Source organism: Nuphar pumila, chromosome 11 (assembly GCF_984573655.1).
Source record: "Nuphar pumila chromosome 11, dmNupPumi1.hap1.1, whole genome shotgun sequence".
Classification (NCBI taxonomy): Eukaryota; Viridiplantae; Streptophyta; class Magnoliopsida; order Nymphaeales; family Nymphaeaceae; genus Nuphar; species Nuphar pumila.
In genome coordinates, this window is record NC_143259.1 from 27,379,978 (window position 1) to 27,452,066 (window position 72,089).

Sequence of the window (72,089 nt, forward strand, 5' to 3'; positions counted from 1 at the left end):
AGAAGCCTCATTTCCACTTACCCATCAAAATCATTCATAGAGCTTATTGAACGAGTTGAGTGGCTCGAGATGGGGATGGATAACGGGAATTATGAAGGCATCACTCTCGTCAAAAGCTGTCAAGACCTCAAAAAGAAGGTGAATTATACATTCTCAGCTAACTCTGGGGGCAGTAGCAGCAAGGATAGCACGAACAAGCAGATGGGGCAGCGAGAGGAACCCTTCAAGAAGAATGACAAGTCAGTTCTAGCCAAGCAGAAGGAGAAGATAAAACGTGAAGGCTGGGGTTATGACCGCCAATTCACTGCTCTGGAACAGTCCCGCGAGCAAGTTTTGGAGTATATGTTGAGCAAAGATATGATTAAACTTTCGAGAGTTGCTGATCCCTCGGTTTCCTTGGAAAAATGGAAGGACAAGTTCTGCAAGTTTCACCGAGCAGTGGGTCACGATACTGAGCACTGCTTCATCCTAAAGAACATCATCCAGGATTGCATTGATAAAAACCTTCTGATAGAGGACGAAGATGAAGAGCAGCCCGCCGTCCTGACCAAGCCTTTCCCAGATCATTCAAAAAACTGACAATGATAGAGTCTTTTTCTGCTTTCCTCCATTGTCTTTACCAACCATCTTGTAAGGGCAAGTCAGCCCGAGTCTTTTTGTGATCTTTTGGTAAAAAATGCTTGTAAATATTTCAGTCTTTGTTGTCAGTTTTTGCTTATAAATGAGAATGTCGATTTCCTTCATATCTTTGTGTTCAATTCTCATTTCTTTTGCCATATTGGGGCATCTTTCGTTAAAAATAACATTTTACACTTCAAAAATATTCTTTTCCCATCAGATTCCTATTCTTTTCGGGATGAGGGCAAATCCCAACATCATCCATGAGAGAAATGATATTGCCTATGAGGGGTTTTCAAAATCCTAAAAATCTGAAAAAAAAATTGCAAAAGTTTCATCATAATCATCGAAAATTCAAAATTTGACCCAATCTTTTTCCAAATCAACTAATGTGTTGATCTTCTGGTTTTAAAACCATCATCTTCCAAAAATCAACCCTTGTGCTAATATCCTTTTCTAAAAATGGTTTTGAACTACCATCTTAAATCAACCCATGTTGATCTTTTCCTTTCAAAATTGGTTTTAAACCATCATCTTCCAAAAATCAACCCTTGTGTTGATATCCTTTTCTAAAAATGGTTTTGAACCACCATCTTAAATCAACCCTGGTGTTGATCTTTTCTTTTCAAAAATTAGTTTTGAACCGTCATCTTCAAAAATCAACCCTTGTGATAATCTTCTCGTGCCAAAATCAGTTTCGAACCATTGCCTTCGAAAATCAACCCTTGTATTGATATCCTTTTCAAAATCAGTTTTAAAACTATTGTTATCAAAGAATCGACCCTCATGATGATCTCTCTTCAAAATCAACCCTCGTGTTGATTTTTCTCCAAAAAGATTAGCTCTCGTATTTATTATTCTTCAAAATCAACCTCATGGTTGATCCACTTTCCAAAAATGATTCTCTCATAAACATTCCCGTCTCATTTTAAAGATCCCACATGCAGGCAGGATCAAACAAGTTCTTTTTCTCAATCAACTCTTTTCATTTGTCGATTTTTATTAGTCTTATCAATTTTTGTTCATCTTTATCGATTTTGTCAATTTTATCGATTCTTCATTAATTTTATTAATTTTTCTTGTCAATTTTATTCTTTTGCCCTTTCAAGTTAAGGGATAAACCTAATGCCTCTTTCCCATGAGGTATTCCTTTTTTCTTCTGAATTTCCCACTCAGGTTAAGGGACAAACCTGAATTTCCCTTTCAGGTTAAGGGATAAACCTGAATCATATTCCCTAATTTCTTTAATTTTCATCAATTTTTTAATTTTCTTTTTATCTTTTCCTTTTAAGATTCGGGTTCCGACTTGGCTCTTCCTTTTATCTTCTCTTTTTGAAGTTTCATGTTCTGACTCGGGCTTCCTTTTGGTTCTAATTGGACCAATTGTTTTCTTTTATCTTTTATCTTTTCCTTTTAAGATTCGGGTTCCGACTCGGGTCTTCCTTTTTATCTTTTCTTTTGAAGTTTCGAGTTCTGACTCGAGCTTCCCTTTGGTTCTAATGCTCGCATTGGACCAATCGTTTTCTTTTATCTTTTTCTTTAAAGATTCAGGTTCTGACTCGGGTCTTCCTTTTTATCTTTTTTTTTGAAGTTTCGAGTTCCGACTCGAGCTTTCTATTGGTTCTAATGCTTGCATTGGACCAATCGTTTTCTTTTATCTTTTATCTTTTCCTTTAAAGATTCGGGTTCTGACTCGGGTCTTTTTTTTTATCTTTTCTTTTGAAGTTTTGAGTTCCGACTCGAGCTTCCCTTTGGTGCTAATGCTCGTATTGGACCAATCGCTTTCTTTTATCTTTTATCTTTTAAGATTCGGGTTCCGACTCGGGTCTACCTTTTATCTTTTCTTTTGAAGTTTCGAGTTTCGACTCGGGCTTCCCTTTGGTTCTAATTGGACCAATAGTTTTCTTTTGTCTTTTTCTTTTAAAGATTCGGGTTCTGACTCGGGTCTTCCTTTTATCTTTTCTTTTGAAGTTCTGGGTTCCGACACGGACTTCCTTTTGGATCCAATGCTCGTGTTGGAACCAATCGTTGTGTCGAAAATTCGAGTTTTTCAAACTCAATTTTCTCTTTTAGCTTTTATCTTGAAGATCCGGGTTCCGACTCGGGTTTTCCTCTTTATACGTTCCATCTTCTTGAATATTTGAATTCAGGTTTATTCTCTTTAAAATTCCTTCATTCCCCTTCAAGTTAAGGGATAAAGCTGAGTTTCCCATTCAGGATAAGGGATAATCCTGAAACCATTCATAGAGGCAACACAGTCTTCTATAATGGTCCTTTCAAATCCAGTCTAACACTGGTCCTTCATCAAATCCAATTCTCACATTGGTCCTTCCAAATCCAGTCTAACACTGGTTCTTCATCAAATCCAATTCTCACATTGGTCCTTCCAAATCCAGTCTAACACTGGTCCTCCATCAAAATCCTTCCAAATTCTAATTTTCACAAATTGGTCCTTCAAAATTCTAGTTTTACACTGGTTCTTCAAAATTCCAATGTTTACATTGGTCCTTCAAAATTCCAATTTTCACAAATTGGTCCTTCCAAATTCCAGTTTTACACTGGTCCTTCAAAATTCCAATGTTTACATTGGTCCTTCCAAATTCCAATTTCATAAATTGGTCCTTCAAAATTCCAGTTTACACTGGTCCTTCAAAATTCCAGTTTACACTGGTCCTTCAAAATTCCAATGTTTACATTGATCCTTCCAAAATTCCAATTTCTCAAATTGGTCCTTCAAAATCCCATTTCTACACTAGTCCTTCAAAATTCCAATGTTTATGTTTGTGCTTCCAAAATCCAATTTCTCAAATTTGTCCTTCAAAATTCCAGTTTTACACTGGTCCTTCAAAAATCTCAAGTGGTCCTTCAAAATTCCAATTTTACACTGGTTCTTCAAGATTCCAATGTTTATATTGGTCCTTCCAAATTTCAATTTTTCAAATTGGTCCTTCAAAATTCCAGTTTTACACTGGTCCTTCAAAATTCCAATGTTTACATTAGTCCTTTCAAATTCCAATTTTCATGAATTGGTCCTTCAAATTCTAGTTTTACACCAGATCCTTCAAATTTCCATTTTTTCTCAAATTCATCCTCCAGTTTAACCAAAATCCTTTACCAAAATCTTTTTTACCAAAAATTCCTTTACCAAGATCCTTCTCAAATTCAAGTTTAACATTTGGTCCTTTCGCAAATCCTTTTACCAAATTCTTTTACCTAGGACCTTCACCCAAATTTTTTACTTAACCTCATTTTTTTTAAATTGGTCTTGTAAAATCCAGTTTTACTGACCAAAATTGCCAAAAAAATTAAAAATTTCAGCCCTAGGTCTTATCAAAATCCATATTGAGTGTTTATTTCACCAAGGATTCTCGAAAATCTTGCCAATCTGCTAAAATATGTGTTGATTCCACTATTTTATTTGCACAAAAGAATTACCTTAGATTATCTCTAGTATTCTTTTCGACAGGGGGAAGCTTTTTGCGAAAAAGAGTAAAATTCAAATCTTTTCTCTGTTGATCAATCGAAAGGATGTAAGAAGTATCCTTGGTATGATTAGCGAAAGAAATATTCAATGATGTTGAAAAGCCGAAAGCAAACCGATATTGATCATAGCTATGGCGCATGCTTTAAGTTGATTTTCTGGCAATCAGGCAGTGAAAATATCCTGAGCGATAAATAAAATCCACTCAATCCATATCTCCTCGTTCATTCATTTAAGCTTCAATCAAATATCCGCAAAGGGGATCTCTCAATTGTCGTCAAGATGAAGACGAATATGCGAGTTCGACCCCCGGGGCTAAAGAAGATTTGGATCATCTCCGAGATGAAGAAGTTTGTGACGAATCCTTCCAGGGAACGTTCAGATCATCGTCAAGATGAAGGCGACTGCGTTGAACCTCCCGACAAACCCTAAAAGATATTTGATTGCCGCTATCATCTAGAGATTTTTACCAATGAGTCAATATCACCACTATAATTCCTGAGAAAAAAAAGGATCAGAGCATCTCCAAGATGAAGGAGTTTGTGACGTACCCTTCCCCGAAGAAAAAAAGAAAAGCCAGGACATCTTCAAAATGAAGGATGATGTAATGAACTTCCCCTGAAAACTCAAGAAAGCTTAATGACTCAAAAAGAGTGCCAAAAAGATCATTATGGAAAAAGCTCCAGGATATCAAACTGCTGAGATTGCCAGGAATCATCTTTTCTCATGCAAAATCCTTTCATCAATATCTTTTCGCTGCTTACTTTTATGAAATTAAGAGTATCTCTTCTCTATTCATATCAAGCAAATGGATAGCTTCATTGAAGAAACTCAACAGCTTTAAAATTTGAATCTGACGCTGAAATCCATGGAGTTAAACTCATGTTAGAGGAAATAATCTAGGTAAAAAGAGGGAATATCTTTCACACATACATGCACGCTTTCAAGCATTTGAATCAATTGCAGTTTCATCTCATTGGCAAAATTTTCTAAAAATCAAATAAAATGCTCAATATCTATTTTGTTGCAAGCTAGCATTGTTTGTAGTTTTAAAAAAGAGTTGCCTCGGTGAGGTATTTCTCCCAGTCCCATCATGGTTCTTCCCATCGAGGAATCCATGCCTTGTATATCCATTCGAATAAAAGAATTATACCTATACCTCATCTCACGAGGTATTTTTTTCAAAAATGTCCCATCCAGGTTAAGGGCTAAGCCTGTGTCTTTTCAAAAATTCTCATTTTTGTCTCGACCATGAAACTTCTTCAAAATCTCTCCTTTTTTCATTTCAAGATAGTCATCTCAAAATCTCACCACAATTTCCTCATTTTTTCTGTCCAAATTACTTTCTTCTCGAGGAATTCATTTTTCTTCCCAAAACTTTTCAGGGTAAGGTATAAAACCTGAAAAATAAAGCTTTTCAAAACCAATTCTTCCACACCCAGTTCATACATTATGACTGGGGCATTTTTTTAAAAGAAAATTTGGCGTGTTTTCTTTGCCGTTAAGCTCGGCTTACAACCGGCTTAGCAACAAAGAGGGGCATCTGTGAACACCCCAAATTTTCCAAAAAAAATCTAAAAATTCCTTCTTTGCCCTTGGGTTCATCTTTTGAGTAATTAGGTCAATTTTTGATAAAATTTCCATTCATTTCTCGGTTTTGTTGGAAACCAGACCCAATTTTCATTTCTAACCCATTTTCTAAAGGATTTTCCAAAGAACAACGTTAAAACTCTCGAAAAACCCTTCCTCTGTAATTATTTTCAAATTTTACAAAATATTTAAAAAAAAATCCTTTTATTTTCTCGTAAGTTTCAGAGTTTTATCTTAAAAACACCAAAAAAATGTGGAAAATGTCGAAAGAAAATAACAAAATCCAAAAAATCAGAAAAATTTCGTTTAAACCCCTTTTTGAAACTTGTTTTGCTAAAAAACCTCACTTGAAAAACCATTTTATGAAAAATCCCTTTTGAGGGAGCCCCTTTTTGGAAATTTGGAAAATTTGCAACGACCTCCTCTCGTTCACAAACTCCATCTCTCTCCCGCCATCGCACCCTCTTCCTCCAGCCGCTCATCTCCAACAACCCTCATCCTCGCGAACCTTCCTCTCCCTCCTTAAAAGGAGACACGCAGGGCTCCTGATCTTCATCCGTTATCACCCCTCCATTCTTCTCCTTCACGATCACCCTTTCCCCTGAAACTTCTTCTCTAATCGATCGAGTCTTTAGTCCCAGCAACAAAGGCAGTTACAGAGGAGCTTGGTTCGTCTGAAGATCCGTCTTCACCCTTCCATGTGCTCTCCTCCTTTCCTTGGTCTCCTTCCCCACCAACTGAAGGAAATCCAATTGCAGGTAAGTAAATCATCGTCCTCTTTTGCCCTTTTATTTCTTGTAAACATTTGTTTTTCCCTTATTTACAACACTCCTCTGTTACGATTGCATTCTCCCTTATTTCTTTTATTTTCATTATAAGGCATAAAGAGTGGAATCGACCTGCATATAGCAGTGTCGATCCATCTACTGCCACAACGAAGGGAATATCCAATTCCAACAATAGTTTACTAAGAAAAATTTTTGATAGCCTTAGAACACCTATATGTATGATTGAATCACTATAGAATTTTTTTGACAACGTTAGAACACATATATGCATGATTGAGTCACGATGAAATTTTTTTGACAGCATTTGAACACATATATGCATGATTGAGTCCCTATGAATTTTTTTTGTCAGCCTTAGAAAACACATATGCATGACTGAATCACTAAGAAAATTCTTTGACAGCTTTAGAACACATATATGCATGATAGGATCACTATGATTTTTTTTGACAGCCTTAAAAAACATATATGCAAGATTGAATCACTATGAATTTTTTTTGACAGCACATATATGCATGATTGAATCACTACAAAAAAATTTTGACAGCATTAAAACACATATATGCAAGATTGAATCACTATAAAAAAAAATTTACACCCTTAAAACACATATATGCATGATTGAATCACTATGAATTATTTTTGGCAGCCTTAGAACACATATATGCAAGATTGAATCACTATGAAATTTTTTTGACAGCCTTAGAACACATATATGTATGATTGAATCAGTATGAAGTTTTTTTCGCAGCCTTAGAACACATATATGCATGATTGAATCACTATAAATTTTTTTTAGCCTTAGAACACATATATACATGATTGAATCACTATAAATTTTTTTAGACAGCCTTAGAATAGATATATGCAAGATTGAATCACTATGAAATTTTTTTGACAGACTTAGAACACCTATATGCATGACTGAATCACTATGGAATTTTTTTGGCAACGTTAGAACACATATATGCATGATTGAGTCACAATGAAATTTTTTTGACAGCATTAGAACACATGTATGCATGATTGAGTCCCAATGAAACATTTTTGACAGCCTTAGAACACATATATGCATGACTGAATCACTATGTTTTTTTTTGACAACTGTAGAACACATATGGATACATGGCTTGGTAATATAAGTATTTGTGGTTTGCAGAGGATTTGATCTGGAGTTGCAAAGAGAAGTTTCATATCTCACTAATGCAGAAGTACAAAAAGAATGTGAAACTAAGTTTGTGGAGTGGTTGAAACAGTTGGTAAAGAAGCTAACACAAATTTTGTACTTATAAACAACACTAAGTTACTTAATTGATCGTGATCACAATCATTGTTTATGTCTGTGCGTAGGTCCACCATGGTGATGTTAAAGATCAAGGAATATGTGATTTAGAAAATGGTCCGACCAAAGTTGTGCAATGCTACAACGGGTACATCGTAAATGGTTATCGATTCCATACAAAAGATTACGGTATAAACAAATCTACGATGAATAGTGGCATGTGTGTCAAGGGTAGTAGCTACGGTGAAAATGAACATGATTACTATGGTGTTATAGAGAAAATAATGGAGTTGACTTACTTAGGCATAAATAATAGGGTAACTTTATTCAAGTGTCATTTGTTTGATCCAACTGCAGCAAGACTCAACAATGCCTCAAGCATTATGGAGGTGAATCATAAATCCAGGTTTGGAACATATGAACCATTCATATTAGCCTCGCAAGCTCAACAAGTTTATTATATTTCATATCCGAGTATAAAAAAGTCAGATAGAAATGAATGGTGGGCAGTTTGCAAAGTGAAGTCCAAACTATACCCTGAGTATGATCAGTTACAGGAAGATGAGTTAGCTGAAGACAGAGATTACTATCAATCAGATGATATCTATGACTTCGCTTATGGTCACGATGTTGCGCATGATATGCATATCATATCTCCATTGGCCGATGAAACATTCATAGAAGAATGTGATCCAAATGATGTACCAAGTGGATGGGTAAACAATGAAGAAGAAGAAGAAGAAGAAGAAGAAAGTCAAACAAGTGACGAGAAAGAATTCTCAAGCTAGTGAGCAAAATCTTGTAATACAAACCTCTATTTAAATGCATTGCAATACTTACTGTGAATGATTTGAATGATTTGAATTATTTGAATGTATTATAATACTTGATGTGAATGAATGAGTTGTATTGCAATACTTGATGTGAATGATTAAAAAATTTATTTGAATGTATTGTAATACTTGATACGAATTATTCGAATGCATTGTAATACTTGATGTGAATGATTTGAATTATTTGAATGTATTGTAATACTTGATGTGAATGAATGAGTTGTATTGCAATACTTGATGTAAATAATTAAAAATTTTATTTGAATGTATTGTAATACTTGATACGAATTATTCGAATGCATTGCAATACTTGATGTGAATGATTTGAATTATTTAAATGTATTGCAATACTTGATGCGAATGAATGAGTTATATTGCAATACTTGATGTGAATGATTAAAAATTTTATTTGAATGTATTGTAATACTTGATACGAATTATTTGAATGCATTGTAATACTTGATGTGAATGATTTGAATTATTTGAATGTATTGTAATACTTGATACGAATGATTTGAATGCATTGCAATACTTGATGTGAATGATTTGAATTATTTGAATGTATTGTAATTTATGCAACTAATGATTTGAATTATTGCAATACTTGATGTGAATGATTTGAATTATTTAAATGCATTGTAATACTTGATGCGAATGATTTGAATTATTTGAATTATTTGAATTATTTGAATGCATTGCAATACTTGATATGAATGATTTGAATTATTTGAATATATTGTAATTTATGCAACGAATGATTTGAATTATTACAATACTTGATGTGAATGATTTGAATTATTTGAATGCATTGTAATACTTGATGCGAATGATTTGAATGCATTGCAATGCTTGATGTGAATGACTTGAATGCATTGCAGTACCTGATATGAATGATTTGAATATATTGTAATACTTGTTGCGAATCATTTGAATGTATTGCAATACTTGATGCGAATGATTTGAATTATTGTAATACTTGATGCGAATGACTTGAATGTATTGTAATACTTGATGTGAATTATTCGAATGTATTGTATGACATATGTTATTTGTTAGAATATGGTTCGTGGAGGTTACAGTGGTCGCTCATCCAGTAGTAGTCAGGCCCAACCTTCATCTTTACAGGCTCCTGTGATAGGTATATCATTTAACTAATTGGATGCTTGATTAGTTCAAATACGCATTCTGAGATTTTCTAACATATTTTTTTACAGATGATGTTTCGCTTGTACACGACCCACCTACACCAGTTGATCACACAAGTCATGAGCTAACACAGGAAGCAGGGTCTTCTCAGTCTGGCACAAGAAGACTCATTCGAATAGTGTATATCGATAATCGACCGTAAGTATTTCGTTTTCAATTATTGCATATCTTATAAATATTTTATATTGATATTTACTGTGTACCAATTCATGTGCAACACGAGGTTTGAGCTACAATAAGTAGTACGAGAGATTAGGAATTTACTTCTTCAACATCTACTAGGATGGGTTGCTCAATAGAAAGAGTACCCAAAGAAGGTGTTAGATAGATTGTGGTCCTCATTCACGGTATACAATTGTTCCTCATAGTTAATGTGTTTCATATTTAATTTTTTTAAGTAATGTCTACTAACTTTCTGAAAATATTTGTAGGCCGTAACTACGGTGGAAGAAAATGATGCAAGGAAGGTGTGGCAGAAGGTGGCTGCCGATCGATTTGCAGACATGCTACACAATATGAAGAATGCAGCAAAAAAAACATTTGGCGTAATAGATGATCCACTACAGTGGAAGGGCCATGACCCTATTATTATCATGAGAGATTATTGGAATAAAATGTGCGATAAGTGGGCGGGAGATGCATTTCAAAATCGCTCTGCGAAGGCTGCACAAAATCGAGCGAAAATGCCCGAAGCCCATCTACACACAGATGGATCTAAGACATTTGGGAGCCACCTGAAGAAAATGGTAACTTGTCAATATATAATATTAATTTTATAAGTATTGTTGCAAACTTGTGAACTAAATCTTTTGTCCTTTAACTTCGTAGGAAGCAGAAAAAGGAGGCATTGTACCATATAAGGATGTGTTTGTTGAAACACATAAACGGAAGACCACGGGAATCTTTGTATCAGAGAAGGCGAGAACGACTACGGTATGTATTTATTCTATTAATAATCATTCAATATGCAAGTTATCATAATGTTATCATTAATTATTAATGCATACTTTAAACATTATTTTATAGGAGGCATATGAGCAACAAATGGTAGACAGATATGGCGATGACGCTACTCAGCATCCATCATTTAATCCTGCAGCATGGGTGACTGCAGCAGGTGAACTCAAAAAAGGTCGCGTATTCGGGTTTGGGAGTAATATGAACACTTCACCAGTTATTGCTTCTTCCAGTTACGACTCACAGACTTCTTCCGCCGACATAAGCTCCAAGCAACAGCCTATTCTTTCCGGTGATGATGTACGCCAGATCATTAAGGACACACTGAATGACTACTTCTATAACACCGTCGCCCCCTTTCTTCGAGATGAGATCAATAATCTTATGCTGAACAGGGGATCTTCAATTGCAGGTCCCTCTCAGGTATAATCACATATTCCATTTTTTGTATGCCTTAGAACACATATGAGCATAATTGAATCACATATATAATTTTTTGCCTGCCTTAGAGCACATATGAGCATGATAGAATCACATATAGAGTTTTTTGCCTGCCTTAGAGCACATATGAGCATGCTATAATCACATATAAAGTTTTTTGTCTGCCTTAAAGCACATATGAGCATGATAGAATCACATATAAAGTTTTTTTGACTGCCTTAGAACACATATGAGCATGCTATAATCACATATTCAGTTTTTTGACTGCCTGAGAACACATATGAGCATGTTATAATCACATATTCAGTTTTTTGACTACCTTAAACACATATGAGCATGCCAAAATCACATATAGAGTTTTTTTACTGCCTTAGAACATATATCATTCATGATAGAATCACATATAAAGTTTTTTTCTTTGCCTGCCTTAGAGCACATATGAGCATGCTATAATCACATATTCAATTTTTTGACTGCCTTAGCACACATATGAGCATGATCGAATCACATATATAGCTTTTTGCCTACCTTAAAGCACATATGAGCATGGTAGAATCACATATAGAGTTTTTCTAGCTGCCTTAGAACTCATCTGAGCATGATATAATCGCATATATAAAAAATTTTAATGTCTTAAAACACATATAATTCATGATAGAATCACATATAGAGTTTTTTGCCTACCTTAGAGCACATATGAGCATGATAGAATCACATATAAAGTTTTTTTATTGCCTTAGAACACATTTGAGCACATGATAGAATCACATATAGTGTGTAATTTATTTCATTATATTTTGTTTATCAATACTAACTGTTCTTTTCTTATGTAGGCTGCTAGCGATAATCAGCGTAGCGGAGCTGAAGGGACATATAAAGGCAATGAACAAGAAGACGCACAAAATCTTGACGATGATTAGAGAACTGTGTTGAAGAAGTTCTATTTTTTTTTTTGTTTCCTAATTGTAATTGTTGAATTGTAAATAATTAAACTTGTTACTTTTAAGGTGGAACGATTAATTGTTGTAGGTTCCTTTTATATGGAATTTTTTGTGTAGTTTGTTTTTTATTTATAGGAAATATAAATTATACAGGAAATATAAATTGTACCGTTCTCGGTATTTAATTTTTAAATAAGTTTTTTTATTTTTTTTTCGTGTTTGCGACGAAAACATCCGTCGCTATGCATATAAATCTAGCGACGGCTTAGCGACGGACGTAAATCCGTCGCCAAGCCGAGGTCGCCATTTAGTACCGACGGATTGGCGATGAAATACATCGCTCGTTAGTCCGTCACAATTAGGGACGGACCTAGCGACGAATTTATTCCGTCGTCAGTTAGCGTCAAAAAACTTGTGACGTAAGCATACCGTCACCTCGTCGTCGCTAAGCTAGTTAGCGACGGAATGTGGTCGTCGCTAATCCACTGCTTTGTTGTGGTGAAAATATTTTGGTAAAAACTTTGGGTTTAGGGTTTAAATAAAATCAAATAACAACCAAATCGACCATGAAGTGTCCTAACATGATTCTAAACATGAACAAACCATAAAAACATGAAATTATACGCAAAAATTCAAAAATATCATGAAAATCATGATTTTGGCAGTGTTTCGGGATCCTACGGGCACCCTGTTTTGCAATTTAATCCATTCAAGCATCAAATGAGATTCAAAATTGATAGAAATCGACATGTGAACTTTTTATAATCCTAAAAATAATCTAGAAATAGAAAGATTCAATTTTGATAATATTTCAATCTGAAATTTACATAAAACCCTAAAATAGGCTATTTTTATCTGCAGACATGTACCTGTTTTGGTGTCAGACCCAAATTAGGGGCCAAGCGACCATGAAAATTCCTAAAATTTTATAGAACACTAGTAGACAAAAAACAAAGAATCCCCTATTTATATATCGGAAAAATCATCTTCGCTTAGGGAGATATCAGTCTGACAATATTCGATCAATTATAACAAGTATAAAAAACATTAAAACAGATGCTTCTGATTGAAAATATAAAAATAAATAACAGAACACATCAAGAAATTCTAAGATTTTACCAGTAAATATAAGACATGCAGATAAAGAACTTCTTTTTTCACATATCATTAATTGGATCTACGGTCAGGGATCTATGATCAACACAAGTTAAATTAAGGTTTTAACAAATCATAACGAGTTTTAAAACAATGATCTGACTCTCTGACAGAGGAAAAGCATCAAACAGTGACAAAAAGTTATGAAAATTTTAAAGTAAATAGCCGACATTAACATAAAGACACTGAAATTTATGTATCTTGAATCGGATATCAGATGAAAGAAATATCACATTTACAAGTTATACTTGAATTTGAATAACGATTTTAATCAACAAAAATCTCGATTCGACTTTCTACTTTTCTAACAGGATTCCCGAATCCCAAAACCTCTGGTTTTTTTATAGGACTTCACTGACACATCCATGAACTGCATATAAAAAAATCAGAAATTTCTAACAAATATTTAAATACAAAATAGCATGATTTCAATAGATCTAAAATCAAAACACACGAAAATTTAAGAAAACTCTAAAAAAACATGATTTAACTATGAAAAACAATAAAAAATACCTAAACAGCAAAACAAAATTTATTTTAATGTTGAAATATATGTAATAAACATTAATATGCTAAAAAATAAAAAGAAAATAGGGAATCCATGGCTGAAATTAATTTTACCTTTAAAATCATGGATTTAACCTATTTAACGGGTAAATCTCATGTTTCGTCGGTTAAGAACATGAAAAACAGAAAGGTAAACAATTCTAATAGTTTAGAATCTAGAAAAACAGTACCAAATAAGAATAGATCATATTTTTGGGTCAACCTTGGGGTTCTTGGATGAGAATCCATGGTTAAAACCATGAAAGAGGGGGCGTCAATGATGAAATCCATCGAAAAACACCAAAAAAGTAAAAAAACTATCAAAAATCATTAAGTAATTTTACCTTGGATGTTGCAGCAATGGAGGAAGCAGCTGGGAGGAGAGAGAGGGTCCAAGAAACTGCTGAGAAAGCCTTAGGGGTCGACCTACCCTCTAGCCTCTTTAAATAGGCAAAAAAATAGGTTTAATTAAGATTTTCATTAATTCCAAATTTGCCCTTTCCAAAATCTATCTAAAATCATGAGTGGGGGATGATTTTTCTAAAGGGATTTAACCTAATTACTAACCTATCTAAGCCCTAATCAAAGCCCTAAAATACTCCTAATGTGGTGCCACCTAGTGTGGGCCTCATTTGGGTTTTTTTTAAAACCCTAATTTTTAAAGCTTTAAAATCAAAGTTAAAAATAAGGAGTAAAAATGGATATTTTAAAAACAACTTTTGACTCACCTAGACCTCTAATCTAAGTAGAGCATTAACTAACCCTAAACTCTCCCAAATAGGGTGCCAACTAGAGTGGGTCCACATTGGATTTTAAAATCCTGATTTTAAAACTTTGAAAATCACTAGTTAAAACCTAAAATAAAAATGGAGTTTTTTTAAATCACTTTGGACTCTTCTAAACCTGTAACCTAACTAGGACACTGATAAACCCTAGTCTAACCCTAACTTTAATGTGGCACCACCTCGAGTGGGCCCCACTTGAACTTTCAAAATTGATTTTAAAACTTGAAAATGAGAGATTTTTTAAAAGATATTCAAAAGTGGACTTTGAGATTGAAAGTTTTGAAATGGTACAGAGTTCTGACTGGGTCAGAACTCCTCTAGATATGGTGCCAACTGAGTAGGCCCCACATCAAGGTTTTGAAAATTTTAAAATAAAAACTAAAAAGGGGTTAAAATCAACGAATAAAATACAAAAGTTTTGGAAATAAAGTCCTAAGCGAACTGGAACTCTGGGCTAGAGTCCTGAAACTTTAAAACTCTGAGATTTTGGGATTTTAAAAGCCAAATGAAGAAATTTTTTGAAAGATTTCATCGAAGCTAGTAAAATAAGTCAAAAAATGCAGTCAGGGTTAGAGTCCTAACTCAACCGAAACTCCGGAATAGAGTCCTGAATTAACTGGATTGTGCGAAATGACCTAACTTTTGAAAAATAAATGAAAAGGAATGAAAACGGAAGTAAAAACAAATTTCAGAACAGACTCCTAACTAGATTAGGACTCTGGGACAGAGTCCTGATCAGACTAAAACTCTAATTTTTTTTTTTGGTATTTGCTGAAAAACCGATGAAAGAACTTGTGAAAATAATGACAAGTATTGAAATCAAACAGACTTCTGATCCAACTGGGACTCTGGGGACAAAGTCCTAATTAGACTAGGATTCTCAAAATTTTGGATTTTTTGAGAAAACAAATTAAAGGATTTTGAAAAACATGTGAAAATAAGATAAAATTAAAGTCTGGTTCAGAGTCTTGATATGACTAGGACTCTAAAGAAGAGTCCTAATTCGACTAGAACTCTGAGAATTTTTGGTTTTCTAAGAAGTAAATGGTGAGATTTAAACAAAGCTTTTGAAGACCAGTGAAAATGAAGTGAGAAAATGAACTTTGGATAGAGTCCTGATTCGATTAGGACTCTGGGTTAGAGTCCTGATTCGATCAGAACTCTGGGATAAAATCCCAGAATTTTGAAATTCCATGATAAAGGTATAACAATTTTGATAGATAGAAAGATTTTTGAAAGATTCTCTCAAAATTGAAATCAGGGTCAGAGTTCTGATCCAACTAGGACTCTTTGAATAGAGTCCTGGTTCAACTAAAACTTTGAGTTTTTGACTTATTTTGAAAGATTTTTAAAATAAATTTGATTAAAAATAGGCAAAATGCCAATAAAAGATAGAGTCCTTATTCGATTAGGACTTCAAGAAAGAGTCCTAATCCGGTTAGAACTCTAGAATTTTGGCTAAAATGGAAGATTTTGAAAGTCAGATAAGAAGGTTTTGAAAACAATTGAAGAACAGGAGTAACAGACGAAATGAGGATAGAGTCCTAATTCAATTGGGACTCTGAGAAAGAGTCCTAATTCGACTGAGACTCTAGAATTTTGGTCAAAAACAAAGGATTTTGATAGGTTTTCTCAAAAACAGGTGAAAAGTGTAGTAAAAAGTAGAGTTCTGATCCGACTAGAACTCTGGAAAAAGAGTCTTGATCCAACTAGAATTCTGGAAAAAGAGTCCTGATTGGACTAGAATTCTAAAATTTTGGCCAAAAATGACGAGAATAGGCAAGGGATATGACTACATCTGGTTTAAAATTAGAATGGAGTTTTCAAAAGATTCAAAAAGATAAAAATACAGAGTCCTGATCCAACTAGGACTCTAAAATTTTTGAGATTTTTGATAAATAAAGGAATCCAGAAGCGACACCACCTAACTGGGTCTTATTTGATAATTGAAATCAATTAAAATTGAGTTTCAAATGAATCCAGATCGTTTTATGAGGAAACATTTCGAAACATAAGATTCTGGGGGTTGACAAATGGTAGAATGTCGATTCAAAACCCAAGTTTTGAAAGTGACTTTGAAAGAAAAGTTTTAAAAGCTCGAATCCAGATTCAATATTTTGAAAACAGAAGTTCTGGATCTTGATAATGAGATGAAATGACATGCAATGCTATGCAATGCAATGAAATGATATATTAAATGCATGCAATGATATGCAATGTCATATGAAGTATATAAACACTGGATGAAGGTAAAAATTTGGGGTGTTTACAAATGCCCCTCTTTGCTACTAAGCCGGTTGGAAGCCGAGCTTAGTGGCAAACAAAAACACACCAAATTTGGACTATAAAAATGCCCCAGTTAGAAGAATCTGAATGGGTATGAAAGAATTAGCTCTGATGAAAAACGATAGATATGAAATGGAGAATGAAGAAGAGAAATTTCTTTCATAGAAGTGAGGCTCAGGCTTAGCCCTTAACTTGGATGGAATGAGAAATACCTCATATAGAAACGAGGCTCAGGTTTATCATTAACCTGAAAGGGACGATACCTCATGAAAAAACAAGATTCAAGCCTAACCCTTAACCTAAAAGGGGATGATACCTCATGGAAAAATAAGGTTCAGGCTTAACCCTTAACCTGAAAGAGGACAATACCTCGTGGAAAAACGAGATTCAGGCTTAACCCTTAACCTGAAAGAGGACAATACCTCGTGGAAAAACGAGATTCAGGCTTAACCCTTAACTTGAAAGGGATGATACCTCATGAAAAAATGAGGTTCAGGCTTAAGCCTTAACCTGAAAGGGAACGATACCTCGTAGAAAAATGAGGTTTAGGCTTAACCCTTAACCTAAAAGGGACGAAAGATACCGCATGGAAGAACGAGATTTAGGCTTAACCCTTAACCTGAAAGGGATGATACCTCATGAAAAATGAGGTTCATGTTTGACCCTTAACCGGAAAGGGGACAACAAAATCCTCGAAAGAAGAAACCATGATGGGACCTTTGAATTTTGCACAATAAATCCGAGAGGGGTTTGCAAAAGGAAGGAAGGGGTTCTCTAAAGCTTGAAAAAGGAATTGATCTTGGGTGTCTCATCGCTAAGACTAGATGGCCTTTTGTAGAAACAATTCAGGTTTAACCCTTAACCTGAACAGGGACTGTCTATGGTGGGACAGTGGGGAGCACGGGGAAGTGTGCGAATCTAAGAGCCCAGGCACTCAGATCAAAACAAGAAGTAAAGGATCTTGGACAACTCCCATCATCGGATCCTAAACTAGATAAAAACAATGTCTGGATACATCAAAATAGATATCAAGCTCTCACTTCCTATCAAAATAACAAGAAAAGATTGTCAATAAGATAAAAATTGTAGTTAATTCAAGAATGATTGAAAATAAGCACATATATATATGAAAAATATTCCCTATTTCTGCCTAGAGTATTACCTCCAATCGGGTTTAACTCCATAAAATCGAGATTCAAATTCAAACTACTTGCAATTGGCTTTCTTTCAAGGAAGCTATCAATTTGCTTGATATGAACAGAAAAGAAAGAATTCTCATTGTGAAAGCAATTGGTGAAAGGATATTGATAAAAGAATTTCATAAAATTAAAGAAGATTCTTGACAAATTCGACAATTTGATATCCTGAGATTCTTTTCTCAGGATGGTCTTTCTGTACTCTTTTTTTTTTCGACAGAATTGGAGCTCTCTTGGGTTCCTAGGGAGTTTTTTTACATCATCCTTCATTTTGGAGATGTCCTAGCTTTTCTCTTTTGGAGAAGGGTACATCACAAACTCCTTCATCTTGGAGATGTTTCAATTCTTCTTTGCCTCAGAGATTATATTGATGATATTGGCTCATTGGCTGGTGGTTTCTTGGTGATAGCTGAAATTAAATATCTTTTAGGGTTTGTCGGGAGGTTCATTGCATTCGCCTTCAACTTGGCGATGATTTAAACTTTCTCTGGAAGGGTCCATCACAAACTCCTTCATTTTGGAGATGATCCAAATCTTCTTTGGCCCCGGGGGTCTAACTCGCATATTCGTCTTCATCTTGATGACAATTGAGAGATCCCTTTTGCAAATATTTAATTGCAGTTTCGGATATTCAAATGATCGGGGATACATGAGAATTGAGTGAATTCTTTTTATCGCTCAGTATATTTTCACTGCCTCATTTTTACAAGAATGGTCTTTAAAGATGTGTCATAGTTGCAATCAATATCAATCACTTACGGCTTTGCGACAACATTGAATGTTCTTTGCTAGCCATATCGAGGATTTATTCTTCGTTTTTTTGGTTGATCAATAGAAAGAATTTGGATTTTGAATCCTTCTTCGCAAAAGCTTCGCTCTTTTGGAAGTAATACTGAAGGTAACTTGAGGTATTTCTTTTGTGTAATAAAAGATTTTTGAATCAACAACTATTTTTTATGACAATTGGCAAAATATTCTTGGAATCCTTGGTGAAAGAAATCGCTTGAGGTCTAAACGACACATCCGTGGCTAGATTGTCCTCTCCTTTCCCCAAAGGCGAGACTCAGGCTTGACCCTTACCTGAACGGGTAACAAAAGATACTCCTTTCTTCCCTAAAGAGAATGTGTTTGCAAAATGAACTTTTGAAGAGAAATAAAGTTTTCGTCAAAACTCTCTATTTCTAGACTTCTCTTTTGGAAAGGGGTCCGCTAACAAAGGTTAAAAAGGATATCATAGAGGAGCGAGTCCATCACACTCTCCCTGGAAAAAGGGTTCTCGATGACAGGGTGGCCTAACAAAAGACATTTAGGGTTACAAGGAGAAGGAGCTTCCGTCGAAACTCTCCCTGGAAAAGGGTTTCTTGTGTGACAATAAAAATTATTTTGCAAACTGTTCGTGAAGCACGAGTCCCTTCAAACTCTCCCTAGAAAAAGAGGTTCATCAAACAAACAATAAAGACATGTGAGAAGAACGAGCTCCCTCGAACTCTCCCTGAAAAAGGGTCTCTCTCAAGAGAAATGATTGATAATTGATTTTAAGCTAATTGGCAGACGGATTCAACATACAAACCGAAATTTGGGAAAAGAAATTGGTTCCAAAGGGATTCATCCTAAGAAACTTAGATCAGAAAAAAATTCAACCTACAGATCATAATTCTGAAAAACATCAATCCAAAAGGGGTTCAACCTAAGAACTGGGGGTCAGTAGGAATTCAACCCATATATCACATTTTTGAAAATAAAATTGGTTCAAAATGAGTTCAAACTAAGAACCGGGGATTGGTAGGAATTCAACCTACAAATCGAATTTCTTAAAAATAATTGGTTTGAAAGGGGTTCAACCTAAGAACCATGAATCAGTAGGAGTTCAACCTACAGGTTATGTTTTTTAAAATAAAATTGGTTCAAAAGGAATCCTACCTAAGAACCAGGGATCGGTAGGAATTCAACCTAAAGATTGAATTTTTTGAAGATTATTGCTCCAAAAGGGGTTCAACCTAAGAATCACAATGGTTCTGCAGGGATTCGACCTACAAACTATCGATTCCATAAGGGTTCAACCTAAGGATCTCCTCGGTTCTGCAGGGATTTGACCTATGAACTATCAATTCCATAGGGGTTCAACCTAAGGATCATATTGGCTTCGCAGGGATTCGACCTACGAACTATCAATTCCATAGGGATTCAACCTAAGGATCACAATGGTTCCACAGGGATTCGACCTATGAACTATCGATTCCATAGGGGGTTAAACCTAAGGATCACATCGGTTCCACAGCGATTTGACCTATGAACTATCAATTCCATAGGGGTTCAACCTAAGGATCACAATGGTTCCGCAGGGGTTTGACCTACGAACTATCGATTCTATAGGGGTTTAACCTAAGGATCATAATTTAAGGAGATTGGTTTAACTTGTGGATTGAATTTGGAAAAATGGAGACTCTAGACCATCATAGTTAGCTATATATGGCCTGCTTTCAGGATTAACCTCTTATCCTAAGCAGAGAAGGAATGAATTTGATGCAAATGAATGCAGATGAATGCAATTGAATGTCAATGTATGCAAATAAATGCAATTAAATGCCAATGTATGCAAATGAATGCAACATGATGTAAATTGTTGCACATGCGTGCAAAATGAGAGATTTGTTTGATCCTACCTGCATACAGGACATTTTGAGGTAAAAACAATTTTTTAAGAAAAATGCCTCAGTGTGACTGAGGAGTAAGATGAAAGGATAAGTAATTGATATTTGGTGAAAGCTCTATGAAGGTAACAGGGTGAAAACTGACAATTAATTCGGGAGGTATTCTGAAAGAGGTTACCCCTTGTAAGAAGACATTTGATATTTCGCAATGGAGGAATATGAAAGATGGCATCAAGCCATGAAGAAAAATGATAATTTTATTAATGCATTGAAGAAGAAAATAACAGATTGTTAAAATAACTGGGACTGCATTGTCCCTTTAAAATGATAAAATGATGAAAGTGACATAGTCTTGATATTGTCAATTTCTTAGAAAACTTGCTCAGGATGGTCGACTAGTGTCTTCCTCATCTTCAATAAGGATATTCTTATCGATGCAATCTTGGATGATATTCTTCAGGATGAATCAATTCTTAGTGTCATGCCCTAGTGCCCTATGAAATTTGCAAAACTGCTCTTTGAATTTGCCCATGATTGCTAGAGGATCAACTGCTTTCGGCAAATGGATCATATCTCTTGCGAGCATGTATTCCAGAACACTCTCGAGTGTCTGGTCCAGAAGGGTGAACTCTCGATCCGTACTCCAATTCTTGCACTTTGGTTTTTCTTGATCTTTCTCTTTATGCTGAGGACTTGATTGAATATGCTTATCATTGTTGGAGAACTTTCCTTTTTAGCCCTTGGATCCCTCTGAATTGTTATTATGATTTTTCTTGTTGCCTTTGCTATCATTGGCAGAAAGAGTGAAGTGGGCTTTATTCTTCTGCTCATTCTGGTTGTTGTTCTTGGTAAAGATGAAACCCTCATAGAATCCATTTTTCATGCTCAATTCGAGTCATTCGGCTCTCTATGTCAATTCAATAAATGTTCTGGATGGTGCAGTAGAAATGAGGCCTCTCAAAGGCTGTGAAAAATTACTCAGAATTAGAGACAGTGCATGCCTTTCCGATATAGGATCCCTCATCTTATTACAGACCGACCTCCAGCGGTGAATAAAATCTCTTGCCTTCTCATTCTCTTTCTGCTTGAGGCTGCAGAGGTGACTGAGGGTGGGAAGTGCCTCAACATTAAAGAGGAATCGCTCGATGAATATATTCACCACTTTGTCAAAATCTTTTAACTCAATTGGGTTTACATGCTCCGAGTACCATTTTGTTGTTGTACCCTCCAGACTGCGAGGGAAACAAAGAAAGAATGCCCGATTATCTCGCCTGAACTTTGCGCATTCAGCAAAAAATATAGCCAGATGTGCCTTTGGGTCACCAGATCCATCAAATTTGATGAACTTTCTAGGGAGATTCTCAAGATTGTCATCCCCATCCAAACCATCATAGAAGTCTTCACTGGTGAAGACTTTCTAGCCCTTGTCACGGGCTTGCAGGTCCTTAACCATTTTAACCACATCCTTGAGTTGTGGTTGGTCAGAATTATTGGCAGATTATTCTTTGAGCTTGTGGGTTGACCCTTGCCGCTGAGTTGATTTCTGAAATGCCTGTTGGGTCTCAAATTCTTCATCAGTATCATTAACTGCCTCTAACTCATTGGATGTATCCTCATGCTGGCTATGCTTTTTGGACATTTTGACCTGCTTTTTTAATTTTCGACCCTTGACCTTCTTCTTGATGGAAACTTTCTCTAAGCTAACTCAAGCTTGCTCACTTATCATTTTCTTCATCATTCTCTAACATAAGGCATACATTTGAGGATCGATGTTGTCCTCATTCTGCTGACCTTGACTTTGGATTGATCGGGGGGAATCCATTTCTTCTTATGAGGTTGAGTACACTATGCCCTCGACTGATGTAGTTTTCCTTCTTGACCTCGTTTGAACCATTAAGTATCACGAACGCTCTTTGTAGAGCAAAATTGAAGGTTAGCTGCTGAAAATGATTTTGAATAGGAAACATTTGCTGGATATCTGGTAGACAATTTGAAAGATGTCCCAGTAATAGGGACTGAGTCATCGCTAGAGTCACAACAATTGCGATGCTATTCTTTGCAAAATAAACAACTGGAAATGTGCCTTGTTACCTAGGTGAGGTCGTCAAACCATGATAGAATAAAAATGGAAGAAATTTTATTAAAGAAAACATGATTTAATAATAAACTTGACAAAGAAAAGGGGGACAAACAATTTTCCACCACTCTTGATAATCATTGGACACTCGAAGACCCAGAAAAAGAGTAAGATTGACAAAGGAATCCCAGCTATATCTAGCAGAATGGTATGCTCCGGACCACTGTGCTGATGCAAGATCGAACTCTAGCATGATCCATGAAAGTAGGCGAGCTTCTACACATTTCTACCTCTAAGAAAACTGCCTGACGCAATGCTCTGGATGGTAATATGTGCAGAAGAATAGACCGAGTAGCCTGAACCACTTGTCATATGCATAAGTATATCTGGGAGGTGATTCTTGACGATCAAAGTAATCCCACATGACCTCTTTCTCTTGGAGATTGTCGATCAAGAATTTGTATCATGCAACTGAAAAAAGCTTTTCGCCATCGTATCTGAATGGGCTAGCTCTGGTTGGCACATGCCGGAGGAACCAAGACTGCAAGGCATAAGTGCATCCTTCAACTAGAATTGATTCTCCAAGTGCGAAATGGGTTAACCCTCGGTACAAAAAGCGAGTGCGACCATGGCTATGGAGACGCGGCTGGTCTGTCGGCCTCCCCATCTTCGCAGAAGTTGAACTATCCTGATATCCATGTAATTTTGTCCATCTAAAAAAAGAGTCAATCACATAGTGCATAGAACCATCGCATGTTGGATTCTCTCCCGAGTTGTTCGAGATAAGAAACTGACTTCTATAAATGCCCCATACTGCCTGTAGATTTCCAGCAGGTTTACATATTCACTTTCATTCTCCTCGATCAATGGCCAAGACTTACGTCCTGTCGTGTAGGCTAAAGCGTCTCGGGGGTCCAGACCCTTAACATTGATTATGAATTGTTTCTCCAATGGATCTCCTAGATGACCGGATGGCTTGGGCAATCCCATAATTTTTGAAAACTCATCTATCAACAAAGTCATTTCTTCCCATGGGAACCAGAAAGTACAAGTGCACAGATTCCACCACTCTTCTAGTGCATGAATCAAATCATCGTTGACTGTCTACTTTCCTACTGCGGATGCCAGTTCTAACCCATAATCACTCAGATGGTCCGAAAACATACAAGAGAAGTTCTTGAGCCATGAATAATACCACCAAAGAATGAAGGATCTGGTGCTGAGAGTTTGATGTTCAGGAATACCTTATCGCACCTTATAAGAGATGTGACCCTCAGGAAAGACTGAATCAAGTTGACTGGATGCCATCAGGCTGAAAAACATGAAAAATTGGGATAAGACTTGGGAAAATATAAGGATTTTGAAAAAGATGTAGGTAGGATAAAAATGAAGCTGGACGTTCGAGATCCAAAAGGAAGAAATGATGGAAATCACCTGGAGTTTTGAGGGAAATAGAGAAGAATTTAGAAAATCGTCCAATATTTTGGAAAAATTGGAAAATATAACAAAATAAGATGAAAAATAAATACATCACATCCTGCACAAACAATTATGCACATACAACATTCCCTAAAAATATGACTCTAAATGCATCAGTTTTGAAAGAGTTTTAGGACCCTAACCCTGACTCTAGGTTCAGATCTGCTGTGTCCAATCATGCTATGCCAATATACTCGAGTCGCGGCATAAGATCAATTTTCTCTGGTTCTAGGTTCATGTTTTCCAACATCCTTGAGCGTCTGCCGATATACGTTGGACTATGGCCCTTGGTATGTGGCAAAGGGGGGGGGGGGGTCAGCCCAAATAAGTGGCCCAGTTGTGAGGCTTTGTCCTGAACTATGGTTCTGGAAGAAAGCCCAGCAATGTGAAGACTGGGTAGAGATAGGTGGGGTGGTTTTTTGAAAAATGAGCACATGCAAGCAAACAAAGGGCTCTAAGACCTAGAGAGATAGATTTTGAAAATTTGAAGAAGCAAACATTGTTTTCATACAAATCCTAGATTGAGGAGTGTTGTATTTCAGACCTAAGTCTATGTGAGCATGAATAATTTCTCCTCAATTTGGTCCTACCAAACCATGCCTAATCTACATGTATCCATGTCAGCTGGGTTCAAGTCTAGGCTCCTAAGTTCACATGATATTAGAAAGTAAAAGCTGACATTCCATAGAACACGATTTTGACAATTTGAACTAAGTCAAGCACACAATTGATCAGGCAAAGATAGGTCCCATCACGGTCGCCAAACCTGTTATCATTGCAAAATTTTACTTTTGCAAGTCAAACTGACCTTTGAAAAAGATTTTGAAAATAACTCGCCTCTGTTTTAAAACGCAGAATAATTCTGAAGAATGAGACTCGCTTGTCGGTACGAGGTTCAACCGTTCCTGGCACCTTTACCAGGGGTAATTGAACCAAGGATCAAAGTATGCTTAGCTTTGCTCAACTTGTCTAAATCATGTTCTATTTCCTAAATGCACAAAGAATCAGGCATGTGCTATGGATTTTTTGAAAATGCAGATTGAAAACATGATGTTTGCTTTGAATATTTAAAACACTTGGAAAATTCTTGAAAAAGATAAAACTTTGAAAATCATGAGCCTTGTTGAGAGAACATTTCTGAAGAAATGCAAGTGCTTTGTGAAAATCGATTTCTAAAGAATTTCAAATGATTTTGGAAAAACTTGATTTCTCTGAATTCAAAGTTTGAAATTGAAGATATTATGACTTGGAAAATCGTGATTTGAACTTGAGGAATATTTGAAATACCACTTAAAAGCTTAGAGTTTTGAGAAAATCAATTTCTGAGTAAGACATAGAAAATTTTGAGAAAATTGATTTCTCTGAATTGAAATTGGAATTTACAAATTTAATGTAATGGATATGGATTTGAAAGATATTGTTTTGAAGAATTGAGAAAATCCTTTTGTATTTTTGAGAAATGCAGTGCATTTTAAAGTTAGCCTAAGAGTGTAGGCTGAATATGGCTAATATGAAGATCACAAATCTGAGTTTTATTTGTATTCTGACTATGGCAATAAATATGAATTCCACCGAGTTTGTCAAGTCCCTAAGAGCCTGTGCACGTGCCATTCGTGTAGACTATGGTGGATTTGTAAAGAATATGCATGAATTCTACATTCATCAGATATTGAAATTTGCAGAATTAAACTATATACAATGCTCCCTATTCTAAGCAGAAAATGTAAATCTTATTCCAAATATTACATTTGATATTTATATTGAATTGAATAAAAGAAAATAAAGAAAAATCTTCTTCTTGAATGTTCCTGCAAAACTAGAAAAGCTTGTTAGTGAAGACATGTCGGCTTTTCTAGATTTACCCAGCAATATCTGGAAATTGCTGGATTTATCTACACATGAGCCTTTTTCCATGATTCCCTAAGATAAACATAATGAAATATGAAATAAAATGAAAAAAATAATAAAGATAAATAACTTTGAAATTTGAAATTTTGTGAAAAATGATAAAAATACCCCTAAAAACAAGACTATGGCCTTGAAATTAGGGTTTTCAAAAAGATATTTTGTAAAATGCAAATTTTGAAATTCAAATGAGAATAAATCAAACACAAGATGATATGATATGATTTAAAATAAGAAAATCAAAGTTAGGGAATTAAAAATTGAGGTCAAAAGACTAAATTACCCCTAATAACAAGACTATGGCCTTGAAATCAGGGTTTTCAGAAAATATTTTGGTAAAAACTTTGGGTTTAGGGTTTAAATAAAATCAAATAACAACCAAATCGACCATGAAGTATCCTAACATGATTATAAACATGAACAAACCCTAAAAACATGAACTTATATATGAAAATTCAAAAATATCATGAAAATCAGGATTTTGGCAGTGTTTCGGGATCCTATGGCCACCCTGTTTTGCAATTTAATCCATTCAAGAATCAAATGAGATCCAAAATTGATAGAAATCGACATGTGAACTTTTTATAACCCTACAATTAATCTAGAAACATAAAGATTCTATTTTCACAAGATTTCAATCCAAAATTTACATAAAACCTTAAAATAGGCTATTTTTATCTGTGGGCATGTACCTGTTTTAGTGTGAGACCCAAATCATGGGTCAATCTACCATAGAAATTCCTAAAATTTTACAAAAAAATAGTAGACAGAAAACAGATAATCCCCCTTTTACAGATTGGAAAAATCATCTTCGGTTAGGGAGATATCATTCTGGCAATATTCGATCAATTATAACAAGTATAAAAACTCTTAAAACAGATATTTTTGATTGAAAATACAGAAATAAATAAAATAACACATCAGGAAATTCTAGAATTTTAGCAATGAATAGAGGACATGCAGATATGGAACTTCCCTTTTTATAGATCATTAATTAGATCTACGGTTAGGGATCTATGATCAACACAAGTTAAATTAGGGTTTTAACAAATCATAACGAGTTTTAAAAAGTTGATCTGACTCTCTGACATAGGAAAAAAACCAACTGTAACAAAAAGTTATTAAAAATTTACAGTAAATAGCCGACATTAACACAAATCCACTGAAATTTACGGATCTTAAATCAGATATTGGATGAAAGAAGTATTACATCTACAAGTTATACTTGAATTTGAATAACGATTTTAATCAACAAAAAGCCTTATTCGACTTTGTATTTTTCTAATAGAGTTCTCGAATCTCAAAACCTCTGATTTTTTTACAGGAGTTCACTGACACATCCCTGGACTGTATATAAAAAAGTCAAAAAATTTTAACCAATATTTAAATATAAAATAGCACAATTTCTATAGATCTAAAATCAAAACACACGAAAATCTAAGAAAACTCTAAAAAAACATGATTTAACAATGAAAAACAATAAAAAATACCTAAACAGCAAAAAAAAATTTATTTTAATGCTGAAATATATGTAATAAACATTAATATGCTAAAAAATAAAAATAAAACAAGGAATCCATGGCTGAAATTAATTTTACCTTTGAAATCATGGATTTAACCCATTTAATGGGTAAATCTCATGTTTCGACGGTTAAGAACATAAAAAACAGCAAGGTAAACGATTCTAATGGATTAGAATCTCAAAAAACAGTACCAAATAAGGATAGATCATATTCTTGGGTTGACCTTGGGGTTCTTGGATGAGAATCCATGGTTAAAACCATGAAAGAGGGGGCACCAATGATGAAATCCATTGAAAAACACCAAAAAAGTAATAAAAACTATCAAAAATCTATTGAGAAACTAGGTTTTGATGACACATAATATGATATACTTTCATATAGGCTTTAATATGATATGATAACATGCCTTCATGAATAATGTTATATTATGACTGGATATGATTTGTCATGTATTTAACGAGTATTTGATGCAAGGTTATTTCACCCAAAAAGGATGGAGACCTCCTGCTCAAGTACAACCTTTGGTACAATCATACTCTCTGAAGAAAAAGCTTGATTGGTCATTCATTCTTAAAGATCATCTAAGGAGATCGGCTACTTCAAGATGAAGATTTTTTTCTTTAGAGTCATATGTAACAGAACCTTCAGAAGGATGCATAGTGCATATTTCATATTGCATGCTTTATCATACAAAGCCATCTATTTATAAAAGCTATGTTTCATAAAAGCATACGATATTTCAAAAAACACCTTTTTGAAAACTAATCATTGTACTTTCTTACAAACTTTTATTTTGACAAGATATAATAGCTCATGATTTCAAAAGGATTAATTGTACCTTCTAACATGCATTTATGAATAAGACAACTTGAAAAGAAATAAAAACTAATGATTTCAAGTATGAAAGAAAAAGACAAAATGAATTTAAGTCATAATATAAAATCGTCTACCTTGAATTGATAATGTAAGAAAACTAATATTATTATATTATGTTTGGAAAAGTCTTTAGTTACTTTATAAAACTCAAGAATATCGACTTATTTAAAGTCATCATTCTTTATGTAAACATTAAATACCACGTCAAAAGTATTTTAGAAATAACTATTTATTTAATCCCCACTCAAGAATGTCGACTTACTTAAAGTCATCATTCTTTCTGTAGACATTAAATAACACCTCATAAAGCATTTTGAGAAATGACCATTTACAAATAATGTACTCAACAAAGCATTTATTGCACTTACATACATTTAAGTAAAGAAGTGATGATTTCTAATAAAAATACTAATATACTACAAATCATTAAATTGAATAAAGACAAAACTGCATGATGATTTACAATCCAATGTTCAATGTACTACAAATCATTTATTATAAGAATAGACCTTTTACAAAATATATCACACCTAAAATACTACAACGAATAGTGTGCCCCAAATGCTACACTTATAAAAAGAAGACTTTTTCGAAAATACAATACAGTACATATATCTTTTTACACAAAGTGTTTTTGAAATGACTTGACATCTCACATCCCAAAAGGACACTCATTTCAAAAAGGCAACGACTATTTTCTGGAGACTATATAAACACAAACAAAATAGTTTTTCAAAACAAGACATGTGAGCTTACAACGAAAAAAATTCTTATTCGATATTTGAAAAAGAGAGCCTAGAAAAAGAAAGAGAAAAAGTCAAGAATAGCTCTTTGACAAAAAGTATTAATTGAGTGAAAAGAACAGAACATTTTGAGAATCCTTCATTCGTGCATTCATATCATTCTGAAGGTTCTATAGGAAGTATTGTAACTTTATGTTATTCACTGTATCCCTTCTCTGTTGAGAGAAGTAGACCTCTATGAAAGAGAGTGTTTTCCTTCTCTGTTGAGAGAAGTAGATCTCTGTGAAAGAGGGTGTTGTTTCTTCTCTATTGAGAGAAGAAGACCTCTGAGAAAGAGGGTGTTGTATTATTTATCCGGTAATTCGGATGTTATAGTAAAAGGCTCAAGTGTTTTGCTTGGGGACTGGATGTAGGTCAGTGACTTGACCGAAACAGTGTAAACCTTGTGTTTTATGTGTTGTGCCTTATTGCATTTAAATTTTATATTATCGATCTATTTCGTAAATCACTATTCACCCCCCCCCCCCTCTAGTGGAATTTCATTCGGTATCAGAGCAGGTTTGTTGGTTTCGACATAACAAGTCTTCCAGCACTTATGACATCAACCTCTTATGCTCGTGATATTGAAGGTCAACACGCATCTCGTCCTCCTTTCTTCAATGGCCCCAACTATGGATACTGGAAATGCAGAATGACTATATTTCTAAATTCCATAGATTTTGCAGTATGAAAAATTGTTGAACATCCATACACATCTCCATCCTTAGACTATAGCTTATGGTCTGATAAAGAAAAGAAGATGGCCAATCTAAATGCAAAGGCTATGAATGCTTTGTATTGTGCCATTGATCAAAATGAATTCAACAGAATATCCATTTGTGAATCTGCTCATGATATTTGGCATTCTCTAGAGGTTATTCATGAAGGAACCAACAAAGTGAAAGAAGCCAAAATCTCATCTCTAGTTCGAAAATATGAGTTGTTCAAAATGAACAAAGATGAACCCATCACAGAGATGTTTATAAGATTCACCAACATCACCAACGACCTGAAATCTCTGGGAGAAACCTATTCCCAGACAGATAAGGTGAAGAAAATCTTGAGATCTCTCACAACTGATTGGGAGAAAAAGACAACAACAATTGAAGAAGCTCAAGATTTATCCAAGCTTACCCTTGATGACTTAATAGGGAATCTTATGGCCTATGAAGTCCATATGAAGGAAAGAAGGGAAGAGGAACAACCTAAAAAAAAAACTCTAGCCTTCCCAGCCCTTTCTGAGAATGAGGACTCAGAAAAAGAATCTGAAATTGCGCTACTCACTAGAAAATTCCAGCGCTTCATGAGAAAGAATCGACTTCCAAATAAGCACAAGGAAAGAAAAGACTCTAAGGAAGACACCATGTGCTATCAATGTAATAAGCCAGGTCAGATGAGACATGACTGTCCTCTTCTGAAAAGAAAATCCAAAACCGAGGAACCAAAGAAAAGGTTCTTCAAGAAAAAGGCTCTGCATGCTCAATGGGATGATTCAGAACCATCCACAAGTGAAGAGTCAAGTGATTATGAAGCTGAAACCGTCAACATGTGCTTCATGGCAGAAAGCTCTGTAAGTGAATCTCTCGATTTTTCTTTCAAAGAACTTCAAAATGCTTTTCAAGAACTTTTTGAAGAATCAAGAAAAACGATTCTCAAAAATAAAAATTTGAAATATGAAAATCTAGAGCTTATGCAGAAAAATGAAAAACTCAGTATTGAAATTTCTGAGTTGAAAAAGAAAAATTTTATGATTACTTCTGAAATCTCTTCTACTAGCTCCAAGACTAAAAATCTTCAAGTAGAAATTTCAGAATTAAAAAGTAAAACTGAAAACCTTATGAAAACGGTTTTCAAGTTTACCAAACGAAAAGAGAACCTGGATAAACTCCTATCCTCTCAAAAATTCTCTTTTTACAAAAATGGTATCGGTTATTCTCACATGAATAAACCTTCTTATTTAAATAAAAAGACTGTTTTTGTCAAAGGTTCTGTTGAACCTAAGCAAGAGTATTACAACTTTCATACTATGTACTCCTCTAAAGTTATAGACAAACCCAAATCAAAATGGATATGGGTTCCAAAGTCTAACAAAAAGGGACCTGATTGGGTACTACAAAGAATTTTTACTTGATGTTTTGCAGGCTCCAAAGAAGAAGAATAGATGGATACTAGACAGTGGATGTTCAAAACACATGACAGGACATCCAGATCTTTTTGTTGTTTTTTATCATAAAGAAGGAGGAACTGTCACCTTTGGAGATAACAACAAATGTCTGATAATTGGTATTGGCAATATTGGTAATATCGATAAACCTCTTATCAAAGATGTGCTCCTTGTTAAAGGCTTAAAACATAACCTCTTAAGTATAAGTCAAATGTGTGACACAAGTTATAATGTTAGCTTTAAACATGATGTATGCCTTATAGCAGATACCAACAAAAATATCATCTTAAAAGGAATAAGAAGAAATAATATTTATGAATTATACCTAGAGAATATTACTGAACACTGCCTTATAGCTAATAATGACACTCAAAATTTATGGCACATGAGAATGGGTCATGTCAACTCAAAATACATGTCTAAATTAGCTAAAAATAATTTAGTACGTGGGTTACCTAAAATATCATTTAAAAAGGACTATTTTTGTGATGCATGTCAACTAGGAAAATTGTCAAAATCATCCTTCAAATCAAAAAATATTGTTTCAAGTAAAAGACCTTTAGAGCTTCTCCACCTGCATCTTTTTGGTCCTTCTAGAGTAGCTAGTCTTAATCATAATAAATATGCTTTTGTCATTGTAGATGATTACTCAAGATTTACTTGGGTAATCTTTTTTAAAAATAAAAGTGATACGTTTTATGAATTCAAAATTTTATGTAAAAAGTTACAAAATGAAAAATCTTCTTCTATTATCAAAATTCGTAGTGACCATGGAGGAGAATTTGATAATGATCTTTTTGTAAATTTTTGTAACTTGCATGGTATATCACATAATTTTTCCTTTCCTAGAGCTGCACCTCAAAATGGTGTAGTAGAAAGAAAAAATAGAACCCTTCAGGAATCTGCTAGAACTATGCTCTAACATAATAACCTTGCTAAATATTTTTGGGCAGAAGCTGTTAATACTGCATGCTATATATCAAATAGAGTTCTTATCAGGCCCTTATTAAATAAAACTCCTTATGAATTATTCTATGACAGAACTCCAAGGATAGACTACTTTAAAGTCTTTGGGTGTAAATGCTTTATCCTTAACACAAAAGATAACCTTGATAAATTTTATGTAAATCTGTTGAAGGCATATTCTTAGGATATTCAAGTCATAGTAAAGCATAGAGAGTTTTTAATAAGAGTTCAAATACTATTGAAGAATCTATGCATGTCAAATTTTGTGAATCTATTGATCAATTTGTTCATAAGCAGACTAACGATGATGATGTTGAAAGTACAAATTTATTCTTAGATAACACAGCTAAACCCAATGAAGATTATCTTCAAAGAACATTTGCCGAAATCAGAGATCATCCTCAAAAGCAGATTTTGGGAGACCTGACCAAGGGGGTTCAAACTAGAGCTCAGCTGGAACGGATTGCAAACATGGCATTCATTTCTCAACTTGAACCAAAGAAGATTGATGAAGCCATCATCGATGAGTTTTGGATGCTAGCCATGATTGAAGAACTGAATCAATTTCAAAGAAATGATGTTTGGGATCTTGTACCAAGACCAAAAGATCATCAAATCATTGGGACAAGATGGATCTTCAGAAACAAACTAGATGAAACAGGTAATGTTATAAGAAACAAGGCAAGGCTAGTAGCTCAAGGATACAACCAGGAGAAAGGTATTGATTTTGATGAAACATTTGCTCCTGTTGCTAGACTTGAATCTATTAGAATGTTTTTAGCATATGCAAGCTATATGGATTTCAAACTATATCAAATGGATGTTAAAAGTGCTTTTCTAAATGGTTTTATAAATGAAGAAGTTTATGTAAAACAACCTCCAGGTTTTGAAAATGAAAAATTTCTTGATCATGTTTTCAAACTAAAATGTGCTTTATATGGATTAGAACATGCACCTCGTGCTTGGTATGACAGACTTAAAACCTTTTTATTAAAAACCAGATTTTCTGTAGGCAAAGCAGATTCTACTATATTTGTAAAAATAGTGAATGATCATACCCTAATCGTTCAAATTTATGTGGATGATATCATCTTTGGACTGCATATTAAGCAAACCAAGGATGGAGTCTTCATCAATCAGTCTAAGTATGCTCATGAATTTCTGAAAAGGTTCAACATGAACTCAATTGCTTCAAAGAATACTCCTATGAGCACAACTACTGTATTGGACAAAGATGAAGATGGTAAGACTGTGGATACAAAGTTATACAGAGGTATGATAGGATCACTACTTTATTTAACCGCTAGTCGTTCAGATATCATGTTCAGTGTTTGCTTGTGTGCTAGATTTCAGTCAAATCCAAAAGAATCACATCTTAAAGTTGTAAAAAGAATAATGAGATATCTAAAAGACAGTTGATTTTGGGTTATTTTATTCAAAATCATCTACATTTGATTTAATCTCATACAGTGATGCTGACTTTGCTGGAAGTAAATCCGACAGAAAAAGCACAAGTGGAACATGTCATATGCTAGGGCACTCACTAGTTTCATGGTTCAGTAAGAAACAAAACTGTGTATCATTATCAACTACTGAAGCTGAATACATAGTTGCAAGCCTAACATGTATACAGGTCATCTGGATGAAACAAACATTAAAAGATTTTGGTTTAAAATTTAAAAATACAACTATTTTCTATGACAACACTAGTGCTATAAACTTATCTAAAATCCTATTTTACATTCTCGAACTAAGCACATTCAAATTAGACACCACTTTTTAAGAGAACAAGTCCTAAACAACATAATCAAACTAGAATTTATTCCCACTAATAAACAATTAGCAGACATTTTCACTAAACCATTAAAAAATGAAGACTTTATAAGAATTAGGAGAGAACTAGGAATATGTAAATTAAGTTATTTATAAAATATAGAAGGATTAGTCTACTCGAGTTCACCTTTACAAAATATTAAAATATAATCTTTACTTGACAAAATTCATCTTAACCAAAGATTAACAAGTAAGAATGATAAAAACACTTTATGTGAAATCTTGTTTTCTTTTACAAATTATTTTTGTCATAATCGAGTGTTTGCATTTCTTACTATTTTTTATTGTGTCATTATTCCATTCACCACCTTTTTCAAAGTTGAAAAAGAGTCTTTCATATTTCACGTACATCATAAAGTTTTTCTTTTAAACTAATTCTTTATGTCATCTTTTATATATCATATCTCAAAGTACAATCTACTTTTTGTCCTATCATCTTTCACACTTTTCTAAAAAAAAATATACATATAATCCATAAAAAGACTCCTTCTCGACAAACTTGTCTTTCATCTTCTTCTTTTTTTTATACCATTAGTACCATCTTTCTCTCTCTCTCTCTCATACAAAATGTGCCTCCATTCTTTTCAATCTGTGACTTTGACTCCTTTACAAGTTTAGAAAAACTTAATTTTATTCTCCAAAAACTATGAACTCCCTCCAATCGAATTTCTTTAAAAAGATGTCTATCAAATAAACATTAATTCATGTCAATCATAATTTTACTTTATGTCATTCACCTCATATCAATCATGAATTGTTTTTTTTGTTTTTTTTGTTTTTTTTGTTCATTCCTATCCTACTCGAAAATCCATATATGACATCACCTTTTCTTTATGTCTACTCTTACTCCTTTCACGCATTTCCATAAAAACTACTTCTTATATAAGCAATCATTACCTTTCACTCATGAATTTCTTTTGTCTTCTTCTAAATTCATCTCTCACAAATATATAATTTATTCTTATAAAGTAAAAATATTGTTTAAAGTTGTTTGTTTTATTAGGCCATTATTCATCTCACATGATACCACTCTTACACACCTTCCTTTCACGATTTTGTATCTCATCATATCTTCACATAAAAATCTTTAAAATCCATGGATCATAATTCACATCATAAAGCACACCTCTTTGACTTTATTCTTCTATCATATTTTTTATCACACTTCACAATTCGATGGACTCTCGTCTATCAAAAATCTCCTTATATAGAATTTTTTTTGAAACTATGTTCCTAATATAATATACTCTCATCAACACTATCTTCCAAAGAATGATTTGATCTATCATTCATAAGAGCCTTAAGTTACAACTCACGAATTCTCCTTTCAACTAAAATCTAAATTTCATTCACTTCAAGTGTCACTCACTTCTTATCATAATAAATTTTTTTCTCTCTATTTAATGAAATGATTTTTTCCTTACCAATTCGTTTGAATACTTCTATCATCCTTCAAGCTATTACACTCTCCTAGTTCTTACTTCCCTCAGAACTTCCTATTCTCTCAAGATTAATTGAAATGGCATCCTCTTCAACATCCTCCGATGTCAACATGATTGAAGCAGTTGAATTGAGATATCTAGATCTTATTCACCACTTTCACTCCATCAACTCTCAACCAATTCAAACCGGTAAACTAGTTCACCTTGAAGCATTCCCCTTATTTGACCTACAAATCTCCCTTTCGGATTTTGTTTATATTTTAGCATCTTCCCAATCTATGACCATTTATCCTCAACTTATCAAAATTTTTAATACAAATCTTTCAATTGACCATGATCATTCAACTATCAATTTCATGGTTCATGGAAAAATCATTTCTTTCGACATTCCTCAATTAGGTTGCATTCTCAATATTTCTTCTTATGGCATTGAACTCCCCAACATAGTTCCTATAGACTCGTTCAACCCATTTCCCGTGGCATACAAGCAACTTGAAGCCTCATGCTCTGTTATTGTCACAGATCCTCTCATCCAACGTATTCCCTAAATCGCCATCCAAGGGATTCATTGCTAATGAAATCTCTCTTCTTCTCTATGCAATTTTCTATGCTTTTCCCATAAACTGGTCCAATATCATAATTAACAACATGATTAACTTTCGTTCTTTTCGCTCTCTTCCTTTCAGGTATTTCATCTCCCTTATTCTTCAATACTTCCAAGTGCCCCTTTGAACCGATGTTGTCTACTACTCCATCCATACTTTTGATGACTCCTCCCTCCATGAGGAAGGATCAACTCTACACTTATCTGACAACGAAGGCCATGAAGAAGCAGATCCAGCAGCAACTTCTGAACTAGACATCTTCTCAGCAATTGTCGATGTCCAGAACACCCAGGATCTCCTTCTGAAGAGTCAAGCCTCTCTGCATCAAGCCTTCGAATCTTTGAAGATCGGCCAAGATGCTTTGCTTCGTAAGTTTCATCCCACATCCGACTCTAAATTAACATTTTTTATTCATTGGTCTGTAATAACTTTTTTATATACTCTGATCCTCTCCTTTTTGTCCATGACAAAGGGGGAGAAAAACCTGTCTCCTATGATGGGGAAAAATACTCTGCTTTAATTTTTTAAACTTTTATGTTTTATGCATTTTTATAATATCATTATTATTATGCATATGGCTTTTTGACAGGGGGGGCATATTTTATCATCATCAAAAAGGAGGAGAATGTTGAGAAACTAGGTTTTGATGACACATAATATGATATACTGTCATATAGGCTTTAATATGATATGATAACATGCCTTCATGAATAATGTTATATTATGACTGAATATGATTTGTCATGTATTTAACGAGTATTTGATGCAAGGTTATTTCACCCAAAAAGGATGGAGACCTCCTGCTCAAGTACAACCTTTGGTACAATCATACTCTCTGAAGAAAAAGCTTGATGGGTCATTCATTCTTAAAGATCATCCAAGGAGATCGGCTACTTCAAGATGAAGATTTTTTTCTTTAGAGTCATATGTAACAGAACCTTCAAAAGGATGCATAGTGCATATTTTATATTGCATGCTTTATCATACAAAGTCATCTATTTACAAAAGCTATGTTTCATAAAAGCATACGATATTTCAAAAAGCACCTTTTTGAAAACTAATCATTTTACTTTCTTACAAACTTTTATTTTGACAAGATATAATAGCTCATGATTTCAAAAGCATTAATTGTACCTTCTAACATGCATTTATGAATAAGACAACTTGAAAAGAAATAAAAACTAATGATTTCAAGTATGAAAGAAAAAGACAAAATGAATTTAAGTCATAATACAAAATCGTCTACCTTGAATTGACAATGTAAGAAAACTAATATTATTATATTATGTTTGGAAAAGACTTTAGTTACTTTATAAAACTCAAGAATATCGACTTATTTAAAGTCATCATTCTTTCTGTAAACATTAAATATCACCTCAAAAGCATTTTAGAAATAACTATTTATTTAATCTCCACTCAAGAATGTCGACTTACTTAAAGTCATCATTCTTTCTGTAGACATTAAATAACACCTCATAAAGCATTTTGAGAAATGACCATTTACAAATAATGTACTCAACAAAGCATTTATTGCACTTACATACATTTAAGTAAAGAAGTGATGATTTCTAATAAAAATACTAATATACTACAAATCATTAAATTGAATAAAGATAAAACTGCATGATGATTTACAATCCAACATTCAATGTACTACAAATCATTTATTATAAGAATAGACCTTTTACAAAATACATCACACCTAAAATACTACAACGAATAGTGTACCCCAAATGCTACACTTATAGAAAGAAGAGTTTTTCGAAAATACAATACAGTACACATATCTTTTTACATAAAGTGTTTTTGAAATGACTTGACATCTCACATCCCAAAAGGACAATCATTTCAAAAAGGCAACAACTATTTTCTAGAGACTATATAAACACAAACAAAATAGTTTTTCAAAACAAGACATGTGAGCCTACAACGAAAAAAATTCCTATTCGATATTTGAAAAAGAGAGCCTAGAAAAAGAAAGAGAAGAAAGAGAAAAAGTCAAAAATAGCTCTTTGACAAAGAGTATTATTTGAGTAAAAAGAACAGAACATTCTGAGAATCCTTCATTTGTGCATTCATATCATTCGGAAGGTTCTATAGGAAGTATTATAACTTTCTGTTATTCACTGTATCCCTTCTCTGTTTAGAGAAGTAGACCTCTGTGAAAGAGGGTGTTTCCCTTCTCTGTTGAGAGAAGTAGACCTCTGTGAAAGAGGGTGTTTCCCTTCTCTGTTGAGAGAAGTAGACCTCTGTGAAAGAGGGTGTGTTCCTTCTCTGTTGAGAGAAGAAGACCTCTGAGGAAGAGTGTTGTACTATTTATCCGGTAACTCGGATGTTATAGTGAAAGGCTCAAGTGTTTTGCTTGGGGACTGGATGTAGGTCAGTGACTTGACCGAACTAGTATAAACCTTGTGTTTTATGTGTTGTGCCTTATTGCATTTAAATTTTATATTATCGATCTATTTCATAATTCACTATTCACCCCCCCCCCCCCCTTTAGTGGAATTTCAAAATCATTAAGGAATTTTACCTTAGATGTTGCAGCAATGGAGGAAGCAGCTGGGAGAAGAGAGAGGGTCCAAGAAACTGCTGAGAAAGCCTTAGGGGTCGACCTCCCCTCTAGCCTCTTTAAATAGGCAAAAAAATAGGTTTAATTAAGATTTTCTTTAATTCCAAATTTACCCTTTTCTAAAACCTATCTAAAATCATGAGTGAGGGATGGTTTTTCTAAAGGGATTTAACCTAATTATTAACCTATCTAAGCCCTAATCAAATCCCTATAATACTTCTAATGTGGCACCACCTAGTGTGGGCCTCATTTGGGTTTTTTTAAAACCCTAATTTTTAAAGCTTTAAAATCAAAGTTAAAAATAAGGAGTAAAAATGGATATTTTAAAAACAACTTTTGACTCACCTAGACCTCTAATCTAAGTAGGGCATTAACTAACCCTAAACTCTCCCAAATAGGGCGCCAACTAGAGTGGGTCCACATTGGATTTTAAAAACCTGATTTTAAAACTTTGAAAATCACTAGTTAAAACCTAAAATAAAAATGGATTTTTTTGAAATCACTTTGGACTCTTCTAAACCTCTAACCTAACTAGGACACTGACTAACCCTATTCTAACCCTGACTTTATCAAATGTGGCGCAACCCCGGGTGGGCCCCACTTGAACTTTCAAAATCAATTTTAAAACTTAAAAATGAGAGATTTTTCAAAAGATATTCAAAAGTGGACTTTGAGATTGAAAGTTTTGAAATGGTACAGAGTTATGACTGGGTCAGAACTCCTCTAGATATGGCGCCAACTGAGTGGGCCCCATATCAAGGTTTTGAAAATTTTGAAATAAAAACTAAAAAGGGGTTAAAATCAATGAATGAAATACAAAAGTTTTGGAAATAAAGTCCTAAGCGAATTGGAACTCTGGGCTAGAGTCTTGAAACTTTAGGACTTTGAGATTTTGGGATTTTAAAAGCCAAATAAAGAAATTTTTTGAAAGATTTCATCGAAGCTAGTAAAATAAGTAAAAAAATGTAGTCAGGGTTAGAGTCCTAACTCAACCGAAACTCTGGAATAGAGTCCTGAATTAACTCGACTCTGCGAAATGACCTAACTTTTGAAAAACAAATGAAAAGGAATGAAAACGGAAGTAAAAACAAATTTCAGAACAGACTCCTAACTAGATTAGGACTCTGGGACAGAGTTTTGATCGGACTAAAACTCTAGATTTTTTTTTTGGTATTTTCTGAAAAATAGATGAAAGAACTTGTGAAAACAGTGAAAATAATGACAAGTATTGAAATCAAACAGACTTCTGATCCAACTGGGACTCTGGGGACAGAGTCCTAATTGGATTAGGACTCTCAAAATTTTGGATTTTCTGAGAAAACAAATTAAAGGATTTTGAAAAACATGTGAAAATAAGATAAAATTGAAGTCTGGTTCAGAGTCCTGATATGACTAGGACTCTAAAGAAGAGTCCTAATTCGACTAGAACTCTGAGAAATTTTTTTTTTCTAAGAAGTAAATGGTGAGATTTAAACAAAGCTTTTGAAAACCAGAGAAAATGAACTTTGGATAGAGTCCTGATTCGATCAGGACTCTAGGATAGAGTTTTGATTCGATCAGGACTCTGGGATAAAATCCCAGAATTTTGAAATTCCATGATAAAGGTATAACAATTTTGATAGATAGAAATATTTTTGAAAGATTCTCTCAAAATTGAAATCAGGGTCAGAGTCTTGATCCAACTAGGACTCTTTGAATAGAGTCCTGGTTCAACTAAAACTCTGAGTTTTTGACTCATTTTGGAAGATTTTTAAAATAAATTTGATTAAAAAAAGGCAAAATACCAATGAAAGATAGAGTCCTGATTCGATTAGGACTCCGAGAAAGAGTCCTAATCCGGTTAAAATTTTAGAATTTTGGCTAAAATGGAAGATTTTGAAAGTCAGATGAGAAGGTTTTGAAAACAAGTGAAGAACATGAGTAACAAACGAAATGAGGATAGAGTCCTAATTCAATTAAGACTTTGAGAAAGAGTCCTAATTCGACTGAGACTCTAGAATTTTGGCCAAAAACAAAAGATTCTGATAGGTTTTCTCAAAAATAGGTGAAAAGGGTATTAAAAAATAGAGTTCTGATCCGACTAGGACTCTGAGAAAAGAGTCCTGATCCAACTAGGATTCTGGAAAAAGAGTACTGATTGGACTAGAATTATGAAATTTTGGCCAAAAATGACGAGAATAGGCAAGGGATATGACTACATCTGGTTTAAAATCAGAATGGAGTTTTGAAAAGATTAAAAAAGATGAAAATACAAAGTCCTGATCCAACTAGGACTCTGAAATTTTTGAGATTTTTGTTAAATAAAGGAATCCAGAAGCGACAACACCTAATTGGGTCTCATCTGATAATTGAAATCAATTAAAATTGAGTTTCAAATGAATCGAGATTATTTTCTGAGGAAAACATTTTGAAACATAAGATTCTAGGGGTTGACAAATGGTAGAATATCGATTCAAAACCCAGATTTTGAAATTGACTTTGAAAGAAAAGTTTTAAAAGCTCGAATTTGGATTCAATATTTTGAAAACAGGAGTTCTGGATCTTGATAATAAGATGAAATGACATGCAATGTTATGTAATGCAATGAAATGAAATGATATGTCAAATGCATATAATGATATGCAATGTCATATGAAATATATAAACACTGGATGAGGGTGAAAATTTGGGGTGTTTACATGTTTGAAATTGAACTTTGAAAAGATTTAAAATTCAAATCTGGATTGATATTTTCAAAATTGGAGTTCTGGATCTCAAAAATGAGATAAAATGTAATGAAATGATATGAAATGAAATGATAAGAAATGTCATGCGAAATGCAAACCTTGGATGAAGAAATATGGATATTGGACCCCGATCGACAGTTGTACCAGTTTAAAAAGTGATAATTTTGACAAAAATGGGCAAAATCGTTTACGAAATGATTTCTGGTCTCTATAGGGCTAGGAGTGACACTGAAAACTGAGGTTTTAGCTGGTTTGAACTGGAATGAACTGGGTTCTAGGGTTTCATAACTCATATGAACTGACAAGACACTGACTCAATGAAACTCTTAAACTGAATTGTCAAGAAATGATGTTATTTTCAGAGAAATTGTGAGAAATGATTACTGGAGTGAGTTACAAACAAGAACTGGGTTTGAGCTGGAACAAAGATCAGTAATACTGAGATGAAGTAAAACTGAAGCTCAAACACTAGCTCAACTGATTGGACTTAGCTCAATTTCAGTTGAAATGAGCTGAAATGGGCTAAAATAGACTCCTAGACTGTGGGAAATGGATTTGAACTGAAACTGGAGCACTTGAACTCTTAGTGAGCTCAAGCTAGACTTAGAGGAATAGGATTGACTAGGAATGACTGACTCAGAGATAATGGGCTTGGATTCGAGTGAGAAATGAGCTCATTTATGAGAAAATGGACCCATTTTGGCAGGAATGATCAGAAATGAACATGGTCTGCTCATCGTGAGCTCATGTGAGCTAGAAATGACCGACATTCTAACTGTTTTGAGCTTAAGAATGAGCTTGGTCAACTTTGACTGACAGAGATCTAGGATGACCTAAGGGTAAAATGGTAATTTTTCTGATGAAAGGGGTAAAATGGCACCTGAACTGAGACAAACATGGGGTTGGACTCCTATACTGACCTACCAGGGTTGGCATCTGCAAGAAGGAGAGTGTCTGAGAATGGATGAGGAAAATTTTGGGGTGTTTACATTGTGTTGTAGGCAAACTGTTGTGGCTTCATATCCTCCATAGTAGTTCAATAAATTGTTATATCTCTATCACCCTTGCAGGTGTTTCTCATTAGGCATATATATCTTCTCATCAGCTCAACGCATCACATATGCATCCCGATTAGCTTAGTGTATTAAATATACACTCCGATACATGTTTTCTCATCAGCATAATGTTTAGCACATGCATTTTTGCATCAGCATATGCATTTTAGTTTCAATATAGCATCGTAATTTCTTTCCATGTTTTACATTATGTTTTATGCTAACTCAGCTTTTGCAGGAAATATGGAGAATGTTGATCTCCTTCCTTAGATTAGGGATTTTATTATTTAAATTTCAATTTTAAAACTGTAATAGTTCAATCTTAATGAGAATTTTATCTTTTCAGCTTAGAATAGAATGTATGAGCATTTAATTCTCATAAATTGCTTGTGACATCTCATTTTTGCCTCTATTTCAAAAAATCATGAATGGTGAAACACGAATGGCACGTGCACCTTTCTAATAAAAGGTAAATAATTCTAAGTAAATGATTCACATTTATAGCCATAGTCAAAATATGAACAATACTTAGGATTTTTATCTTTTATGGAATAACACTTGATTTCATCATATTTTTATGAAATATTCTCCCTTTACCAGAATTTAATATGTGAATTAACTTAAGATATATTTGTGGCCATAGTCATGGATATATTAAAGGTTAATTTCATTTTAAATCCTATAAAGACACCAAAAATTTATTTTATTCTTTATTAGAATTCAAATATAGATTATATTATAATATTTTTGTGACCATAGTCATGAATGTATTATGATTTAATCTTATTTCAATTCTATTAAAGAATAAAATATGCTTTTAAAATCCTAATCTTTAAATAAATATTCAAAGCATTCATCATTTAGGATAGAATTGCATTCTTTTCCAATCATCTTCCAAAATCCAAGTGATTTTGAAATAAACTTTCAAAAACTCAGTCTTCATTTTCTAAATTCAAAATCATTTTCAACTTTCATTTTGAAAATTCAGATTTATCCTGTTATTCTCAAATTTCATCTTATTTCAAATTCCAACTTTCAAATTCCCTCCTGATTTCAAATTCAAAATTCTATTCTCAATCCAATCCAATCTTAATTTCAAAGTCTAAATTCAAACCTCAATTTCCAAATTCATTTCCAAGTTCAAAATTTGATTTCAAAATCAATTCAATATTCCAATTTCAAAGTTCAATTCAACTTTGAAATTTGATTCTGATTTCAAAATCTATTTCTAAACTCCAATTTCCAATTCCATTTCAAAGTTCAAATCTCAATTCCAGTATCAATTCCAAATTTAACTCTCATTTTCAATTTCCATTTCACTTCAAATTCCAAGTTTGGATTCAAAATTCAGATTTTCAAAACAGGTTCAATCTCTAGACTATTTTCTCAAAGATGTTTTCAAAACATATTTCAAATTCACTTAGAAAAGTCCCAAAGTTTCTGAAGCATCTTCTCAAAAGCATACATCCTTACATTTTTATTGTACAAGCATGATTCAATGTGCATTTAGGATTTTAGAATAATCATTTAGACAAATTTAGGCAAAGTAAAATGATTAATTCAATCCTTGGTTCAATTACCCCTGGTAATGGTGCCAGAAACGGTTGAACCTTGTACCGACGAGCGAATCCCGTCTCTCCATATTTTCCTGCAAATTTTCAAAAATGGAGGCAAGTTAATTTTTCAAATATCTTTTTCAAATAAAGGTCAAGTGAGACCTTGCAAAAGAGTTTTTTTTCCTTCTTTCTTTCTCTTCTCTCTTCTTTCTTTCTTTTTCCCCTTCAAAAAGGGAAAAAGGCGAGAAAGGAAAAAGAAGAGGAAAACAAAAATTTTTGCAAAAATCACACCGAGACAATGTAAGTAGGGGATATTTTTTGAAATATGAGTCAAGCATGCAAGAAATCAGAAGGCTCTAATGCAAAGGCCTAAGAAGATAGAATTTTGAAAATCATGAGAAGCATACACTTGCATACAAGGTTTGCATTCCAGCCTAGATTGAGAAGGGTTGTATTCGACCTAAGTCTAAGTGAGCATGAATAGATCTCTTCAATTGGTCCTACCAAACCACGCCTAAGCTATCAAATGTCAGCTGGGTCAGAGTCTACGCTCCTAAGTTCGCAAGCAAATGCTGACATTATGGAATAATTATTTAGAATTTTAAGCAAGACAAGGCATAAGTTCAATCAAACGAGGACAGGTCCCATCACGATCACCAAACTTGTGATCGTTGCAAAATTTTACTTTTGCAAGTCCACTTGACCTTTTGAAAAAGAATTTGAAAACTCGCCTTCATTTTTTAAAAATGTGAGAAAAATGAGAAATGGGATTCGCCTGTCGGTATGAGGTTCAATCGTTCCTGGTGCCTTTACCAGAGGTAATTGAACCAAGGATTGAACTGTATGCCTTGCTTTGCTTAAATGCCTAAGTAATTATTCTAAGTCCTAGAATGCAAAAAAAAAACATACATGTGCTATGATTTTTTAAAGATGTTTTAAAAACATGATGCATGTTTTGGAAATTGCTTTGGTTTGAAATTGCTTTAAATACTTGGAAATTGGATTGAAATGATTTTGAAATTAATTCAAAATTACCTTGAAATTATTTAGAAATTGGATTGAAATGATTTCAAAATTAATTATAAATTACCTTGAAAATATTTGGAAATTGGATTGAAATGATTTTAAAAATTAATTCAAAATTATTTTAAAAATATTTGAAGAATCATTTGGAAAATATCTTAAAATTATTTTGAAATGATTCTAAAATTAACTTTAAAAATATTTCAAAAATCATTTAGAAAATAACTTGAAATTATTTTGAAATGATTTTGAAAATAATTTGAAAACATTTCGAAATATCTTGGAATTGATTTAAAAATGACTTTGGAAATATTTTGAAAATCACTTTGAAATTATTTGAAAATGGCTTTGAAAATGTTTGGAAAAGGGAGATATTTTGAGAAAATCGTGATATCAGTTTGGAATCACTTTGAAAATTGAAAATTGAAAATTGAAAATTGAAAATTGAAAATTGAAAATTGAAAATTGAAAATTGAAAATTGAAAATTGAAAATTGAAAAATGAAAATTGAAAAATGAAAAATGAAAATTGAAGTTGAAGTTGAAATTGAAATTGAAATTCAAATTGAAGTTGAAGTTGAAGTTGAAGTTGAAGTTGAAATTGAAGTTGAAATTGAGGTTGAGGTTGAGGTTGAGGTTGAGGTTGAGGTTGAGGTTGAGGTTGAGGTTGAGGTTGAGGTTGAGGTTGAGGTTGAGGTTGAGGTTGAGGTTGAGGTTGAGGTTGAAGTTGAAGTTGAAGTTGAAGTTGAAGGTGAAATTGAAATTGAAATTAAAATTAAAATTAAAATTGAAATTGAAATTGAAATTGAAATTGAAATTGAAATTGAAATTGAAATTGAAATTGAAATTGAAATTGAAATTGAAATTAAAATTAAAATTAAAATTGAAATTAAAATTGAAATTGAAATTGCTTTGAAATTGAAATTGAAATTGAAATTGAAATTAGACTGAAATTGAATTTGTCTTGAAATTGAAATTGTGATTGAAATTGAAATTTGAAATTGCTTGGAAATTGAATTTGAAATTGAAATTGTGCCTTATAAAAATTTAATAAAGATGAATTTACCACATATCCATGACTATGACCACAAATATGTTTTAAATACATCTTATTAAATTTGAAATATCTTGAAAATCTTTTGAAACATGCAATGATTTTTTTAAATAGTCTAAGAGTGTAGGCTTTTTGTAACGTAAAAGAAATTAATAAATCTGAATTTCATTTATATTCTGACTATGGCCAAAAATATGAATTCCATTAAGTTTATTAACTTCTTAGAAGAAGGTGCATGTGCCATTCATGTTTCACCATAATTGAATTAAAAAATGCATATGACAAATCATAGCAATTAGTATTGGAAAAATAAACTATATGCAAATGTAATCTATCTAATGCATAAAGGAAAATTTTCACTGTTTTTGATATTTGATTACAATTTACATTGAATAATTGGATAATAAAGTAAGAAAATAAAAGAAAATAATATCTTAAGATTTTACTACAAAATTAGAAAACATGTTAGTGGAAAATGTAGGCTTTTCTGGATTTATCCAGCAATATTCAGAAATTAAGGATATTTTTCAGAAATAAGTCTTTTTCATGCTTTTTATAAAATCAAAATCATAAATAAAATAAAGAATGAATGCATGATTTGATAAAACATCAAAATAGATCTATTTTGGAAAATAAATTTCGAAATTAGGGGCAAAATGACCAAAATACCCCTAAATTAAGACTGGCTTTAAAATTAGGGTTTTCTGAAAGTGGTTTTGAAATATGCATCACATGGAAGCTCAAAAATTTATGAAATTGAATGGAGAGCTTGTTAATGTGATTATAAACATTATTAAAATTTTAAATCATAAAAATAATATTCAAAATTGAGAAATTAAATGAGAAAATGCCTAATTTGCCCCTATTTTAGCAAAATTATGACCTTTTAGAAAACCGGTTTTAAAAAATATAATGAATGAAGTGCTAAATGACCATGGAAATTTATGAAAATTTGTATGAAGACTCCTAACAATCTTAGGAACAATTTAAAATTGAAAATTTTGACAAATCATTGAAAAAAAAACCTGAATTAAGGTATTTTATCATATTAAAACAAAAATTTACAAAAAATAAAATTTATAGGAAAATTTATCAGAATGTTTCGAGTGAAAGGAGGCCTAAAAGAACTCAATTCAAGATCAAATTGAGTCCATGGATTTAAGACGCATCAGATAAACATCTTCTTTTTATATAATGTAAAACTCATTTCTAAATCTTGAGATATCAATAAAACATTGGAGAATTAAATTTTAGAAATAGGAGATTGAATTTAACAGACATGTTTCTATAATTTGGGTGTTTCAGAGACTAAACCGATTCAATTTTTCCCAAATTTGTGGGAGATGTTTTTTAAAACAACTGAAAAACTACTCTAATTTACAGAAATGAAAAAACAATTTTGGTTTGGGCGTGGTGACTCTGCAAAGTTATTGTTCCTTCGTAGGAAAAGAACCTGTTACAGAACATGATGTTCTTTAACCAGTCCCAGTTTTCAATAGAAATAAAATATCAAATGATTATAAAAATTTCTAAACATTAGAAGAGACAAACTAAACATATGAATAAAAAAAACCTTTTTACAGATCTAAAAACTAATCTCCCATTGAGGAGATATGATTCAAACAATTTGATCTTGGATCTGATCAATGCCTGAGATTGCAGACAGATAGGGTTCTGGTTTTTGATAAAATAAAATAAAATAAAAATTGATCATAAAAATTGCTAAAAATTGGTAGAGATAAACTAGACATGTAAATAAAGAAAACCCATTTTACAGATCTGGAAAATGATCTTCTGTTAGGGAGATATGACTCTAACAAAATGAACTAAGGTCTGAGCAAACTCAAGTAATACAGAATGACAGGGTTCTGGTTTCCAATCAAAATCCAGTATGAAATGACCATGAAAATTGCTAAACATTGACAAATAAACTAGATTAAATCATGAAAACACCACTTTTTATGGATTGGAGAGATCATCTCCGGTTAGGGAGAAATCACTCCGGCAAGTCTGTCCTGATTTTGCTAAAATCCTAACGATGCAGAATAACAGGTTTCGACTCTTGATTTTTTAAGTGGGTCATCAGATCCCAAAAAATCGTGAAAATTTTACAAATTCATGGAGACATGATCATGAATCTCCCATAAAAAATTAGATAAAAAAGATGAAGATAAACTCCCAAAATTACAGAGCTAATAGGAGGCCAGAATCAAAATACATGCAAAATTGTGAAAGAGAATTAAAGAACATGATCTAAGCATGCATAAAATGAAAATAGAAGCATAGATGCACTATTTTTTTTATTTTGCATAAAGAAAAACAGTAATCTAAGATTGAAATAACATCTAATATAGAATCAATAAAACCAAAATAAAAACAACAAAAGACATGGAGCTATTGCTATAGCTGATTGAAGAGGAATTCGATCTATGGAAGATCGAATTCCATCTCCATGGTGACTGGAATAAAATTAAGATGCAGCAAAGTAAAATCAGTAAAAAAGAAAAGAAAGAGAGGAGAGGGAGTTCTTACCTGTTGTGAAGGAGAACCTTTGCTCTTGTTGCAACCCAAATGAAGAAGAAGAAAAAATGAGGGTGGTGGCAACTAGAGAGGAGGAGGAAGGAAGAAGAAGAGGGGAAGAAGGAAGAGGGAAAGGAGAGAGAGAGCCAAAGGGGGCTGGATGAGAGGGAGATCAAGAGGGATACATGAGATGGTTGGGAGCTTTCCCTTGGCTTCTATTTATAAAAAAAATGGGATGAAGTTTGGGTTTCAAGGGAGTTTTATTCAATTAGCCAAATTAACACTAATTAGGGAGTGTAAAAGGGGTGATTTTCTTAATGGGGTTTACTGAAAATTTCGCTTTTGATTTTTTCTAACTAACCTTTGTTTTTTATTTTTTTATAGCTTTAAACTAACTAAAACCCTAAAAGGAACCCTAATGTGGCACCACCTAAGTGGGCCCCACATTGGATTTTAAAAGCATTCAAAGGATTTTTAAAAAAAAGTTTTAAAATCAAAGTTAAAAACAAAGGAATGAAAGGTGAAAAACAAAGTTTTAAAACAAGACTAATGTGAAAGGGACTTAGGTGGGTCTTTTGGATCAAATTGGATCTAAGAACCATTTTTAAAATACAAGTTTGATGAAATCCAAGTCAAAAATTTGATCTAGATCTAGATCTGATATCTTGAAAAAGGTATTTTTCGAAAAAGCATTTCAAGATATCCAATACAAAGCATTGGGTTTTGGATTTAAAAGATTTGTTTTGAATCCAAGTTTGAAATTAGAAGAAAAATTGAATTTGGATATGGATTTAAAGTTTGAAAATAACAAATGGATCTGGATCTAGGATCTTAATTTGAAATCCATATTTGAAAATAATGAAGGAATCTTGGATCGAGGATAAAAACACTTAAAATGGATCCTGGATGATGAAAAGAGTAAACTGGATCCTGAATATGAAGATAGAATTGGAAATTGGATCCAGATCAAGATAGTAATGGATCCTGAATCTTAAAGATTGAGGAATGGATCCAGAAATGATTGATTGGATCTTGGATATTGTAAACACCCCAAATTTTTCAAAATTTCAAAATTTTCATTCTCCCCCCTAAGACCCACCTTCTGAGTCATTCAGAAGGGCAATTGGGTCAATCTCTAGTCATTTCTCGGATTCACCTCCTTGTGAAAGATCCGAAATCCAATTTCATTTTCTATACTTGACCTAATCTCGAATCCAAATCAGACATCCAAATCCAATTCTGAGCCCGATTCTTCTGTTTTCAATTCAAATCTAAAAATCCAAAATCAATTCTCTTTATAGCTCAGGTATTTCATCCATATCTAATCTCCATTTGGATCCATTCCTCTTATTTTTCCTAAGTTCAAGATCCAAACTCGATATTTACTCAAAATCTCAGATCCAGATCTGTTTTTAAAATTCAATTTTTAAAATTAATTCTTCTATTTTAAAAGCTCTCCTTTGCAAAATCCTCAAGTTTCAAAATTTATACTTCGCAAAATCTTGTAAAAACTCCATCTGGACCCCATCTTTTAAATCCCTCTCATTTTTTCTTATATTTTATGTTTTCTTTCAAAAAAAATATAAAAAGGGGAAAATTTTAGAAAATAACTTTGGGCCCTTTTGAAAATCTTTGTAACTAAAACCTTCTCTTTGAAAATTTTGAAAAACTGGAAGGACTATTTTTGAAAAAGTTGTTACCGTTCTCTCCTTTATAAGCATATGCAAAGGAGAGGAGAGGGGGCATCGAGTTTTATTTTTGGAGGATCATCTGAAAGAAGGAGAAGAGAACGAGTTCCTCTATCTCCCTTCTCGATTATTCTTCCCTTCCTTCTTCTCCCTTTTTCCCTCTTCCCTTCTGATTTCCCCTTCTCTCTTGTTGAGAAACTATATTTTGATTATACAAGATAAATATGATATGCTTTCATGATGCATATATATGATACATGATAAATACATTATATGCTTTCATGAGATATGATAAATATGATATGCTTTCATATATGAAACTGGATATGTTATTTTATTATTGGATATGATGTGCTATGTATTTAACGTGTATTTGATGCAAGGTCATTTCACTTAAGAAGAGTGCAGACAACTTGATCAAGTGCAACAATTTGATGCAATCATACTACTCTGAAGAAAAAGCTTGATGGGTCATACCTTCATAAAGATTATCCAAGAAGATCGGCTACTTCAAGATGAAGATTTTTTCTTCTTTAGAGTCATATGTAACAGAACCTTCAGAAGCATGCATATTTCATATTAGACTATATGCTTTGAAATCATACAAGCCATTCATTTACAAAAAGTCAAGCTTTCATAAAAAGATACGTTATGTATATTGTAGTATTTCAAAAACACCTTTTTGAAACAAATCATTGTACTTCCTACAAGCATTTATGAAAAAAGATAATTTGACAAGATATAAAAAGCTCATGATTTCAAAAGCATTTACGTAAGAAAAGACAAAAAACATTGGTTCATAATACACAAACATTTACGTAAGAAATTTTGGTTCATAATACACAAGCATTTATTTGAGAAATGACTATTTGTAATATAAGTATTACTCAAGCATTTATTGAACTTCAAATCATTCATTTTAGAAATGATGATTTGATAAAATAAATATCATTTTATTAATTTAAGAAATGACCATTTGTATTTATTTTATTTTAAGCATTAAATATAATTTCAAAAATACTCACTAAAAAGTAATGACTTATATTTGAAGTCATCATTCTTTTAGTAAGCATTAAATGGTACTTCAAAAGCATTTACTTAAGAAATGACCATTTGTAAAATAAAGTACTAAACAAGCATTTATTGTACTTACATACATCTAAACAAAGAAGTGAAGATTTGTAATAAAATAATTAATGTACTACAAAATCATTTAATTGAGTAAAGACAAATTACAATATAAATTACATTTCTAAATACTTCAACGTTCAATGTACTACAAAATATTTATTTTGAGAAAAGACCCATTACAAATTAAATCTCATTTTTAATTACAACAACGTATAGTGTAGCTCAAATATTTAAATTTAGAAATGATGACTTGAAGAAAGTATCATTATTTAATACACCAAACATTTATTACTTAACAATTCTTTAATTTATGGAATGATGAGTTTTTTAAAAAACAACATATAGTACACATATCATTTCACACCTTTTTCCATAAAAGTTGTTTTTGAGATGACTTGGCATCTCCCATCACAAAAGGACAATTATTTCAAAGCATTTCAAAAAGCAATGACTATTTTTTTAAAAAGACCTATATATATACAAACAAAATAATTTTTCAACAAGACACAAATGAGTTTTCAAAGAGAAAAATTACTACTCGACATACTGAAAAAGAGCTTAGAAAAAGAAAGAGAAAAAGACAAGAAAAGCTCTCTGACAAAAGAATCAAGTTTGTGAAGAAAAAGAAAAAGAAAAAGAGCATTTGGTTCTCCTTAGAGATTATTCTGCCTATTTTCAAAAGAGAGAACATTCTGAGAATCTTCATACGTGCGTTCATACTCTGTATATCATTCTAAAGGTTCTATAGGAAAGTGTTGTAACTTTCTGTTTACTGCTATATCCCTTCTCTGTTGAGAGAAGTAGACCTCTGAGAAAGAGGGTGTTTCCCTTCTCTGTTAAGAGAAGTAGACCTCTAAGGAAGAGGGTGTTTCCCTTCTCTGTTGAGAGAAGTAGACCTCTGAGGAAGAGGGTGTTGTACTATTTATCCCGTAACACGAATTTTATAGTGAAAGGCTCAAGTGTTTTACTTAAGGACTAGATGTAGGTCAGTAACTCGGCTGAACCAGTATAAATCTTGTGTTTATTGTGTCGTGCCTTATTGCCTTATTTTTTATTTTATCGATCTGCATTGTATTTCACTATTCACCCCCTCTAGTGGAATTTTATTTGGTATCAGAGCAGGTTCTACTGGTTTCGACATAACAAGTCTTCCAGCACAAATGGCATCAACCTCTTATGCTCGTGACATTGAAGGTCAACACTCATCTCACCCTCCTTTTTTCAATGGCACGAACTATGGATATTGGACATGCAAGATGGCCATATTCCTAAAGTCTATAGACTTTGTTGTATGGAAAATTGTAGAATGTTTATACACATCTCTAACTTCAGACTATACTTTATGGTCTGATGAAGAAAAGAAGATGGCAAACCTAAATGCAAAAGCTATGAATGCATTATATTGCGCCATTAATCAAAATGAGTTTAACAGAATATCAGTCTGTGAATCTGCATATGATATATGGCATTCTCTGGAGGTTATCCATGAAGGAACTAACAGAGTAAAAGAAGCAAAGATCTCATCTTTATTTCAGAAATACGAGCTATTCAAAATGAATAAAGATGAATCCATCACAGAGATGTTTACCAAATTCAGCAATGATCTTAAATCTCTGAGAGAAACTTATTCTCAGACTGATAAGGTGAAAAAGATTTTGAGATCTTACAACTGACTGAGAGAAAAAGACAACAGCTATTGAAGAAGCCCAAGATCTATCCAAGCTTACTCTGGACGACTTAATAAGCAATCTAATGGCCTATGAAGTCCATATGAAAGAAAGACGGGAAGAAGAACAACCTCCAAAGAAAAATCTTGCCGTCTCAGCCATTTCTGAGAATGAGGACTCAGAAAAAGAATCTGAAATTGTGCTACTTACTCGAAGATTTTAGCGCTTCATGAGAAAGAACAGGTTGCCAAATAAGCACAAAGAAAAGAAAGATTCTAAAGAAGATACCAAGTGCTATCAATGCAATAAGCCAGGTCACGTAAGATGTGACTGTCATCTCCTAAAAAAAAGATCCAAAATTGAGGAACCAAAGAAAAGGTTCTTCAAGAAAAAGGCTCTATATGCTCAATGGGATGATTCAGAACCATCCACTAGTGAAGAGTCAAGTGATGATGAAGCCAAAACTACAAACGTGTGCTTCATGGTAGAAGAAAGCTTTGTAAGTGAAACTTCTGACTTTTCTTTTGAAGAACTTCTAAATGCATTTCAAGAACTTTTTGAGGAATCTTGAAAAATGATTCTAAAAAACAAAGTTTTAAAATTCGAGAATTTAGAGCTTTCCCAGAAAAATGAAAAACTCAGTATTGAAAAAGAAAAATTTTATACTTACTTCTGAAATCACTTCTACTAGTTCCAAGACTAAAAATCTTCAAGTAGAAAATTCAGAATTAAAAAATAAAACTGAAAACCTTATGAAAACGGTTTTTAAGTTTTCCAAAGGAAAAGAGAATCTGGACAAACTCCTATCCTCTCAAAGATTCTCTTTTTACAAGAATGGTATTGGTTACTCTCATTTCAATAAACCTTCTTGTACGAATCAAAAGACCACTTTTGTCAAAAGTTCTGCTGAACCTAAACAGGAGTATTACAATTTTAATTTTAATTCCATGTACTCCTCTAAGATTATAGATAAACCCAAATCAAAATGTATATGGATTCTAAACTCTAACAAAAAGGGACCCGATCGAGTACCAAAAAGAATTTTTACTTGATCTATTGCAGGTATTGAAAAAGAAGAATAGGTGGATATTAGACAATGGATGTTCAAAACATATGAGAGGACATCCAGATCTTTTTGTTGTTCTTCATCATAAAGAAGGAGAAACTGTCACCTTTGGAGATAACAACAAAGGTTTAATAATTGGGATTGAAAATATTGGTAATATCGATAAACCTCTTATTAAAGACGTTCTCCTTGTTAAAGGTTTAAAGCATAACCTCTTAAGTATCAGTCAAATGTGTGACATAGGATATAATGTAAGTTTCAATCATGATGCATGCCTCATAGTAGACACAAACGAAAATATTATTTTGAAAGGTATAAGGAAAATTAATGTATAGAAAGTATACCTAGAAAATATTAATGAACATTGTCTTATAGCAAATAATGACTCTCAAAATTTATGGCATATGAGAATGGGACATGTTAATTCTAAATTTATTTCTAAACTGGCTAAAAATAACTTGGTACGTGGGTTACCTAAAATATCATTTAAAAATGACTATTTTTGTGATGCTTGTCAATTAGGAAAATTGTCAAAATCATCTTTCAAATCAAAGAATATTGTGTCAAGTAAAAGAACTTTAGAGCTTCTCCACCTGCATCTTTTTAGTCCTTCTAGGGTAGCTAGTCTTAATCATAATAAATATGCTTTTGTCATTGTTGATGATTACTCAAGATTCACTTGGGTAATATTTCTGAAAAACAAAAGTGATACATTTTATGAATTTGAAATTTTATGTAAAAAATTACAAAATGAAAAATCCTCTACAATTGTTAAAATTCGTAGTGACCATGTAGGAGAATTTGATAATGATCTTTTTGTAAATTTTTGTAACTTGCATGGTATTTCACATAACTTTGTCTTTCCTAGAGCTGCACCCCAAAATGGTGTAGTAGAAAGAAAGAACCGAACCCTTCAAGAATCTGCCAGAACTATGCTTCAACATAACAATCTTGCTAAATATTTTTGGGCTGAAGTTATTAATACTGCATGCTATATTTCAAATAGAGTACTTATTAGACCTCTCTTGAATAAAACTCCCTATGAATTATTCTATGATAGGACACCAAGAATGGACTACTTTAAAGTCTTTGGGTGTAAATGCTTTATCCTGAATACAAAAGATAGCCTTGATAAATTTGATGCTAAATCTGTTGAAGGCATATTCCTAGGATATTCAAGTCATAGTAAAGCATATAGAGTTTTTAATAAGAGTACTAATACAATTGAAGAATCTATGCATGTCAGTTTCTATGAATCTGTTATTCAATTTGTTCATAAGCAGACTAACAATGATGATCTTGAAAGTACAAATTATCTTTTGGACAATAAAGCTAAATCTAATGAAGATGATCATCAAAGAACATTTGCCGAAATCAGAGATCATCCTCAAAAGCAAATTTTGGAAGACCTGACCAAGGGGGTTCAAACAAAAGCTCAGTTGGAACGTATTGCAAATATGGCTTTCATTTCTCAACTTGAACCTAAAAAGATTTATGAAGCCATCATAGATGAGTTCTGAATGCTAGCAATGACTGAAGAACTTAACCAGTTCCAAAGAAATGATGTGTGGGATCTTGTACCAAAACCAAAAGATCATCAAATCATTGGGACAAGATGGATCTTTAGAAACAAGCTGGATGAATCAGGTAATGTTATAAGAAATAAGGCAAGGCTTGTGGCCCAAGGATACAATCAGGAGGAAGGTATTGACTTTGATGAAACATTTGCTCCTGTTGCTAGACTTGAATCCATAAGAATGTTTTTGGCATATGCAAGCTATATGGATTTTAAACTATATCAAATGGATGTTAAAAGTGCTTTTCTAAATGGTTTTATAAATGAAGAAGTTTATGTAAAACAACCTTCAGGTTTTGAAAATGAACAATTTCCTGATCATGTTTTTAAACTAAAACGTGCTTTATATGGATTAAAACAAGCACCTCGTGCTTGGTACGATAGACTTAAAACTTTTCTATTAAAAACCAGATTTTCTGTATGCAAAGCAGACTCAACTTTATTTATAAAAAAAGTGAATGATCATACCTTAATCATTCAAATATATGTGGACGATATCATCTTTGGATCTACTAACAATGGTCTTTGTCAAGATTTTTCTAAGTCTATGCAGAAAAAATTTGAAATAAGTATGATGGGAGAACTCACCTACTTTTTTGGACTGCATATTAAGCAAACCAAGGATGAAGTCTTCATCAATCAGTCAAAATATGCTCATGAACTTCTAAAGAGGTTCAACATGAACTCAACTGCTTCAAAGAATACACCTATGAGCACAACCACTGCATTGGACAAAGATGAAGATGGTAAGACTGTTGATACAGAATTATTCAGAGGTATGATAGGATCACTACTATATTTAACTGCTAGTCGTCCAGATATCATGTTCAGTGTTTGCTTGTGTGCTAGATTTCAATCAAATCCAAAAGAATCACATCTTAAAGCTGTAAAAAGAATAATGAGATATCTAAAAGGAACTGTTGATTTTGGGTTATTTTATTCAAAATCATCTATATTTGATTTAATATCATACAGTGATGTTGATTTTGCTGGTAGTAAATCTGATAGAAAAAGCACAAGTGGAACGTGTCATATGCTCGGGCACTCACTAGTTTCGTGGTTCAGTAAGAAACAAAATTGTGTATCATTATCAACTACTGAAGTTGAATATATTGTTGAAAGCCTGGCATGTACGCAAGTAATCTGGATGAAACAAACATTAAAAGATTTTGGTTTAAAATTCGAAAATACAACTATTTTCTGTGATAATACAAGTGCAATCAATTTATCTAAAAATCTTATTCTTCATTCACGTACAAAGCACATACAAATTTGACATCATTTTTTAAGAGAACAAGTTTTAAACAACATAATTAAACTTGAATTCATACCCACTAATCAACAATTAGCAGACATTTTCACTAAACCTTTAAAACATGAAGACTTCATACGATTTAAGAATCTGTAAATTAAGTGATTTATAAAATATCATTAACTTTATTAAAAAAAACATCTAATCTAACATATGACTAATTGAGATATAATAAAATCACTCTACATAAGTTTACTTTTTCAAATATCAAACTATAATTTTACTGTAAACCTCCCTTTATGATATTGTTTTGTAAGTAAGTATTGAAGTTTGACGCATAAGCATATCAAAACACTTTATGTCACTCAATTATTTCTTTTGCTTTTCTCGTCACTTTTGATATTCTCTCTCTCTCCCTCTCTCAAATACTTTACTTTATGTCTCATTATTTTTTTTTACACCATTCTTGTCAACTCCTCACATTATTCAAAGACATAATGTCAAGTATATTGTCTCTTTTCAATTTTCGTATACTCATATAAGTTAAAAAAATAAAAACACATCCATCATGACATTCTTTATGTCATTCATATCTTTCAAAAATGACATCTTTCGAGTACACGTCACATGATTACCTCTTTTCCTACCCCCTTTCATGCCTACCCATAAAATCTATTTGTATTAACTAAGTTATCATCTCTTTATATCATTCAACTCTCTTAAATTATTTTTGTCCTTTTCTCAACACCTCTCTTATGAAAATGGAACCTATCTCATTCATGTTTCTTCAAATAAAAAATGATCATGCATATAATTCAGGGTTTATTAACATTTAAATATGCATGATTTTATGAAATAATGTTTCAAAAACCCAATATTATGTTAGTTTTTGAGTAAAAGTGCTAAAATGATTTAAAATTAGAAAATGAATAAAAAATAGTTTTATTTTACATTCTTATGCCTATTTTAGTTTTTTTAGTGATTTTAGTTTTTATTAAAAAGAAAAAAAAAATTAGAGAAAAATAGTTTTATTCATTTTAAGTGTTGTTTTTAGAAAAGAAGAAAAATATAGTAGATGAGTTTGTGAAGATCTTTTATAGTTTGGTTTTTGAAAAGTTTCACAGTTTTCTTTACTTTTGAAAAGAATAAAAAAAAAATAATAATAATAATAATAAATAAGAATACAAACCGGGTGGAACCGGTTTGTATTTCTAAAAAGTAGCAAGTGAAAACCAAACCGGCTGGAACCGGTTTGGAAGTTTTGAAATAAAACAATGGTTGTTTCAAACCGGTTCCAACCGGTTTGAACCCTTTTAAAAAGGGGCGTAAAGCAGATCGGAAGGGGCTCCAGTTTTGTGCGCCAAAAATTTTCTTTTCCCCCTCTGTTTTTCATCTCTTCCTTCCGTTTTTCCTAATTGCCGGATTCCCTCATCTCACGTTACTTCTTCTTCTTCTTCTTCTTCTTCTTCCAGCAGCAGCAACAACTATTCATCATCCGGTGGCAAGGAGATCTTCAATCGATGGCGGCGCCTGAAGTGGAAGCCACCTCTTACTTCCTTTTCCGGTAAGTAATTCCTTCTACTTCTTCTTCTTCTTCTTCTTCTTCTTCTTCCAATTAGTTTTTTTCTTCTTCGTTTTTAATTCTTTCTGAAGGATAATCTGCTGAATCTTAATTTCAAAAAAATAAAAAAAAAACAGAAAGAAAGAAAGAAAATAAAACAGATCGGAATCGTGAAGAGTTCCGGTCTGTATTTGAATTCCGGTCTGTATTTGAGTTCCGGTCTGTATTTGAACTCCGGTGACTATCTGAAATTCCGGTGGATGTCTTCTGTTAAAGAAAATCAAAACAGAAAGAAAAAAAGTTTTGTTTACTCGATTATTTCTGTTTCCAATTTTTTTTCCGATCTTTGATTTTTGTAATTGATGTTGTAGTTAAATGAACTTTGATTCGAGATTTATAGTCTGAAATCCATAATGTCACCGGATTACAATACTATGATCTAAAAATTTTTGATCGATCACCTAGATTGATGTCTGTGTTTTTTTCTGGCGATAATTTTTCCGGCAATCAAGATTGAATCCAATTTGTGTTCGGTTACCTGATTTCAATCAGCTAGAAGTTCAGATTAATATCTGATTTCTAGTGTTTAATACATCTGATCTGTTTTTAGTCGAACTCTCTTCACATTTGCAATGAAAACCTGAGCCTTCTTGAATTGCCGGAACTATCTCTGAATCCATAAACTGATTGAGTATTAGTGGATTTTCTGTTCTCAATTAGATCATGTCTGTTTTTTTTTCTTTTTCATTCAGTTCAGTTTTTCTTTTAAATTCCTTTTCTTTTCATTTTGATAAAATCCTATTTTTTTTAGTAAATTCATATTCATATTTTCTGTTTTGCAACATCCTGTTTCTGTTTTACATTTTATTTTCTATATTTTTAGTTGACATAGGTCGATTTGTTGTTTGTTTTTCTTCCAAGGATTTCTCTTGTTTTGCTTTAGTCAATATCTCTTACAAATGTGTTTCTTTTGCTATGTCTGTGTAAGTTTTCAGCTTGTTTTTCATTAAGTCATTCCTTGATGATTAAAATTCTTGATTTTACTGTTTTCAAAAGTTTTAGTGTTGTATTTTTTTTAATATTGTAAGTGCATAGCTTGTTAATAAAGTTTTAATTGTCTTTACTGTTCATTAATTGAAATAATTAGATTTCATAAAGTGGAGTGTTAGTTACTTGTGTTAGTTAAGGTAGTTTCAATTGTCATGGAAGTCTTTTGATAATATTCTTCAGTGTTCTTTAACATTTAGCTAGTTAATATAGGTTTCTATTTCTATCTCTGGTACTGCTCGTGTTCGTTTTATTTGTGCAGGTTCGCACAGGAGTGGAGCAGAAGCGATTGCATGACATGGGAAGTGCAAGAATAGAAGATGTTTTTCTCTTATTTTAGAATTTAGGAATTTAATTGAGTTTGTAGATATTGCACTTTACGCCCTCTGCGAAGGGTATTCATTTGTTGTAATAGTTAGTTGTCTTTACTTTTCTTGAATATTTTACATTTCAAATAATTCGGCAATAAAGATTAGTTAGATTTGTGTGTTTGAATACAACATATTCCCGTTCCCTGAGTTCGACCCGGTCTCATCCACTAGTGAGAACCATTTTTTATTATTTGATGTCTGGTTTTCACATGCTTTTCATATAAAAATCTTTTCAAAATTACAACGATTTAAAAGAAGACATCAAATTTTTGGCGCCGTTGCCGGGGAACGGCGTAATATTAGTATTCACTTTATTGCCTAGTGTTTGCTTTGCATTTAGGTTTAGAACCACGTATGTGCATATCTTAGAGAAGAGCTTACTTTTCTGCACAGCCCACCTATTAGGATTCCTTTAGAGGTGACTGTGTACGATTGGTACCGTACACATAGATTTTATATTTCTTTGCATAATCTCTGTTATGTGTGACTGCGTGGTGTTTGTTTAGTTTTTGTTGTTTTTAGTTTACTCGCTTTGTGGTTTGCGTGGTTTGGCCGCTTAGTGCGTTAGTTAGGTAGAAAACCCAAAGTTAGGACGTGAGCTACACCGGTCTACTCTAAGGTGTATGCAAGGGCGACGCTCACTTGACCCTGAGCTGGTAGAGCCGATTGAGGACCCCGAATCCCTTATTAGGAGAGCTCAAAGATCTGCAACCATGGCTGAGAATCAGCAGATTACTCGTCCCCTTAGGGAGTACTTCATGCCTAACACCTATACTCCCGCCTCCTGCATCACAAGACCTGATGTAGGAGCAAATCAGTTTGAGATTAAGGCCAGTGTAATCCAAATGCTACCCTCATTTTATGGCCTTAGCAATGAAGACCCATATCGTCATCTCGACGAATTCTTAGAGATTTGTTCTACAGTGAGAATCAACAACTTTGGAGATGATGCTATGAGGTTGACCCTGTTTCCCTTCTCTCTGAAGGATAAAGCCAAACACTGGCTGAAGGCATTAGATACAGTTAGAATTACCACGTGGGAACATATGCAAAGAGAATTTTTAAAGAAATATTTCCCAATCGGTAAGACGAATCAGTATCGAAAAGCCATCACCAGTTTTACGCAAATAGAGAGGGAACTGTTTCATGAGACTTGGGAGAGGATGAAGGATCTTCTCCGCAAGTGTCCCCACCACCAGGTGCCTCGATGGCAACTGGTGCAATATTTCTATGACGGTCTTACTGAGAAGAATCGTCAAATGGTTGATGCCGCATGTGGGGGCACTTTCATGCTCAAGAGTGAGGATGAAGCGTGGTTGCTTTTTGAGACATTAAGCGAGAATTCGATGCACCATGCGACAGCTTCACGATCTGATAGAGTTACACATGTACAGGATAGCACTAAGAAGGCAGGTATTTTTGAGATAGGGATGAACCTTGAGTTGAGCAACAAGGTAGACCAACTGTCCCAGAAATTAGATCAATTGTTGTTGGGTCCCTCTCCTGCCATGCAGGTGTGTGCGTTGTGTGCAAGTCCTGCACACCATGTTCTCCAGTGTCCAGCTGCGTCACCGTATCCTGAGTTTGTCCAAGAGCAGGCTCAGATGGCTCAGAACTTCGCTAGGCCCGCACCCAATCCATTTGCCAATACTTACAACCCGGGCTGGCGAAACCATCCAAATTTCTCATGGCGTAACTCACAAGCCCAAGCTCCTAACCCTTCCCAGAATCAATCCAGGCAAGGTGGTTATACACCTGGATTTCACAGATCCAATGATCCTTCAGCCCAACCTGCGTATAATCAAATCCATTTTCAGGAGCTTTCACATAGTCAGTCCTTCGAGGACAAAATGCTACAAGCATTTTCAGATATTAAGGCGAATTTGAGCTCACATACCCAGTCAATTTCAAAGTTAGAAACTCAAATGAGGCAGCTCGCTGAAGCACTTAGCAGGAGAAGTGAGGGAGCATTGCCTAGTCAGCCTATAGTTAACCCTAGGGGTAAAGAACCTCTGCAGAGTTTGCATATGACAGATACACATCAAGAGCAAGCTTAGGCAGTAGTAACCCTTAGAAGTGGGAAGCAGTACCATTCGAGGGAGGCTGCAGAAGAAAGAGAGAAGATAAGTAAGAAGCAGCCTGTCCCTAATGTTGTACCTCAGGAAAGCGAGAAGGTTCTTCCATTTGGGCCTTCCACAACCCATATACCTAAAGCCCCCTTTCCTGAGGCGTTAGAGAAACCGAGAGCATTAGGTAAGTCGGGAGTAAACATGCAAGAGATGCTTGAGATATTCAAGCACGTCCATATAAACCTTCCCTTACTAGATGCCATCCAGCAAGTCCCTGCATATGCAAAGTTCCTCAAAGAGCTTTGTACGCAGAAAAGGAAGTTGAGGTCCCATGCGCAGAAGAAAATATATTTGACGGAGCAGATCAGTGCAGTATTGCAACACCAGACTCCACCCAAACTTAAGGACCCAGGGACCCCTATCATCTCATGTGTCATAGGAAACATTACTGTTGAGCGTGCTTTGCTTGACCTTGGGGCAAGTGTTAACATTTTGCCGGGTTTCTTCTATGACAAATTTGGATTGAAAGAGATGAAATCCACACCTATGATGCTTCAATTAGCGGATAGATCGATTAAGGTCCCAAGAGGGATACTTGAAGATGTTTTAGTCAAGGTGGAGGATTGTTATTACTTTGTCGACTTCGTGATTCTAGATATGGAGGGAGTTGATAGCATCAGACAGACTCCTATTATTCTTGGTCGCCCTTTCCTAGCTACCGCCAATGCGTGCATTAATTGCCGCATTGGTGAAATGGATGTTTCATTTGGAAATAGGAAAATAAGGATGAACATTTTTTGTGCATCGATGGAGTCTGATACTGAAGAAGCTTCTTTTGAGGTTGATATCATTCAAGATATTATAGAAGCTGAACATGATTGGTTGTTGAGTGATCCACCTCAAGAGGAGATTGATGAATCATTCAAAGAGGATCGCCTTGATATGATAGATAGTGAGGCAGATAATGTCAGTGGGGTTTGGCATTCCGAACCACTTCCAGAATTAGCTGAGAAGCCCGCAAAGCCATCGATAGAGAGTCCCCCAAAGTTGGAGTTGAAGCCTTTACCAGCTTCACTCAAGTATGTCTTTTTAGGAAAAGAGCAGACTCTCCCAGTTATTATTTCTGCAAACCTGACAGAGTCACAGGAGCATCAGTTGTTACAGGTTTTGCATGAGCACAAGGAAGCTATTGGATGGTCTGTGGCGGATTTAAAGGGGATTGACCCTTCCTTTTGTATGCATCGGATCATTATGGATGAGGGAGCTAAACCCTCAAGAGAATCACAAAGGAGATTAAATCCTCACATGAAAGAAGTGGTGAAGAAGGAAGTAGTTAAATTGTTAGATGCTGGGATTATTTATCCTATCTCCGATAGTCAGTGGGTGAGTCCTACCCAGGTTGTTCCCAAAAAGTCTGGGCTCACTGTGGAAAAGAATGAGAAAGGAGAGAGCATTCCCATGAGGATTACTACGGGATGGCGAGTATGTATTGACTATAGGAAGTTGAACAGTGCAACTAGGAAAGATCATTTCCCGTTACCGTTCATCGACCAAATTTTAGAAAGACTTGCAGGCCAGCAATATTATTGTTTTTTAGATGGATATTCCGGATATAACCAGGTGGTCGTTCATCCCGAGGATCAGGATAAGACAACATTTACATGTCCCTATGGTACATTTGCATATAGGAGGATGCTGTTTGGGCTTTGTAATGCCCCGGCTACATTTCAGAGATGTATGATGGCGATTTTCTCTGACATGATGGATGATGTCCTTGAGATTTCCATGGACGATTTCTCGGTTTATGGCTCTTCTTTTGATGATTGTCTCAAAAAATTATCTCGTGTACTTCAGCGCTGTAGGGAGACAAATCTAGTGTTGAGTTGGGAAAAGAGTCATTTCATGGTACAGCAGGGGATTGTTCTTTGACATATTGTGTCTGAGAAAGGTATTGAGGTCGATAAGGCCAAAGTGGAGACCATTGTCAAATTAGCTCCACCGACCTCTGTGAGGCAAGTGCATTCATTTTTAGGGCATGCAGGTTTCTATAGACGGTTCATTAAGGATTTTAGTCAGATTTCTAGACTGTTGTGTAACCTGTTGTCGAAAGACCAGTCATTTGTGTTTGATGATGCATGTCTGAAGGCATTCTTAGCCCTAAAGGGAGCACTGACCACTGCTCCTATTCTCAGATCTCCTGAGTGGTCAGTGCCTTTTGAGATTATGTGTGACGCTTCAGATTATGCGGTTGGAGCAATTTTAGGACAGAAGATTGAGAAACGATCTCATGTTATTCATTATGCTAGTAGGACTCTTTCTGACACACAAATGCATTATACTACCACTGAGAAGGAGTTACTAGCTGTTGTATTTGCACTTGAGAAGTTTCGATCATATTTGTTAGGCTCCAAAGTTATCATTTACTCAGATCATGCCGCATTGAGATATTTGATGAGTAAAAAGGATGCTAAACCGCGTCTCATTCGTTGGATTCTTCTGTTACAAGAATTTGATATTGAGATTCGAGATAAGAGTGGATGTAAGAATCTTGTAGCAGATCATCTGTCTAGACTGACTATAGATTCATCTATTGATCAAGGACAGATTGTTGATTCTTTTCCGGATGAGCAGTTATTTCATGTCAAGAGTTTACCTTGGTTCGCGGATATCGTAAATTTTCTGGTTACTAGAGAGTATCCTGCGCACTGGAACCGGAATGAAAAAGATAGATTTTTTGCGCAGGTGAAACATTATTTTTGGGAGGAACCAGAATTATTTAGATCCTGCCCGGACCAGATGATTCGGAGATGTGTGCCCGAAGAAGAGTATCATTCCATTTTATCATTTTGTCATTCTTTAGCTTGTGGAGGTCATTTTTCTAGTCGGAAGACCGCTGCAAAGGTCCTTCAGTCTGGATTTTGGTGGCCCACACTTCATAGAGATGCTCACAAATTCTGTAGGAAGTGTTTGCGATGTCAGCAAACAGGTCGCATTACCAAGCGCGACATGATGCCTCTTTTATCTATTCTGATTGTGGAAATTTTTTATGTTTGGGGCATTGATTTCATGGGTCCTTTTCCGCCATCATTTGGATTTACATATATTTTAGTGGCAGTTGATTATGTTTCAAAATGGGTCGAGGCTGTGGCCACCCGGACCAATGATCATAAAGAGGTGCTTAGGTTTATCAAACACAACATTTTTAGTCGGTTCGGAGTTCCTAGAGCGATCATCAGTGATGGTGGTACGCACTTTCGTAATGTGCAGGTAGCTTCCTTACTTAGGAAATATTCTGTGCATCATCGGATTGTTACACCTTACCACCCACAAACCAGTGGCCAAGTTGAGGTATCTAACAGGGAGATAAAGAGGATTCTTGAAAAGACAGTCAGACCAGACCGCAAGGATTGGTCTCAGCGCCTTGATGATGCCTTGTGGGCTTATAGGACTGCTTTCAAGACCCCAATTGGTATGTCACCATTTCGATTAGTTTTCGGGAAACCTTGCCATCTTCCTGTTGAGTTAGAACATAGAGCATATTGGGCTATAAAAAAATTCAATTTTAACATGACCCAAGCTGGAGTCGAGAGAAAATTACAGTTGAGTGAGCTAGAGGAATTGCGTAATGAAGCCTATGACAGTGCAAAGATTTACAAAGCTCGAACTAAGCATTTTCATGATCGATATATTGTTAGAAAACAGTTCGAGCCTGGGCAAAAGGTATGGCTTTATCATTCACGTCTTCATCTTTTTCCAGGTAAGTTGAAGTCAAGATGGAATGGTCCATTTGTTGTGCATAGGGTGTTTCCATATGGAGCGATAGATCTTTTTGACCCTCGTACGGGTGCTATTTTTAAAGTAAATGGGCAACGGCTGAAGCCTTATATCTCAGATATTGTGACAGGACAAGACATTGAGGATGTTGATCTTTTAGAAGTTTAGGACTCGCACATGTTTGTATATATTTTAAAAATTTTGTAAATATTCATAGAAAAACAATTTTTTAAAGAGTACTTTCATATAGTTCATGTGCATAATTCATAAACCATGATCAGGGTAGACATATTTTCACATTTTCGATTTCATTGAGTTTACTTTCTTTCCCTCATTGATTTTATCTCATGTGCATTCACTTAGTTTCACATAAGCATGGGGGAATGCCACTGGGACAGTGTAATTCAAGCATGGGGGAGGGTGTAGTAGCTCACCAGAATATTTTTGTCTACGTTCTTGCACATGTTTACACATCTCTCATAAAAACTAGATTTTTAAAGAAAGAGTTTGAACTTATATGAATGTTATTTCAAATCTGATGTTTTTAGAGGATTTTTAAGCCCCACGAAAATTTTTTCTGACATAGATCTAAAAATTATGGTTGTTTATGCGGATTTCGAAGAAATGATGATAGATACATGTTAGAATTTATTTTGAATCATAAATATGAATATGCACAGTTCTATTTTTGAAAAACTAAGCAAATGAACAAAAGTGTAAAAATGAGCTCAAAAGAAAAAAATATAGCATGTGTTAGGTTGTTTGGATAATTCCACAATCCTTAGTAGATGGAACTTAGATGTAAGTTGAAACTTTTAATTCCATTTTCGAAAAGGAGAGTGGAAAACTTCGTGATCCTAAGTAACTGAGAACAGATACAAGTTGAAATGTTTGATTCTCATGTTATAAGGGTGAATGAAGGAAGTCACTTTTATGTCTTAGTTGATATCTTTTGGTATGAAAAAGTATAGAAGATATTGACATTGCACAAGGCATAGAAGCAGACCACACACAAGCTATATGAAGAAAATAAGTGCGCATAAAGAAAAAGCGTGGAAAGAAAAAAAAAAAAAAAGATAAAAGAGCTTTAAAAGAAAGAAAAGTTCAATGCTTAGAAGTGTAATTGAGAAAACCTGAGCAGAAAACATATGAGTGAGGATAAGTAAATAATAATATGTTTTTATTGGATTTTCTAAGAATAAAACATAAATAATTGTGATATTTAGAAAAGTGAAAGAAATTCTTTTTCTGTGGTGGTATATAAAAGATTCTAATTATATTTTGATTTTGAAATAACAGGAAATATTTGTGAAAACAAAGTCTTTAATTACCTACTGCTTGTGAGGATGTGTAATATTATGCATACATGACAGAGATGTTTGTGGGTAGCATCACTGCAAACCCTCACGAGACCTTACTCGTCCACTGGGGTAACCCAGGGGGTGAAAGGGCATGTTGCATGAGCTAAATGCAACCGTGATTCCTACGAAAGTGAGTTAGGTGATACTTTGATTTCTTGCATTTTTTCTAGTTTGCTCGAGGACTAGCAAAACATAAGCATGGGGATATTTGATCATGCATATAATTCAGGGTTTATTAACATTTAAATATGCATGATTTTATGAAATAATGTTTCAAAAACCCAATATTATGTTAGTTTTTGAGTAAAAGTGCTAAAATGATTTAAAATTAGAAAATGAATAAAAAATAGTTTTATTTTACATTCTTATTCCTATTTTAGTTTTTTTAGTGATTTTAGTTTTTATTAAAAAGAAAAAAAATTAGAGAAAAATAGTTTTATTCATTTTAAGTGTTGTTTTTAGAAAAGAAGAAAAATATAGTAGATGAGTTTGTGAAGATCTTTTATAGTTTGGTTTTTGAAAAGTTTCACAGTTTTCTTTACTTTTGAAAAGAATAAAAAAAAAATAATAATAATAAATAAGAATACAAACCAGGTGGAACCGGTTTGTATTTCTAAAAAGTAGCAAGTGAAAACCAAACCGGCTGGAACCGGTTTGGAAGTTTTGAAATAAAACAATGGTTGTTTCAAACCGGTTCCAACCGGTTTGAACCCTTTTAAAAAGGGGCATAAAGCAGATCGGAAGGGGCTCCAGTTTTGTGCGCCAAAAATTTTCTTTTCCCCCTCTGTTTTTCATCTCTTCCTTCCGTTTTTCCTAATTGCCGGATTCCCTCATCTCACGTTACTTCTTCTTCTTCTTCTTCTTCTTCTTCTTCTTCTTCTTCTTCTTCTTCTTCTTCTTCTTCTTCTTCTTCTTCCAGCAGCAGCAACAACTATTCATCATCCGGTGGCAAGGAGATCTTCAATCGATGGCGGCGCCTGAAGTGGAAGCCACCTCTTACTTCCTTTTCCGGTAAGTAATTCATTCTACTTCTTCTTCTTCTTCTTCTTCTTCTTCTTCTTCTTCTTCTTCTTCTTCTTCCAATTAGTTTTTTTCTTCTTCGTTTTTAATTCTTTCTGAAGGATAATCTGCTGAATCTTAATTTCAAAAAAATAAAAAAAAAACAGAAAGAAAGAAAGAAAATAAAACAGATCGGAATCGTGAAGAGTTCCGGTCTGTATTTGAATTCCGGTCTGTATTTGAACTCCGGTGACTATCTGAAATTCTGGTGGATGTCTTCTGTTAAAGAAAATCAAAACAGAAAGAAAAAAAGTTTTGTTTACTCGATCATTTCTGTTTCCAATTTTTTTTCCGATCTTTGATTTTTGTAATTGATGTTGTAGTTAAATGAACTTTGATTCGAGATTTATAGTCTGAAATCCATAATGTCACCGGATTACAATACTATGATCTAAAAATTTTTTATCGATCACCTAGATTGATGTCTGTGTTTTTTTCCGGCGATAATTTTTCCGGCAATCAAGATTGAATCCAATTTGTGTTCGGTTACCTAATTTCAATCAGCTAGAAGTTCAGATTAATATCTGATTTCTAGTGTTTAATACATCTGATCTGTTTTTAGTCGAACTCTCTTCATATTTGCAATGAAAACTTGAGCCTTCTTGAATTGCCGGAACTATCTCTGAATCCATAAACTGATTGAGTATTAGTGGATTTTCTGTTCTCAATTAGATCATGTCTGTTTTTTTTCTTTTTCATTCAGTTCAGTTTTTCTTTTAAATTCCTTTTCTTTTCATTTTGATAAAATCCTGTTTTTTTTAGTAAATTCATATTCATATTTTCTGTTTTGCAACATCCTGTTTCTGTTTTACATTTTATTTTCTATATTTTTAGTTGACATAGGTCGATTTGCTGTTTGTTTTTCTTCCAAGGATTTCTCTTGTTTTGCTTTAGTCAATATCTCTTACAAATGTGTTTCTTTTGCTATGTCTGTGTAAGTTTTCAGCTTGTTTTTCATTAAGTCATTCCTTGATGATTAAAATTCTTGATTTTACTGTTTTTAAAAGTTTTAGTGTTGTATTTTTTTTAATATTGTAAGTGCATAGCTTGTTAATAAAGTTTTAATTGTCTTTACTGTTCATTAATTGAAATAATTAGATTTCATAAAGTGGAGTGTTAGTTACTTGTGTTAGTTAAGGTAGTTTCAATTGTCATGGAAGTCTTTTGATAATATTCTTCAGTGTTCTTTAACATTTAGCTAGTTAATATAGGTTTCTATTTCTATCTCTGGTACTGCTCGTGTTCGTTTTATTTGTGCAGGTTCGCACAGGAGTAGAGCAGAAGCGATTGCATGACATGGGAAGTGCAAGAATAGAAGATGTTTTTCTCTTATTTTAGAATTTAGGAATTTAATTGGGTTTGTAGATATTGCACTTTACGCCCTCTGCGAAGGGTATTCATTTGTTGTAATAGTTAGTTGTCTTTACTTTTCTTGAATATTTTACATTTCAAATAATTCGGCAATAAAGATTAGTTAGATTTGTGTGTTTGAATACAACATATTCTCGTTCCTTGAGTTCGACCCGGTCTCATCCACTAGTGAGAACCGGTTTTTATTATTTGATGTCTGGTTTTCACATGCTTTTCATATAAAAATCTTTTCAAAATTACAACGATTTAAAAGAAGACATCAAAAAACATTGACCAATGTCTTGTATTTTAAAATACCTACTTGTTAGTTGTCTTATTAGGTCATTATTGAACATTTCTCTTTTTACTCACACTATCTCTTTCGTACATTCAAATAATATTTAATTCAAATCACCTTTTTCACGCCATTGTCTTGTCCTTTGCCTTTTCAAATTTGTTTTCTCATCACTTCTATAACCGGATTCTTCAAAAATCCGTGGTTCATTTTTTTTAAACATCGTGCTATATATTTCTTTGTCTCTATTCATCCTTCCTTTCTATCTTGTTGGTCCTTATCAATCACACATAAAAGGCTTGTTCTAAATAGCACACTATTCTCAAACCATGCCTTCTCTCTCAATACAATAGACTCTTCCATATCTAATTTCCTTTATGGTGAAAAGTAATGTTCGAAACTATGTTTTTTATTCACATACAAGAATTCAAACCACTCTTTATGTCTCATATCTAACATGACATGATAACATGACTCATCCTTATGTCCATATCCACACACTCTTCCAAAGAGTGACTTGATCATACATTCACAAGTCTCTTAAAGTATACAACTCACTCTTCATGAATAGTCATTCACGAATGATGAACCCAGCTAAATTCTAAATCTTATTCATTTCACTTGTCATTCATAAAACATTAAGTTATTAAAATATACATCATCCTTCTATTTAATGAACTCATGCATTCATCCCTTATCCATCACACACTCGAAAGTGTCTATCTCTTTTGACATCCACTCCTTAGGATGCATTCTGAATCTCCCTTCCTATGGCATTGACCTACACAACATAGTACCCATTGATCGTACTGTGTTTAAGAAAATACTTTACACGATAAGGTCTACTCACTTCCCATAGCACACCTATAATCTAAAACCACATGCCAAACTTCTCACTCAAATCCTATCTCATAATATCTTTCCTAAGCAACCCTCCAAAGGATTCATACCAAATGAGATATCCCTCCTACTATATGTCATTTCTTCATCCTTTCCCATCAATTGGTCATCCATTATCTTCCAAAATATGATAAACTTTTGAGTCTTTTGTCTCCTTCCTTTTGGCTGTTTCATCACCTCAATTCTTCAACACTTTAATGTACCCCTCCAAAATGAAATCATATAATATTCTACCATCGTCTTTAACGAGTTTGTTTTCTTGCAAAAAGGATTACTGCTGCAACAATCTCATGATGCAGAATACGATGATGCTGATCCAACTCAGACATCCCAAACTGATATCTTCTCTACGCTCACAGATGTTCAAATAACACAAAATCTTCTCTTGGAGAATCAAGCATCATTACAGGCAGCCTTTCAGTCCTTCAAGACTGAACAAAGAGTCCTCCTCAAGAAACTACGCTCTTCGTCCTCCTTAGACTGAATCTTTATTCATTTGTCTGTAATATTTAACTTACCTACTCTGATCCCTCCTTTTTGTCAATGATAAAGGGGTGGAGAAAAACCTACCTCTCCTATGTAGGAGAAAAATGAATTCTTGAACTTAAACTTTATATTAATTATATTTTTTAATACTATCTTTTTAGGCATCTTTCATGTATGATATCATATTTAAATTATCATTATACATATGGCTTATTGACAGGGGGAGCATATATTGTCATCATCAAAAAGGGGGAGAATGTTGAGAAACTATATTTTGATGATACATGATAAATATGATATGCTTTCATGATGCATATATATGATACATGATAAATACATTATATGCTTTCATGAGATATGATATGCTTTCATATATGAAATTGGATATGTTATTTTATGACTGGATATGATGTGCTATGTATTTAACGTGTATTTGATGCAAGGTCATTTCACTTAAGAAGAGTGAAGACAACTTGATCAAGTGCAACAATTTGATGCAATCATACTACTTTGAAGAAAAAGCTTG